Below are 72089 nucleotides of genomic sequence, written 5' to 3'. Positions count from 1 at the left end.
TAAAATAAAACTCGAATTCCGAAAAGTGTCGTTAAGAATTAAACACGTTTTATAATTCGGGTTTTTAAGTAAAATCGGGCAGAGTTTCCTCTGTTTTTCGAATAACCCCGACAACCCAAGTTGTCGTTATTTTGTCAAAAACTTAACAATCAAATAATATTTCAACGCAATGTAATAACGATATATAGTTTTCGTCAAAAATATATCAAAATGTAAAGAATCACTATTGTGTAAACGTTATGTAATCGCTAAAGGTTCGAGCTCGGTTCGCGTAGAGATATAAGATCTATATATAAAGTTTAACGCATCGTTAAAACTTTACCGGATCTTCATTTGACTGAGTTTGACCATCGTTGACCAAGTCGTTGACTGAGTTGACTCACTGAGTTGACCATGTTTGACCGAGTCAACTGAACCGAGTCGTCTGACCGAACCGTGCGAACCGACGTGTTGACTCGAACCCGCTGACTTGTTGACTGATCTTGACCCGTTGACCAGCTGTTGACCCGATTTGACTGTTTTGACCGGTTTGACCACACCCGGACTGAGTTGACCCGCACCAAACTGTGTTGACCAGAGTCGACTCGGGTTTGACTGAAACGAACCGCACTAATTCTGAACCGAGCATGAATCGAAGCTGAACTGAGTCGGACAAAACTTGAACCAGATCTGTCTTTTGAACCAACACTGAACCAAAACAAGAACTTCTGTTGTTTGACCCGAACTAAGACTCAAACCTGAGCACAAAATGTGAGATGAATCTAACACCTAAACCAAGTCTTGAACCTTACCCGAAGCTGAGTCACCTCCACCGTCACCTCAGATGTCGCCGGAAATTGTTGTCTTCATCCTCAAGCTTCATTATTCTCAGTTTCAACCTTCGTTATCTACATCATCTTCGACATCAGTCTGCGTCATCATCTCCGACGTCACCGGCGGGAGCCGGTTTCACCGGTCGGACCATGTAGCCGAGAAGGGGGGTGCAAGTGGTGTCTTACGTCGCGTCACCGGATGGAAAGCTCGTCGGAGCACCGGTTCCGGCTCCAGTTGTCGGTTCCAGCATATCGAGAAGGAATGGAGGCTGTTGTGATGTGTGCGTGTGTTTTGACCTGTGAACGGTTGTGACTCGTCACCGGAGTCGGCGACTCGAGCTCGAGGGATAGAGAATGGGGGGTGGCTGCAGTGGATAAACTTTCTTCAAGTGTGTGTGTGTAGATTGTCTGATGTATAGATCAATAGAGGGAGATGAGTATTTGTTGTGGGATTTGGTTTAGAGAGGTTGAAGATAAGGTAATTTGGGTCATGTGCGGCTGATGATAAATGAGGGTGGATAGGGTTTCATCTTTTATATACTAGGTTAAGAGTTGGTTAAGTGGGTTTGGGCTTGGGCCCAAGGCCCACAAGCCCAATCCCGTGTTTTGAGTGGCCCAAACGCACTCACGAACCCGTTTTCAAACCGAAATCATCGGAACATCGTAGACTAAAATTTTATTATTAAAATACGTAAAAACATAATCAGTAGTCGTTATTTATGCGCTCGATCGTCGATTACGGTAATATTCGCGTAAAGTCGCGTCATCTGTCGTTTTAACCGTTTTTCGATCTGGTTTCGACCACGGTAGTTAAAATTTAATCACGAAGCTAAAATATGTCGTAAAAATTTAATAATTGTCAGCGTTGTCAGGTATTTTGTTTGTTTCAGTTCGGTATCACTTAATATCCAGCAGATTTCTCAAAAATCCTCACACGCGCACTGTAACGTCCGATGAGCGTTCCTTGGCATACCAAGAGCCTATTTAAGTTAACCCGTGCGTTAAACACTATTAATTATCGCCTTAAACATTTGTTAATCGCGTAATTAGGGGCAGTTAATTACCGGTTGTCACAAAATTGCCATTTCGGCGCGAACCGTTTCGAACACGAACCGTTTTGGCACGAACCGTTTCGAACACGATCCGTTTCGAGCTGAACCGTTTCGAAGCGAATCGTTTCGACCCGTACCGTTTCGAAGCCGAACCGTTTCAAGCCGAACCGTTTCGACCCGTACCGTTTCGAACCGAACCGTGCCGTATCGAACCGAACCGTTTCGAGCTGAACCGTTTCGAACCGAACCGTTTCGAACCGAACCGTCTCGAGCTGAACCGTTTCGACCCGTACCATTTCGACCCGAACCGTTTCGACCCGTACCGTTTCGAAGCCGAAAACACTTCGGTTCGATACGGTACGGGTCGAAACGGTTCGGTTCGAAACGGTTCACGTCGAAACGGTACGGTTCGAAACGGTTCGGCTCGAAACGGTTCGGGTTCGAAACGGTACGGTTCGAAACGGTTCGGGTCGAAACGGTTCGCGTCGAAACGGTTCGGTTCGATACGGTACGGGTCTAAACGGTATGGTTCGAAACGGTTCGCGTCGAAACGGTTCGGTTCGATACGGTACGGGTCGAAACGGTTCGCGTCGAAACAGTTCGGTTCGAAACGGTTCGCGTCAAAACGGTACGGTTCGAAACGGTGCGGGTCGAAACACTTCGCGTCGAAACGCTTCGCGTCGAAACGGTTCAGCTCGAAATGGTTCGGGTTTGAAACGGTACGGGTCGAAACGGTTCGGCTCGAAACGGTTCGCGTCGAAACGGTACGGGTCGAAACGGTACGGTTCGAAACGGTTCGCGTCGAAACGGTTCGGTTCGATATGGTACGGGTCGAAACGGTACGGTTCGAAACGGTTCGCGTCGAAACGGTACGGTTCGATACGGTACGGGTTCGAAACGGTTCGCGTCGAAACGGTTCGGTTCGATACGGTACGGGTCGAAACGGTTTTGATTTTTTAGAATTTTTTTGATTTTTTAGAATTTTTATGATTTTTTAGAATTTTTTTTTTATTTTTATATTTTTTTGAATTTTTTAGAATTTTTTGAATTTTTTGGAACTTTTTTGATTTTTTGGAATTGGATCAAAATGGCAACTGAAAACATTTTTTAAGAAAATCCCCAAAATACCCCTGTTACAAATTGGGTTTTTGGATGGAGCTAAACAAAATGATCAAAATGGCAACAAAATGTAAAAGTCAGAGACCCAGATGCAAAAAAAAAAAAAAAACTATTTGGATCAAAATGGCAAATTTGGACAAAACCCAGGGACTAAAATGGCAATTTACTCTAAATTCAATTATGAACCAGGAATTTACAAGGTCCCGGTATTCAGGTTTGAACCACAGTTCGTCACCTGTTATTGACAGGGAGTCATAAGCTACCACTGTCCCTAGTCCCAGAGGACATTTAATTATTGCCCACAGGCACTTCGTCCACAAGGGGCGGTTATATAATTAAGGGAATTTTTTAAATTAACCCTTTTTAAAGGATGGCCTGTGTGACTTTACTGATTCACAGTTTGCCAAGAATGTCAACACACTAACAGATGTTAACAATAATTGGAATCTATTATGTGGGTCCTACCATCTTGGCCCTGTCTGCAACAACATATAGGCTAGGTTTTACCTCTAAGATTCCTTTAATAATTAACGCAGAATAGTCCTAAATTGAGATGTTAATATGGATCTTAATCTAATTATGGAACTACCATCTTGGCCTTGTTTTATGATAACATTTGGCTAGGTCTTTGTCCCTTTTTAGATTTTACCATTTTAATTATGATGGCTGATCTTTTAATTATTTTCATTTATTTTTTTCATGTTTTATGCACATAATTAATAATAAATAAATAAAATGAAAATTTAAACTAGAACATCTCATAAATTGTTTAAACAAGTACATCATTTGCCCTAAACGGGACTTCTACGAAAATAAATGCCCACGCAGGGGCGAAAATAAAAACAAACCCACGCAGGGGTCAACTAAAAGACATGCCCACGCAGGGGCAGAATACAAAATGACAAACCCACGCAGGGGCTGAGTACTGAAGCATAAAGTCCACGCAGGGACTTGATTACAACTTAAATAAATAAAACAAAAGGTCTTCAATGACCCCTTCTCTTGGACTTCCCTTTGATCAAATCTGATAATCCCTTGAAGAAGCCTCGTGTGTTATTGCGCTCTGTTCGGATTTCCTGTTCACATCGGTCCAATCTCTCAAGGACCTCTTGCTGGCGCTCAGGCGGGATCAACTGTGGCTGCGGCGGCTGGTACAGAGGTTGAGGAGGTGGCGGACGCTGGTACCCATAAGTTGGGTAACCAGTGGTCCAAAGACCACCATAGGGTCCCTCTGGGTGACTAGCATTGTAGTCCCATGCCTCCTGGTATGGATCTACGTCAGCATAGTTGTAATGGGTATGCGCCGGCAGCTCAAAGGGGTTATACGCCGCTGAACCGGCATAGGCAGGGATTGGGTTGTCAAAACCCACTGGTGGCGCCATAGGCGTAGAGTTGATCTCTGGGATGGGGTTTGATGGACCTCCCATCTGCGGTTCTTCTTCTTCCTGGAGTGGCGGATAGTGACTGCCACTCGATGGTTGGGGTGTGCTGATGCGGACACCCCCTCGCACGGACATCCATGCGTTTGACCTTCTCCGCCTCGGTGGCTCCGGAGGCGGCTGCTGTTCCACTGGTGGTGGTGGTGGCGGAGTGACTGCCACGAATCGAGAATCCTCGGAAGGATCCTGCTGCTGTTGCTGCTGCTGCTGCTGGTGGTAAGGGGACGAGTGTTCAGAGGGCGTGAAATACCAGTCAATCTGCCTGAACCTCGCCTCGTAGCTGTCAGGACCACGGTAAGGTGATCTGTGAAAAGATGACCCATTGGAGATTTCGATGGGGTGGTTCGGTGTTCCGGACGCAGGCTCCACGGGATCCGTGTCTTTGTCCATGTCGTCCGCGTGATCCCCTGAGAAGTGATCCTCAGGTCCTAGTGGGTTAAATCCCACGGGTTCTTGAAAGATATTAGCCGGGTTGAACCGGCTCTGGAAGACAGGTGAAGGGTTGTCAAAGGAATGGTGTGAGTTTGATCTTTGCAAAGGTATAAAAGAAGGTGGTTGGTTGTTGGGCTCGTTTTCTGATTGGGGCCCAAATGAATGCAAATACGAAGGTGAGGAACTAAGGGAGACCGACCGCCTCTTGGGTTCAACATAGAGCCTCCACGGCTCTTGCGGGCTCGTACTCATGGTAATTGACGGCGTTCGCCGGTGCAAAGGCCAGGCTTCATGATCGTGACCCGTAACTGGGCCTTTGCCACGTCCTCTCAGAAATCTCGGCGGCATTTTCGACCTGCAAACATGGTTAAGATAACGACCAACATATATATAAAATAAAAGACCGAATAAAACCAAAAACAAAACAGAGTTTGTCCTATGTTCGATGTGTAGACTCAGAACTCGAGGAATGTGCAATGGGATTAAACACAAAAGGCTAGTGTTTAATTCACTCAGTGTTGGCTCTGATACCAACCTGTCACACCCCTAATTTCCACGTGTCACCGGTGGGCCCGGTGGGGGAGTATCGTGACGTAGTTGATATCATCATAGTCGAACAACACAAATTATAATGCACAGCGGAAGCAATAAAATAGATTTATTTCAACCATATAAAATGTAATATCCAGTATCACATAGTAGCTGAAATAGATCCACAGGCGGATCAATATAAAAAGGAAAATTGTTCAACAGATGAATGGCATCCCAAGCTTGCGAGACTCTAACGATGCTAAGGAGTAGCCAGCCTATTACGTGTAGAACCTGCACTTAATCTTTTTGGGGAAAATACGTCAGTTTACACTGGTAAATACAATTTAACTGACTCATTTTGAAAATGTTGTAAAAATTGATTTAAATGCACATGGCACAAAACTTTTTATAACTTGGGATAATTAATTAAATCTAATCTTGTAAAAGAATTACATGTTTGTTATGCGTTCAGTCGCCCGGTTCGTGCCGGGTTTAAGGTTAATAGACACACCACATAGTATAAATCCGCAGTGGGAAACCAACGGTTATACCTTAATAAATATGGACACATTGTCGGGTGTACGCCTACACCCGCGTGTCAAGGTCGTGGCCATTTCGTAAAATGATGCCAAGGATATCCGGGACATGGTCATTAAACTCCCAAAGGCGTAAAACAAACAAAACTAAATTCTTAAATGGGTCACATTGATAATACCCAACTACTAATGAGTTAGGGTCAATTGCCCGACCAAGCGGTATTTTATATACCGTACCCCAAGCCCGTATAAGGGAAAACAAGTTAAAAGTATTTACCTGAGTAAGTATAAAACCACAATAAGCAAATGCAAGTGTCTTTTACTGGTCTCCTATTCTGGAACGAAGGTTTATAATAACCTATTAGAATCCTAACGGGTCTTTAATATAGCATAAGCTTAGACCGGTTAGTTTCAAAGAATAAATATGGTTTAATCGCATGGAAGGCGAAAACCGGGAAGGAATGTGATTTAGGCCCAACAAGTTTGGAGACTTGTATAATATGGGTAAATTGATCACATTCTGGATTTTGAGACAAAGATGATATGGTTTGACCCGTTTCGGCTATTATGCGTAAACTAGTTACATAAGTCGATCCGAACGCAAAAATGCGTAACGGATAAAAATACAAATCATATACAAGTTTCCTGAGATTATATGCACCAAATATGTTGTGATATCAGTAAGATATGTCCTATTATGCCCCAAATGATTTTAAACTCAAATTACGCCTCATAAGGGCATTTTGGTCATTTAAAAGGGTATAAAAGAGTTAGACTAGCAATCTGAGTTACATATCTGAATAAATCAGTAATTATACTTAGTTTATCATGTTATAACAGTGGGGTATTATATATGTGAATTTTATTAATTATAACCATCTTATGCACCGAAAGGGCATTTTGGTAATTTCACATAGGCCTAAAAGGTCAAAACTGGAAATCTGAGTTTCAAACTTTAGTTTACTGTTATAATATAGAATTTTACTAAATATATCAGTAGGTATTGACTCTTATACATATAAATTAGTTTTGACATAGACTATGTCGTAAAAATGCCTAAAAAGGCGATTTGGAGCCATTTCCGGGTTTTAAAAGGAAAGCTGATATTTTTATAATTCCAGAAGGCTCAAAATAATATATTTAATATAATAAATCAGTAGAAAAAGGTTTGAGGTCAAAAGGATTTATAAAACTCATTTTATAGCCTAAAAGGGCAAAACCGGCATTAGCCGAATTAAGCTTAGAACACTAAGTTATGCTCAGCCTAAAATTGAATAAAAATCTTTAAAAATCCCAAAATATTATTTTATAACAGTAGGTATAAAGTTTTGTATAAAAATTCGGGTTTAGATAGGCTATATGAGATTGGATAGGAGTTGGCCAGAAAGTCCAAATTTCCTAAAAAGCGTAAAAAGTCATAAAACACCATAATGTCAACCATAAAACACATCAAAAACCCACAAATAATATGATGAAGATTACTAAAACATCATGTATGTGGGTTTTGTGTTGTGTTTTAGATGTTAAGGCTCTGATTGTGGAATGACAAATATTATTGTGTTTTATGTTGTTTAGCATTGTGTGTTTTTGATTCATAGTTCTACGTTGGTGTGTTTGATGTTTTTATGGACTATTAGAATTTGAATATGGTGTTTTAGTAATATTCATTCTATTATTTGTAAGTTTTTGGTGTGTTTTATGCCTGAAATTATTGTGTTTTATGACTTTTTACACTTTTTAAGAAAAACACACTTTTCGTAGGATCCGCACCCTATGAGATTTATGCTATTTAATTACTAAAGAAGCTCTTAATTACGCTAACGAGCATAACTTTGATTCTGGACCTCAAACCGAACTCAAATTTCGGTTACAAGTTTATAATTCAGTTGCTAAGATGTCTACCCTTTTACATTTTCAAAAATCATATTTTTTGGGCATTTGGGCATAATGGTTAACATATGGGCATTTAACAGAAATTTGCGTAATAATTAGACAACTAGTGAACTAAGCCGTATAACTACAGAGGGTTATACTAACATGTTACTAGGTCCAAAAGAAGCTCTAAGGCAATCTTAAACTTGACTAAAACGGGTCAGAACTGAAAGTCAAAGCGAAAGTCAAACTATGCGACTTTCGGTTCCAAACCAGGTCTAAACAGAAAATTGTCGAGTTGAACATGTTGGAACATGTTCTTACATTAGTTACCAAGTTATATTAATGATCAAACAGGTTGCATGTATCCTACATTGCTAATTATGTGTTAATTTGGATTTAAGCATTCTGTTGACTTTTTAAAGTATACTTTGACTCGACAATTAACATGGTTAGAGTGGGAATCTGTTAATACCCCTTTAAGGGTTTGTTACCCACATAATTACCTACTTATAGGTATTTTTAATTCGAGATTTAACTGAGTAATTATGGACTAATCTCGAAGTCAAACCTTAATTACGACGGTTTGACTTTTAGCTAATTAACTAAGCTAAAATGGATTAAGGAAGGTTAAGGACACTTACAAGAGTCCTAATGATGCTTATGGAGCCTAAGAGAAGATGGTTGCTATCCAGGAGCTCCAAAATGTCTTGAACAAAAGTCCCAAGTGAGCAAGTGAAATGGTTACCACTTCATGCTCTTATATAGTAAACAAATGTGCTCAAGATCAAGACATGCAAGTCTAGGATGGTTACAAGATCATCCCATGTGTCCCTAATAGGCTAAATACTGCCTAGCAAGTCCCTGGTTTCGAAAACCTTAACAATAAGGCAGTGCAACAGGCTGAACAGGCAGCTGTCCATTTTCTGCTGCCAGCGACAGGCTTACGGACCGTAAGCCTAAGCTCTTGCGGTCCGTATGCTCCTCTTGCGGACCATATGTTTGAATGGTTGCGGTCCGTAACCGCCTTTGCTGAAATCGCCCAGGTATGCACATTACGGACCGTAAGCCATGACCCTTACGGTCCGTAACCGATGGTCAGAGGACAAAAATTTTCAAACTTTCAAGCCTTGACCATGCAATCATATAAGTCCGAATCCATGCCATCTTTTTCAGTTGTGGGGACCCTCTTGCTTAGCCATTGCATGCTTGTTTACCCCTTACATGTTTTCACTTCACTTTGGATTCTTGTGGGAAGATAGAATTTACGGAAATACCAAGAACAAGTCTTGGACTCTAATAATTCATGACCTTGCTTAATTAGATTATTTTACAACTTATTTTACAAGGATTTCATTCAGGATTCTTCTTGTAGTAACATTCTTAATAATCAAATTTCCATATAAAAGATGTAATTATTTTTAGAAACAACCGATTAATATGTAGGATGTTTATCAAACGATTTAAGGATCTTGGGTTTTATAAATTTGGGTCGCTCAGAGGTGTTTTAATAACATGTCGCCCTTGGGTCGTTCAGAGGTATTTTTAATAACATGACGCCCTCTTAAAAATCCTACCATACATCCTTATATTTGATCCGGGTTCCTGACACGTTTGTCCCACATGACACGTGTCTTTATTTTATTGGACAGGAATTTTCGAGGTGTTACAATTTCAGTCATTGGTCTTCAAGGTTCTAGAGAGAGAAGTGAGAGAGAATTGGGTTTAGAGAGAGAGAGAGAGTTATGAAGAAATGAAGAGGGTGGAGGTGAAAAAGAGTTTATATAGTACTATAGTAGGGTTTGGTGGAGTGGGCCTCAAGCCCGCCAACTCCAAGCCCATCAGTCTTCAGCCCATTATCGCGTGTAGGCAGCTCCGTTTCAGCCCGTTCTCTCGTCAATATTCTCATTTTCTCGCGCAGATTTTATTGCAAATTATTTTAAGTTATAAATTAAAAGGTTATTTTTATACTCAAAATAATAATACTTAGCCGAAATGTGAAAAAATGTTGCGTGCACTTGCGTTGCGCGTTTAAATCGCGTAAGCTAATTCACTTGCAGATTTTTGTTGTTTCAACGACCAAAATGTGACAACCGGTAAATCCAAGGCATTATCCGTACACCTAATTAATCCCAATTTACATTAATTATGTGTATTAGAATTAATTAATTCTTAATTGGGTCCAAAAAGTCTAGCAAAATACGGGTAATTAAATGCATGGGATTGCATTTGGAAACCATTAAACATAAATACATATTTATCACGTAACGATAAAAGTTTCTAAACGTGTGTTGGTGATTAATACAGTACACTGTAAAGTGTTGAAATTATACGGTACACTGTAAAGTGTTAAATTAATATGCTACATTGTAATAGGTACACCGTAAAGTGCTGAAACTATATAGTATATTATAAAGCGCTAAAATTATATGGTACACTGTAAAGCGTTGAAATTGTGTTAATATGCCTGGAATACTAAAGTAGTGCCATTATTAATTTTTAAACATAAAAAATAGATAAAAACATACTATGAATAATAAATTATAGTATTCATGGTAATTCAAATCATGTGGCAAAATAACTAAAATTGATAGAACTTGCTCTTGTTGAAGAATAGAGTTTATTAAATAATGTCTTATGTTTTATTGAATAAAGTTTAATAATTAGAGATTATTAAATGAAGTTATTAGATTGATGATGTAAAATTCCAATTGTATCCTTCCAATATGTATTATATTTTAAATTATAATTTTATTAGAGTTTGATTGGTCACCCAACTTGCTCATCTTGTTGAAGAATAGAGTTTGTTAAATAATTGTATCCCTGGTCAATGACCTCTAGCTCAAGTGGTAGAAATAGAAGGACTTGAGTTCTTCTTTGAAGACTCAAGTTCAAATCCCATTTGGTGTAAAAAAAGAGTGAGGCACTGGTGGGCAGTGATAGGAGACTCATGGAAACCTGGGTTCGATCCTTGAGCCAAACAGGTTTTACTGGTAATTTACCGTCATACCTACGAGTGGGTGGGTTACCGGGTTTTCCCCGAAATTGGTGGTGGACCACTCGGGTTACTCTCGGAGTACTCCGTTTGTCCAGTGGGTGCCCCGAGAGTGCTCGGGATTGATTTGTTGGCCGTTCAAAAAAAATTGTATCCTTCCGATATGTATATCTTGTTGAAGAATAGATTTTATTATTTAATGTCTTACATTTTATTAAATGAAGTTTAATAAATAAAGTTTATTGAATGAAGTTATTAGATTCACAAAAGTTATGAGTCCGAGATAAAGATTTTGAGTTAAATACATTGGTGTATGATTTATGATTAACTAGAAACAAGTTTGTGATTTTAAACATAAACGGGTCAAATGTGTTGAAACTAAATATAAAGCCGAGGGCTTAGAATCTAGAAAATTTTTTATCCGGGTGTCGGATTTTAACTCCATGTGATGGAGAATCAAATTACGATCACATAGGAAAAAGAATCGTGTAAAACGGATCAATAACGAATAAGTTATGGTCATTTTCGTAAAACTGGTATTGCTGGGAAAATGCAGGTCTGTAAACGAACCTACTGGAAAAAGGTACCCCTATCGGCTAGCGCTATGCGAGGGAGCAATGTGGTGCCGGCGCGACACGCGACGGTGACTAATTTAGTTTTGTCTCGCAAACTTGTTTAAACACGTTTTAAACTACGTATGACTAATTCAATTCATGTTTTATGAATTGTAGGTATAATTTACAGTACCGGAGGACGATCAAGCTCAACGAAGAACCAAACACAATCAAGTTACAAGCTTCCGCACATTGTTTCGTCATCATTTAAAACAACGAGTTCATACATATTATGTTGTACTGTTTTTAATCATAAGAAAAGTTTTAATAAACCCGTATTTTTATAAGTATGTGTAATCGTAAATACACATTTTAGTCGATATTTATATGAAAATCGTTAATTATTAGTAAGGGTCTTACACTATGTCACATGGGTCGGTTCTACATTTTCATTAGAGGACCAATGTCATTTGAAGTGTCTCAAGTTGGCATAGTTGGGGTTAAACATACCATGTCTTGACACGTCATGTCATGTAACCCAAGCCTGAGAGTTGTGTGTAACGCAATTAGTAATCATTACCTACCCTTATAGTGAATATTGAGTGGACAATGCTTAGCCATTCACTTGGTATTTGTGAAATGGGATCTCGCATCCTAGTAAGCTTTTGTAGTTGGGTCATAAAAATTAACTAGGATATCGAGCATGAAAGTACTAAATATTTTGTCTTCAACTTGGTAGAGGTTCCATAACTACTTTGCCTACAACGCCCATCGCACATTCACACCGTCATGTATTGTAATAAACTCAATGATTATAACTTTTCTAAATGGTTCAGAAACTTGAGAAGTGTTCTCGAGATTGAAAAGAGGTTGTATGTCTTGGATCGTCCCCTCCCTATAGTTCCACCCAGTGATGACTCAAAGGACGAGTAGATGCTACATGTCAAGGACAATGAAAAGGTCCAATTTTTTTATTCTATCAACAAAATTCTGATGAGTTTCCTGGATGTTTCCGTGAGGAAATTGAGTATAAGCATGCTTATGATATGATTATAACAATGTAAGATAAGTATCAAGCCAAAAGAAATTGGCGCTTTTTATAGTTAACGAAATGAAGCATCCACGAAGTTTGAGCATAACCCATGACGTCAAGGATCACATTGGTAAGATGAAAAAGTACATCGCCAGACTTGAGAAGCTTGGGTATTCGATGCACGGACATGGCCATAGATATTATATTACTATCGTTGTCGCCCAGTATGAAGAGTTCGTCAAGGGCTACAACAAGAATGTCTACGAAGGGGCAATAGCTGAGCTAATGGATTACTGATATTTGCTGAAGGAAAGCTGAAGCCCAAGAATACATCAAGAGCAGAAACCTCGAGCCAAGGCAAGAAAAGGGCCTTGTGTCACACCCCAACCGATGGCGGAAACATTGGAGTGAGACGAAAATAAATCGCTCAAAGCATCATAACACTAATTGTGTCAATATAAATTAATCAAGATTTCATAAATACTAAATGTCAACAATAATTCAAAACATGATCCAAATTGTATCAAACATAATCCAAAACATTATCTATCCTAAGGTGTTTTTAAGTTCACCCTAGCTTGATTCTTCATCATCTTGTCTATCAACCTGCAACATGTATTAAAATATGATCAACAATAATGTTGGCGAGTATACAAGTTTTGATACATAGCATAATAAGAATAAAAATGTTTAACGTGCTCATATCCAACATGAATAATGTATACAAGTTACAAATATGTTGGACTAGTGTAAACTATATGTCAAAGCCAAGTTTCCAACGCAATCGTGCCTTCCCTACATCGTCGCAACGAAGAGGGGGTTAACATGTTTTACTTAACAATACCACAAGACTCAAGGGTGGTGCGTTAATCCTATCGCGCTATAATTGTCAAGGTAGGCTAGCAAAGTTAATGAGCATATAAATACAAGTGTACACATAGCATATAAGACTAACAAGTATCACATGTTTGAATGTGGATAGAGTGTGACTAAAATAAGTTTCTTGTGTTGCGTGTTTTGTATATTGTACATGTTGCACCCAAAGTGTTTAAAACGAAAATGGGATCGAGTATACTCACAGTTTTGCGTAGAAAATACACGTAAACCGCGAGCGGGGTTGACGAAGTCTCGAGATCACGCTGAAATAGTTAAACGGGTGTATAAGATTACTGATGTGAAAGAGTGTTGGATCAGATTGTTGAAATACGTGAAACAAAACAAGTTAAAACGAAGAACAGTCCCTTCGTACGAACGTGCATAGTCCCTTCGTACGAACGGGCGTGTCTGTTTATTATGAACCGGCTGTTAAAGCGTGATTCGAATTGGTTTGATTTGTTAAACAGTAAGGTAAATGATTGTAAACAGTAATTAAAATGATCGGGCGTAACAACTAAGGTTAAAATAGGAGTTAAAACAGTTCGGTTTGGGTAAACAAGGTGGGTTCGTACGAAGGCGCTGCCTTCATACGAAGGCACTTGTGGTTCGTACAGATCCACTGTTCTTGTTTCGAAACGTTTTAGTTTTTATCTGATTCGATTGACAGTGTTAAAGTATTTATTTAATGTGTTTAAGTTAGTAGATAAACGTTTAAACAGAACTGAAAACGAAACAGAAAGTATGCATCGAAGTCCCTTCGTACGAACGGGCATAGTCCCTTCGTACGAAGCTACTGTTCGTGATGAAATTTATGTTCGATCCATCAAAACAGATGATTTCTTGATGGAAATTAACCCTAATGCAGGCCCTTAACTATGAATTGAGTTAGTGTCTGATGGGTTCCCGATTCCATCAAGATCGTGTAATAATCAAAACGGGGATTTAATTAAATTTGTAAACTTTTATGAATTTTGATCCAATCTTGTATAAGTGATGCTCCATAACAGTTTGCCTAGGCAAAACGAGTGGAATCCATCTTTGAGATAGTTGGAATCAAAGGTTTTTGAGGAAAATCAAGAGTTTTGTGATTAAAACACAAGAAATAAAAATGAAACGAAATGTGAAAAGGAAGAAGTGAAATCTTACAAGCTTCTGGTCGCACAGAGTGTTTTGAGAGTGCTCGCAAGAGAAATGGCGAATTGGAGTGAAGACCTAAGGCCTCTATTTATAGATTAGGAGGTACAATAGGGTTTCCAAGATTTTCGCCCAACTTCCCCTTCGTACGAAGCCACCCCTTCGTAGGAAGCTACTCTCTTCGTACGAAGTGCCTAGTTTTAAATATTTCATTTTCCAATTTGATTATTTTATGAGTTTTAGTCAGTTTAACGAGTATCAAGCATCACTGTGTAATAAGAAATCAAGATTCAAGCATAATGTAGTGTCCAAAACGTGGATTTTGAGTAAAAGTTTGCATATAAGTTTAACATGAATAACATGAATATGATTAAAATAACTTCGTTTTCATTATGATCAATAGTCTTGGATTACAAATCGAACCGAAATTAGAATACAACAAGAGTACAAGTGTCTCAAATAGAAAATACAACAAGACTTGCTTAAACAGGGAAGTACAAAAATGCGAAGCGTCACACCTTGGGCTACAATGATGACATCTATTATTATTGTGGCAAGGAAGGGCATTGGAATTGCACAAGGAAGATTGCCAAGCACGTTGGCGAAGATTCTTCTAAGCTGATTTATGAGGTATCTATGTGTTACTTTGGTTATTTCCATTTCATCAAATCTTTAGTGTATTGACGGTAAAATATGCTTTTTTTTACACATTTATTATTTGCAAGAAGAAGAGTACATTGAGGGGATAGAGTAATGCAATCTAGGGGATTGCACAAGAAGCCAGTGTTTATTATGCTTTCATGTACTTTTTTTTTTGTCTTAAACATTGTTTCATTTCTATACAGATTTTGGGTTTTGGGGCATATTTAAATTATGAGTATCGAAATTTATATTTCCGTATCATGATAAACTAGGTTTCAACCCCGTGTATTACACGGGCTGTATAAATTTAATTTTATATAATAAATAATAAAAATATATCTTTAAAAAAAACTCGTGTTTAATAAAATATAATGTCATAGGTAACACATACAATCGTCAAGATTTACCTTTTAAAAATGAACTTTGATGTTCTATTTACTTATTATAACACTAGATTAGAACCCCGTGTATTACACGGGTTGATTAAATGTAACATTATATATTAAATAATAAAAAATTATATCTTTATGAACCCCGTATATTCTACGGGTTAAGTAAATGTAATTTTATATATCAAATAATAAAAAAAAAGTTATATCTTTAAAAACCATGTGTATTACACATATTAAATAAATGTAATTTTGTATCCTAAATACTAAAAACGTGGTATCTTTAAAAAACCCCGTGTATAATCGGGTTGAATAAATCTACCAAATAATAAAAAATCACATCCTTAAAAACCACGTATATTAAACGTGTTGAATAGATCTAAAAAAGAGTTATATCTTTAAAAACCATGTGTGTTACATAGATTAAATAAATGTAATTTTGTATATTAAATACTAAATATGTCGTATCTTTAAAAAACCCGTGTGTAGTCGGGTTGAAAAATCTACCAAATAATAAAAAATTATATCCTTAAATCTAATTTTACATAGCAAATAGTAAAAAAAACATTGTCAGCGACCACCAACACCGGAAAATCTTCTAAAAACAAAATAAATAAAAACGGGAAAAAAATAACGCCGAATGAAAAGAAGATGTAAAATCTTTGAATCACGCACGCTCATTGCTGAGAAATTAAATCGAAACGTAAAACATAGAAAAAAATAATTAAGTCCATCCAGGACCCGCGTGTTGGACGAACTTATCAAACGCAGAAAAATAGATGTGACGCGACGGGCCAATCAAATGGGAAAAATATACGAAAAAATACGTTGTCAGCGACCACCAACACCGGAAAATCTTGTAAAAACAAAATAAATAAAAACGGGAAAAAAATAACGCCGAATGAAAAGAAGACGTAAAATCTTTGAATCACGCATGCTCGTTGCTGAGAAATTAAATCGAAACGTAAAACATAGAAAAAAATAACTAAGTCCATCCAGGACCCGCGTGTTGGACGAACTTATCAAACGCAGAAAAATAGATGTGATGCGACGGACCAATCAAATGGGAAAAAAATATACGAAAAAATGTTGAAACTCACACGCATGTTGCGATGCGTTAAGTCACAAAATTTAGAACGAAACGAAAAACTTGGGAAAGATGAAATGTATGGTGGACTAAAATTGAAAATAAAAAAGAGTTGGGATTAAATTGCAAAAGATGAAAAACTTTAGGTTAAAATAAAAAAACAAAGGGTCTAAATTGCAAAATTGAAGTTATTTATTAATTTTAGATAAAGATAAAGATAAAGATAAAAATAAGTGATATCTATATATTTACATATTGGTTATTTATTAATATTATTATTAAAAGAATTTTATTAAACAAATATAAATAAAAATTTATGGAGTTAAAGGAGAGAATGACATGTGTCCAAAAGATGGTTTCTTTTATTATAGTAGATTTTAGTTTGTTTTTTATTTATTATTAGGTAAAAAAACACATGTATTACATGGAGTTGAATCTCGTTTTTATGATACGTTCAAATTATGAGATACAATGATTTTAGTTAGTTTTATGCACCTTCATGCTTATTTGTTTATTTTATTCATAAAACGCTCGTCTCAAATTTGTATTCAATAGAGTTTACAGTACAAAAAGGCGGAGATCGATCCTCACGTTTATAATTATATAAAAAACAAACTTTTATCTTTATTTAAATATTTGTTTAAAATTATTTACAGAAAAACAAATATTTATTCTTATCTAATTTTTGTTTTAAATTATTAATATTTAATATAAAAGATAAATAGGAAAATAAGGTGAGAAAGCACCAGAGTGTAACAGATGTCCAAAAAAGATTTTCATTTATTAGTATAGAAAGATTATTTATATTTGCTCAGGGCCGACCCTGGGGGTGGGCGGGGAGGACCACCGGCCAGGGCCCGATATTTCGGAGGGCCGCTATTTCTTGAAAAAACCCGATATGTATACAATAAATTTCTTTTTTAATAGAGTATACCTATACAAACACCAACATACGCGCATTTACAAAATTATTCTTATACTTTAGATTAGTTATTAACCAATTGACATTAGGTTTAGACCTTTATTGAGCTCAATACCCAATTTCGTTAAGGCCTAAGGGCACGTTTTTTGGAACTCGAACAGGGTACACGAATTCTTAGGGCCGGCCCTGGCGGCGCTTTACACAGCGTGATAAATTATAGACTACAATCAACCATACTCGTTTCCGAACTAAATTTACGTTGAAAAGTAAATTATTCCGAATAATGAAATTGAATTATATTTGACTCGACTTGTTTCCACGCCAAGTTTACGTCGAAAGGTAGACAAATCAAAACGTCAATAAAATAAACACGTGGCGTGATAAAGTATAGACTACAATTGACACAACTTATTTTTAAACTAAATTTACGTCGAAACATAGTAACTCAAATTTATACCATAGAATAAAAACGTATTATTTTTAGTCGGATTTGAATTTGACAGAGAAAAACATGTTTACTGTTTTGTGATTAAGGTTAATTAAATGTTCGTTGTAGTGATTAGACTATTGAAAATGAGAAGAAAAAAAAAGGGAAAAAAAATAAAAATGGTTTTTCAAGAAAACAATTCATCCAGCCATCATCCAGCCAACGTGTACAAATTCAAAAGTAAACACACATAGGCAAATAACTGAAGGGACTAAATATACTGAAAAGATTTTTATTCAAAGGGACTCATTCACAAAAATATATTTTTATTGTGATAATATCAAAAAATATATATTTTTAATTCTTACCTAAATTCACACAGATATAATTTAATGATTATATAGAAAAAATAACTTTTTTATTCCTTTTATTCTTATCTAAATTCACATTCACACAAATATAATTTTATAATTATATAGAAAAAATATTTTTTATTTTTATCTAAATTAGATTTAGTTAACTTATTGTTTAAAATTTTTAATTATTATTACTATTTTATATGAGAGATAAATAGGAAAATAAGATGAGAAGACACCATAAAGTAACAAGTGTTTAAAAAGGATTTTTGTTTATTAGTATAGGAAGATATTTTGTATAGTATAGAAACTGACATTTAAAAAAAATAAAGTAAACACATGAAACTAAAATAGAGAAGTAGATAAGTGAAAAAAATATACAGTCGATAATAAAACGGTTTCTCTATGAAAAAAAAAAAAAAAAAAACAAGGTTTGTACATTCATTTTTTTAATGAGTAAAATAACAACATGATCCCTGAGTTTAGGTCGCTTTTTGCCACTTGAGTCTTAAAATGAAACCTTTTGTATTTGGATCCATGAGGTTTCATTATTGTTGTCATTTCCATCAAAATCACTAACTTAGTTAAAAGTTTTTGTTAAGTCATGAACGATTTGGTAATTCCCAAACCCCAGGGACAATTTTGACAATTTCCAATTTATTCTTTTATTTGTTTAATTTTCTTTTTTATCTTTAAATAAAAAACAAAAAAAATAATTATAAATATAATATATACACACACTTATTTTTTTTAATTTTCTTCTTTTACTTTTAAAATAAAAAATAACCATAATATATACATATATATATACACATTTACCGATACATTTATAGTTTTATATATACACTCACATTGGTGAAGCTTTATTGGGGCCAGGGGTAACCTGACCCGCACCGATTTTTCATTCGTAGTAAAAATTTTACCGTGAATTTCTATTTTTTGTAGTGTAAAATATTTGATTTTTTTAAGAGTCCGGCACCCATCAATTGATTTTGAGAGTCTGACCCCCATGGTTTTTTGTTCAAGCTCCGTCATTGTATACACACTCTTTCTCTTATATCCTTCTCTCTTCTATGCCTCTACTGTGTAAGTGTGTAAATGTATAAGTGTGTGTATATGTATATACATTTTATTTATAATTATTTTTATTTTTACATTCAAAGATAAAAATAAAATTTATAAAATAATAAAAAAAGAATACATCGGAAAGCGCCAAAATCGTCCCTTAGGTTTGAGAATTGCCAAAATCGTCCATGAGAGTTAACAATACATTTTAACTGAGTTTGTCATTTGGATGGAAACAACAACAAAAACGAAACCTTAAGGACCCAGATACAATAAATTTCATTTTTAGACTAAAGTGACAAAAGTGATCTAAACTCATGGACATTTTGGTATTTTTACTCTTTTTATAATTGATAAACACAAAACAAAACAAAGTAAATTAGTTTATATATGATGGTGGTGGTTGTGGAAGAGATTAGTGTAATGAGGTATATTAATCTAAGAAAAAGACAAAAGATGACTTGGAAGGAATCATAATTTACGTAATTTGTATGAAAGTTGACAATATTCTGAATTTATCATAAAAGCCAGCCAATGTTAATTACAAGGAGGGGGTGGTGATCACTTATCACTCACAACTACCAATCAAGTTTCGTCATGTCATCAACCATTATTCCATCACTCAAAATCTTTTTTAGTGGAAATGCCTATTACTCACAACACCTAACGATAAACCCTCACACCCCCTCACATTCTTCCTTCCATCACGCGTGAATTTTATCACGCCAAACCACTTTGAAACTTCCACGCGTTGAATTAATACATCACGGACAAAAATTTGTCCACCCCGGGTCCCCTTAGTAACACGAAAATACCATTAGTGTGTGGTTTAAGTTTTTACATCTAATTTTCCGTTGTTGGTTGTCTGTGGCGGTGGTGTGTCACTGGTGCTATTTGACACGGTTTTACGACTCCACCGTAACACATGGGCTTAATACTAATTATTCATTTAACAAAACATATGAAGATCATTGTCGACCCATTTCATTTAAAAATATTAAATAATTTCGTTACTAAATGATTTTATAATTTGAGAAATCTCGACAAAGTTTGGCTTGTTTTGTGAATTCTATCTATAATTAACTAAGTATATATACTAGAAAATCTCTAACTTATGGGTATCAAATATTTCACAATGATGAGTTTTGATTATTATCAGTTTCAACCTCACAAATAATGCTCTTAGTTGCTTGTAATATATATGTTGGTAAATTTGAACTACTGATTCTCCGGTGCCTGCTTATCGCTCTTTCTAATAGACACCAACGATTGTTTTGCCCAACGCTTGAGATTCATAGGCTTTTTCCCTCTCGTGTGTCTTATGGTAGTGATTGCGATAGCCAGATCGTTAGGGAACAGCGTCTGCCATACAAAGGCGTGGAGCAGGGTAGACACGAATAACACAAACACCATGGTTGACGAGAGGAATGACAGAGTCAGCGCGATGCCCTTGCTTATAACCCCCGGCCTATATTCTGCATACTTGATTGCTGTTACTGAAATCGTAGTCATTGAGAAGGTGTAAGACCACCATGCGACTGAGAACCTGCATTAGTTAGTTAGTTAGTTGGTTAGTTAGTTGAACGAATCATCAGGGGAGGTCTAGTTCACCTTATTATACCCGTTTTGTGTCAAACTGGTAGGTTGGACCAAGAACCGACTGTGGGACCGGAAACCAGGGGGTTGAACCAGATTTTGATTAAAAATTTTCAATTTTACCGTATTTATTTATATAATAATTATGACATCACCCGGTTCTTACATCCAGCCCGACCAATGGACTGGTAAGGAGACTGGTTCGACGTCTGATCTGGTCCTGAAAACACTAGTATCAATTACTTACTTGAATCCTATGAAGAAATTGAGGCGCACAACAAGTAATATATAGAGGAAGAGTGCAATGAAGTAGCAAGTCCTTGCAGAGCCATCAAATTCGCCATAGATAGCCTCCCAAGCGAGACTAGCAGAAGACGGAGCAGCAATAAACATTGAATAAACAGGGTGTAGCTCTTTAGGCAACGCTACACTAGTCGGCAGTCTCTGATACAAAGTCACAAACAACACAAGATAATGCGCAAACCCAACCGCCCAAAGAAACTTCCCCGCTTCCTTCCATCCAACTTTCGCAGCCAAAAGCGCCCCAACAAAGTTCCCCACAATTGACAAGTGAGAAGAGGGGTTAGCCACTTTGGAAAGCCTTCTCTTCCCTCCAGATAACCACTGCCCATAGATTTTCAGTTCCAGAAGGAAATACGGAGTCATGAAAGCGCACCATAGCGCTGGGTGAAGAGGCTTTTCGGCTAGCATAGGCGGAGCCCCTATGACCAAGAACATGCATACCACCCATGGTGCGAAAAAGAAGTTGATTCGCACAGGGTGGAAGTATTCTCTTCGGATTGCCTCGAAATAGAAGATGCATTTCAGTAGGTAAGTAATGGTGACACACACTAGTACCATTAGTGCTAAGATCCAAAGAACAAGGTTGATGTAAGGTGGGATGTGTAAGAACTTGGTGGCTGGACTAATGGCCAGATTGTGCCATAGTATTGCTTGGCTGCTCAACCCAAGGCACATCCCGAAACAACCAATCGGGAACCGAAGAAGAAACGGCCATGTTTCGTCTTTAGGTAGAAGAATGTCTTCAGTATCCTACAAAGTCGATATCTATTTTGGTTCAGTATAACAACCCAAAGAAATATGCTCAAAAGAATATCGGCACATGTTTTACATCGACTGACAACCATAAAAATAAATTTAAATTGGACAGCAGGATGGCCTGATCTTAAATTAATTGGAATATAACTTTAATGAAAAAGAAATGTAAAACTAAAACATTAAACATAAAGAAAAGTAAAATAAATAAAAATAATAAAGTCCACGAAAAAAACTCAATAAAGAAACAAAAATGCCAATAGGATGAAAACACTATTCACACAACTTGCTAATTGTAATTTACGTCAAAATGTGGACAAGTGGACAAATTAAAAACGTACATAAAAATAAGCATGGAACTTATTATATTTGACCTGACATATTTCCAAAGAAAATTTACGTCGAAACGTAAACTAACTGAATAGCGAGTAAACAACTGGTACGTACCTTGACTTGATCAAGCTCCGGTCCGGTAAGAGCAGCAAAATACCTACCAGCAGGAACACTCTTATTAACAGATTCATCAAGAAGCCCAACACCTTCCTCACCCTTATCAACCCCACTTTCTTTTCTCAATGGCAACATGAAAGAGTTTTGTTTTCCAAGTGTGGATTTGGTTCTAAACATATTAAAATCACCTTTCTTGCCATTTATCTCCACCCCGTGAGACGAAGAAAAACCACCAAAACTATTGCCGCTTCTTGGAAGCGTTTTGATCTCATTATTTTGTGCTTTGTTAAGCTTTGAGACGCCGGTTTCTAATGAGACCTGCCTGCTGAAACTAGCATTTCTTTTGCCTTGTCGAAAATTCGTCACATGTGGGCGTGACATTTTGTAGTTGTGATGATTAGCTTGTTGTTTCTTTTCCACCTCGTGTTCTTCTTCTTCTTCCTCTTCTTCAGGAACTGCTTCATGGATGTCAACAAAATGGTTTTGTATATTTCGCTCCTTAACCATATTAACTGGTGGTTTTTGTACTCTTTTATTTGATTTAGTTTGTTAAGTTATATATTGTAACAATGTAATCACATGCATGTGACTTTTGTGGGAGATCACGAGATAATGGTGATTACTGATTAATCTTGTGGTCTATGTTTGCATTGTGTAAAAGATTGGAAGGGATATCTCGTGAGAGAAGATAAGCAATTTGCTTTTTGTTCCAACTCAACTTTTCTTTTTTCACTTTTAGTTGTCAAAATGATCATGCATGTACAAAGTTCTGAAAATAAAAAGCAAATAGTTTTTATAACACACTGACTGTTTTATCATTTACGTGTAGGTTTTGGGCAACCGGGAAAATTGGTCGAAACCGGTGGGTGATAGAGAGCACATCGAGCGAGTGAAAAATTGAGTACGTGGTCAAGAAGATAGGAAAATTCAGAAGAAAAACTGAAAAAGGAACTCTCTCTTGCTTATTATTCACGTGATATATCCTTTTATTTTTACTAGTTGTATGTGCGTTCTCACTTTTTAGGCAAACCAGGGTGGTCAGTGATGACTTAAATATCACGCGTGATTGTCCACAAAACACCATCGTCACCAACATCTACAACGCGTGCGTCAATCTTTCAACGCGTGGTATTTTTGACGCGTGATGGTTTTGATTGTTTGAGGGAAATTGGTGGGTTGTGAGGGAAATTTGTTAAGTGTAGTGACTGATGAGTATTTCCACTAAAATCCATCATTAATGATGGAATAATAGTTGATGACATGACGGAACTTGATTGAAAGTTGTGAATGACTGATGACTGATGGGTGATGAGTGATGACCACCCTTACACCCTTATTAACGGTGACTTTTAGGCTCCTGCACTTTTTAAATTGGAGAGGCTCGTTAGTCGATTCCGGCCAGACTATGTTATCTTAACTAAACCCACACTGGTTTCAGAGTTTGGTTTGAGTGTTTCCCCGGAAAACCATACCGCTAACTGTTACTTGACACCAAGCCCACGTTGCCTTCAGAGATTGGCTTGGGTGTTCCCCCGGGAAACCATACCGCCGACTGCCACTTAACAGACGTTGTGCCACAACAAGAGCTGAACATTCTCTGGCGTAACACACGGTGGGATGAAAACTCGGGTGGGCTCAGGATAGAACCTGGCACCTCTGCAAGGAGGCTTGGGTTCGATCCTTGAGCCACCATTGCTTAATCCACCAAAGTGACACAAGTGGAGATTGAACCTGGGTCTCCATTGGAGAACCCAAGCGCCCATGATCTCTAGATCAAGTGATGTAAAGTTCGCATTTCTCTTGAGAGATGCAGGTTCAACTCCCACTTGGTGCAGAGTGAGGCACTGGTAGGCAATGTTAAGAAACCTACGGAAACCTGGGTTCGATCCTTGAGCCAAACAGGTTTTTTTTCTGGTAATTTCACCATCGTGCCTATGGGCGGGTGGGTTACCGGATTTTCCCCGAAATTGGTGGTGGACTCGGGTTACTCTCGGAGTACTCCGTTTGGTCCAGTGGGTGCCCCAAGAGTGCTCAGAATTGATTCTGTTGACCGTTCAAAAAAAATTGGAGAACTCAAGCCTCTCTACCACATTAGCACGCCATATTATTTATTTATTATTTTTAATTAAAAAATTTATAATAAACTAAAACAAAAAATATTAAAAAATAAATGATAAAATAATATTTAATTTTTTAAATGGCTTCTTTTCCAACGGTTTCTTTCAAGCGGCTATTTTTTCCGATGCCTATAAATTTAGTTCGTTTATTAACTCACACTTGTACTTCTCAATTCACAATTCATCCCGGGCGTCGTTATCGATTGGATGGTCGTGATAGCGATCATGACGTGTCATCTCCTGTGTCCTTCCTAGGTTATTGGGCCCAAAGTAATTAGGGTTTATGAGTGTTTAACTATGACTTATTATGTTTAATTAGGTTTAAGTAATGTTTTAATTAGGTTTATATAATATTTTAATTATGTATGTGTAATATTTTAAACTAGTATCGATGACTCACGCTTTGCAGCAGAATCGTTAAGCCGAACAAAAAGTAAACATAAAAATGATAAATCACGCACGCTATGGCATGGTAACTCGCAAAAATTAGGCCAAAAAAGAAAAAAATACAAAAGAACTAAGTCGGCTTAGGACCCACAAGTTTCAAAAGAGCCGTTAAACCGTAACAAAATAAACATAAAAACATTGAACCACATGCGCGCGTTGCAGCATGTAATTTTATAACAGATGTAAAGTACAAGGGCACCATAGTTGAAAATGAACATGTGTTGGGGTTAAAAATAGAAATTGTTATGTGACAAATATGTAAAAAATAAAAACTATATGGTTAAAAGTGTAAAAGATAAAAACTTCGAGGCTATGTAAAAGACGAAAAGAGTTAAAAGTATATAAGATAAAAAGCAAAGAATTAAAAGAAAAGAAAAATGAATAGTGTTTTTGTGAGGGGAGAATATCTTGAGTTAAGTTTGCGTACAAATACTCTTAATGTATAAAACGTACGAAATGCATGAAAAAGTAAAAAAAAAAAAAAACGCGGTAACATTTTTCGTAATTATCATAGAAGATCCAAATTATCTTGAGTTAAGTTTGCGTACAAATACTCTTAATTACCATACAAGATCAAAATTATCTTACAAGATCATTTGTAGAGTAATTACGATACTCTATAAAATTACTCTAAAAGATCGAAATTACCCTACAAGATTATTTTACAAATTACCCTATAAGATTATTTGTAGAGTAATTTTGAAAGTTCTTCTATGAGTAAAATAATTACAAAAATGTCACTGCATTTTTTCAGAAAAACTTTCAGTTTGGTTTGTACATTTTATATGTTAAAGTTATTTTACAAAATTACCTACAACATTTTTTTTCTTTATATATTTTTCAAAATTCAGAATAATGTTTTATGTTTATCATCAGCCGTACTTTTCATCCCATGGTTGCGTGTTGAGCAAGGCAAAATCGACGGTTATTACGTATATGAGTATCGAGCAAGGCAGTTCGGTAGAGTCGCATATATATACACACACCTTTTATCAAACGCACTTCCGTTAAACATAATCAAACCCTAAATTCCACACACAGTTTGTTGATTTATAGGGTTTATTATACCAAAAACCTCTTTGAATTCTGTTTTTTATTTCGATTGATTTTTCTGTTTCGATTGATTTTTTTCTGTTTCGATTGATTTTGTAGTTGATTAAGATGGCGAATATCAACCATAGAAAACGACGTCGTGTTGAAGAAGAGAGTGTTCTTACAATAACCGAAGAAGAATTAGGTGTTTACCAGCCGAAAACAAAGGAAACTGAAGCTGCATATGAAACAATGCTTAGTATCATCCAGCAACAGTTAGGTGGTCAACCTATGAGTATTGTTACTGCTGCTGCACATGAGATTCTAGCTCTTCTTAACCATAATAAGAATCACGACAACAACAAGAAGAAGAAAGATATTGAGAAGCTGTTGAATCCCATCTCGAATGCGGTTTTCCATCAGTTGGTTTCTGTTGCGACGGTTATAACGGATTTCGACAATGCAGATGGTGACGCTGAAGATGTCGTCAATGTTGGTGTATCGGTTGAGTTTGATGATAATGATGATGATGAAGAGAGTGAAGTTGATGTTATGCAAGAAGAAGAAGAAGAATATGATGGGAATGCGGTTATGCGAATGGATGATGGAGTTTCAGAAGAAGTTAACGAGGGAATGTGGTGGCTTGATGTACAGGACATCGATGCGTATTGGCTTCAGAGGAAGATTTCCGAGGCTTATGAACGGCGGATTGATCCGCAAGAGAGCCAGAAGCTTGCGGAAGAGGTGTTAAAGATTCTCGAAGAAGTTAATGATGATGACCTTGAAGTTGAAACTAAGTTACTGGTGTGTCTCGAGTTTGATAAGTTTAGTCTTGTGAAGTACCTTTTAAGGAACCGTGTGAAGATTGTGTGGTGTACGCGGTTAGCTAGAGCCGAAGATCAAGAACAGAGGAAACAGATTGAAGAAAGGATGAGGGATCTAGGGCCTGATTTGGTTGCATTGTTGGAACAGTTGCATGGCACAAGAGCGACTGCAATTAAAAGACGGTTGAAGGAAGACCGAGATCAAAGGGAACTTGTTGATCGTGATGCTGAAAACGCTTGGTTAAACAGTCAACGAGAGTTGGTTGATCTCGAGAGCATTTCGTTTCACCAAGGTGGTCTTTTAATGGCGAATAAAAAGTGTGAGCTTCCTTCAGGGTCATATAGGACCAACGGTAAAGGATACGAAGAATTTCACGTACCAGCATTGAAGCGCAAACCGCTTGCTTCTGATGAAAAGCTTGTAAATATTTCAGCGATGCCAAATTGGGCGCAAATGGCTTTCGAGGGAATGACTGCATTAAACAGGGTTCAGAGTAAAGTTTACGAGACTGCGTTATTCAAATCCGACAATATATTACTGTGTGCGCCCACTGGAGCCGGGAAGACCAATGTTGCTATGCTCACCATTCTTCAACAGATCGGTTTGCATATGAATGAAGATGGTTCGTTTAACCACAGTGATTACAAGATAGTCTATGTGGCACCAATGAAAGCTCTGGTGGCTGAAGTGGTAGGGAATTTGTCTAACCGTTTGAAGCGCTATGGTGTCACGGTGATGGAGTTGAGTGGCGACCAGACTTTGACCAGACAACAGATCGACGAAACGCAAATCATCGTCACGACTCCTGAGAAGTGGGATATTATAACTAGAAAATCAGGAGACGTTACTTATACACGACTCGTAAAGCTTATAGTTATTGATGAAATACATCTCTTGCATGATAACCGAGGGCCTGTACTTGAAAGTATTGTTGCAAGGACCGTTAGACAAATTGAGACAACAAAGGAACATATTCGGTTGGTTGGGCTATCTGCCACCCTTCCGAACTATGATGACGTGGCGTTGTTTTTGCGAGTTGACTTAAAGAAAGGTCTCTTTTATTTTGACAATAGTTACAGACCATGCCCGCTTGCTCAGCAGTATATTGGAATCACCGTAAAGAAGCCCTTGCAGAGGTTTCAATTGATGAATGATATTTGTTATGAAAAGGTAATCAGTGTGGCGGGAAAGCATCAGGTGCTTATATTTGTGCATTCAAGGAACGAAACAACAAAGACTGCACGTGCTATAAGAGACACTGCTCTTGCTAACAACACGTTAGGGATCTTTTTGAAAGACGATAGTGCAAGCCGTGAGATTCTTCGTGAACATACCGCGCTTGTGAAAAACAATGATCTTAAGGATCTTTTGCCTTATGGTTTAGCGATTCATAATGCAGGAATGACTAGGGCTGACCGTGAATTGGTTGAGTTGTTATTTGCTAATGGACACATTCAAGTACTGGTTTCAACTGCCACTCTGGCATGGGGTGTGAACTTGCCGGCCCACACTGTGATTATCAAAGGAACACAGATTTATAATCCGGAAAAAGGAGCATGGACCGAGCTTAGCCCGCTGGATGTTATGCAGATGTTGGGTCGTGCAGGGCGACCGCAATATGATACCTGTGGTGAAGGAATTATTATAACCGGACATAGCGAGCTGCAGTATTATCTTTCGCTAATAAATCAACAGCTTCCAATCGAAAGTCAATTTGTTTCCAAGCTGGCTGATCAACTGAATGCAGAAATTGTTCTAGGAACTGTTCAAAATGCAAAAGAAGCCGTCAATTGGCTTAGTTACACGTATTTGTACATACGTATGGTGCGGAACCCTACACTTTATGGTTTATCTCCTGATGCTTTGAAGACGGATCGGTTACTTGAAGCTAGAAGAGCTGATCTGGTAAATTTAGTTTTCAATTGTGCCTAAATATGTTTTTTTTTTTTTTTTCTGAATTAGATTACCTTTTCTTGCAGGTTCATTCTGCAGCCACAATACTTGACAAAAACAACCTGGTGAAGTACGATAGAAAAAGCGGTTATTTTCAAGCGACTGATTTGGGTCGAATTGCAAGTTACTATTACATAACTCACGGAACGGTTGCCACGTACAATGAGCATTTGAAGCCTGCTATGAGTGATATTGAGCTATACAGATTGTTTTCACTGAGTGAGGAGTTCAAATACGTGACAGTAAGACGGGATGAAAAAATGGAACTTGTAAAGCTTTCGGATCGTGTTCCTATTCCCATCGTTGAAAGCTTAGAAGAACCCAGTGCAAAGATCAATGTGTTACTTCAAGCATATATTTCTCAGCTGAAGCTTGAAGGACACTCTTTGACTTCTGACATGGTCTTCATAACTCAGGTTGGTTTTATACTTATGGTCTTCATATACTTACCATGTATGCTCGTATATTATCATATATACCCATGCAAAATTATAAATATCATATATACCCTTACAAAGTAGTTAAAATATCATATATACCCAATTCCTTAAAAACAATTCAATAAAAGACAATTTTACCCTTATTTTTCTAAAAATTTGAAATCTCTTATAAGACCTTTAATTTCAGATATTCTATTTACTCATTTTTAGCTTAATTTATTTAGCTTAAATATTATATATGGAGAATACTATTGTTTATGGGAAAAAATAAAAACAAAAAATGGGTAAAAATAAATTTAAGCTTAACACGTGTTATATAAAAATCTGAAGTTAAAAGATGAGCATATATGAAAACTTAGAAGTTAAAAAAAATAAGGGTAAAATGATTCTTTATTAGATTGTATTTAATAAATTGGGTATATATATAATATTTCAATTATTTTGTAGAGAAAGGTTAACATACAAAAAGCCTTATCATACTTCACGTACGCGAGTATAGTAACCGTCAGATCAGGTCCATGCGTGATTAATCAGTCCCCTGCGTGATTATTTAAACGTGCGTGATTACATATACCTATGCGTGATTACATACCCTATGCGTGATTATGTACAAAAAATCCTGCATGCGTGATTAGGTATTTAAAGTTCATAACGTGCGTGATTTTCATATGTACGTGCGTCATTTTGTCACGTACGTTAACGTACGTTAAGGCGTTTTGTACATTATACTTTCTCTTATTTTGTAAGGGCATATATGAGAATTTTGGTTTTGGTTTTGGTTGAATATATATGAAATTTTTCAAGTTTGTAAAGGTATATATGAAACTAATCTTATATATTTTGTTGATTAAATCTTGTTTTTGGTTTTGCAGAGTGCGGGACGGCTGATGCGCGCTCTTTTTGAGATTGTATTGAAAAGAGGTTGGGCCGAGTTAGCCGAGAAAGCCTTAAACATGTGCAAAATGGTAAGTAAGAGGATCTGGAGTGTACAAACGCCTCTACGCCAATTTCACTGGATTAAAAACGATGTATTAATGAAACTGGAGAAAAAAGATTTAGCATGGGAAAGATATTATGATCTGTCATCACAGGAGCTAGGAGAGCTCGTTCATGCTCGAACATTAGGACGAGACCTTCACAAATGCATTCACCGATTCCCAAAACTTATCCTAGCAGCACATGTTCAACCAATCACCCGAAGCATCTTAAGAGTTGAACTCACTATCACTCCAGATTTTCAGTGGGAAGACGGTATTCATGGCTATGTTGAACCGTTTTGGGTGATTGTAGAAGATAATGACAGGGATGCAATTCTTCATAGCGAGTATTTCCTGCTGAAAAAACAGTATATCGATGAAGACCACACTTTAAACTTCACTCTACCGATATACGAACCTTTGCCACCTCAGTACTTTATTAAGGCTGTCTCAGACAAATGGCTCGGGTCAACATCGGTTTTACCTGTTTCATTCTCTCACTTAATCTTACCTGAAAAGTACCCACCACCAACCGAATTACTAGACTTGCAGCCACTTCCTGTAACCGCATTGAGAAACCCGTTATATGAAGCCCTTTATCCAGAATTCACACACTTCAATCCTGTTCAAACTCAAGTTTTCACAGTGTTGTACAATACTGATGACGATGCGTTGATTGCTGCACCGGCTGGAAGTGGGAAAACTATATGTGCTGAATTTTCTGTTTTACGAAATCATCAGAAAGGGCCCGATAACGTCATGCGTGCCGTTTATATTGCCCCTGTTGAAGCACTTGCTAAGAAGAGATCTAACGAATGGAAAAAGAAATTTGGGGACGGGCTCGGGTTGAGAGTTTGTGAGTTGACCGGGGAAACCACGACTGATTTGAAGTTACTTGAAAAAGGGCAGGTGATAATCAGCACTCCGGATAAGTGGGATGCGTTATCGCGTCGTTGGAAACAACACAAACATGTTCGACAAGTAAGTCTTTTTATTGTTGATCAGTTGCATCTTGTTGGGGGGCAAAATGGTCCTGTTTTGGAGGTTATTGTATCCAGGATGAGGTACATTGCAAGCCAGGGTCATAATATACGGATAGTGGCGTTATCGACTTCAGTTGCAAATGCTAAAGATTTGGGTGAATGGATGGGTGCAACGTCACACGGTATTTTCAATTTCTCGCCGGGTGTTCGGCCCAATCCTCTCGAGATTCATATTCAAGGCACAGATATAGCTAATTTCGAAACTCGGATGCAAGCAATGAGCAAACAGACTTACACTACTATTGTACGACATGCTAATAATAAAAACCCCGCCATTGTGTTTGTTCCTACAAGGAAACACACCCGCCTGACAGCTGTCGATCTGATGACATACTCGATTGCCGAAAGTAATTATCAGGGCGAGAAGATAGATAATAAGCATTTGTTCTTACTTCAATCTGAAAACGAGTTGGGCCCGTTTATTGATCGAATCCAGGAACCCGTGTTGAAGGAGACTTTGAAATATGGGGTGGGGTATCTACATGAGGGTGTCGCTCCCACTGACCAAGAAATAGTTAAGACACTGTTTGAAACTGGTTGCATTCAAGTATGTGTAATTAGTGGTGCTATGTGTTGGGGGGTCTCGCTTCGGGCACACTTAGTGGTTGTTATGGGCACACAGTATTACGATTGTCGGGAAACGGCCCACACTGACTACCCGATCACCGATCTTCTTCAAATGATGGGCCACACAAGCCGGCCACTTGTCGATAATTGTGGGAAGTGTGTTATTTTTTGTCATGGCCCGCGCGAAAAATACTACAAAAAGTTTTTGTTTGAACCGTTTCCAGTTGAAAGTCATTTGCAGCATCACCTACATGATAATTTGAATGCTGAGGTGGTTGTTAAAGTGGTTGCAAACAAACAAGACGCTGTTGATTATCTGACGTGGACGTTTATGTACCGTAGACTCACCCATAACCCGAACTACTACAATCTGCAAGGTGCAAGTCAAAGGCATATACAGGAACATCTATCGGAGCTTGTGGAGAACACGTTGAATGATTTGGAATCGAGTAAATGTGTTTTAATCAATGATGATTTTTACCTTTCGCCTCTTAATCTTGGTTTGATTGCTTCATATTATTACATTAGTTACACAACAATCGAACGGTTTAGTTCTTTGATTTCCAGTAAGACAAAGTTGAAGGGTCTTTTGGAGATTTTAGCTGCAGCATCTGAGTATGAGACGCTCCCGGTTCGACCCGGTGAAGAGGTATTGATCCGTAGGTTAATCAACCATCAACGGTTTTCGTTTGAAAACGTGAAATATGGGGACCCACATGTCAAGGCTTACGTGCTGCTGCAAGCTCATTTTTCAAGGCAGTTGGTAGGTGGAAATCTCGGCTCTGACCAGCGAGAAGTGGTTTTATCTGCTGGTAGGTTGCTGCAGGCTATGGTTGATGTTATCGCAAGCAACGGGTGGCTTAATTTAGCTCTTCTTGCAATGGAAGTTAGCCAAATGTTGACACAAGGAATGTGGGAACGGGATTCGGTTCTGTTGCAGCTGCCTCATTTCACTAAAGAATTAGCCAAACGGTGTCAAGAAAACCCAGGGAGAACTGTCGAGACGGTTTTTGATTTGGTTGAAATGGAAGATGACGAAAGGCGGGAGTTATTACAGATGTCGGATACTCACTTGATGGATATCGCAAAGTTTTGCAACCGTTATCCCGATATTGAACTGTCATATCAAGTGTTGGATAGTGATAATGTTAAGGCTGGGGAGGATTTTACTCTAGTGGTGACACTTGAACGGGATCTTGAGGGTACGACCGATGTGGGGCTAGTGGATGCCCCGAGATACCCAAAAGCGAAAGAAGAGGGATGGTGGGTTGTTGTTGGGGATACCGAAAGTAATGAGGTGCTTGCGAACAGGAGAGTTTACTTGCAGAGGAAGTCAAGGGTGGAACTTGATAATATAACTGCTCCAAGTGAACCGGGGGAGAAAAGGTTGACCCTGTATTTGATGTGTGATTCTTACGTGGGATGTGACCAGGAGTATAGCTTCGCTGTCGATGTTAAACCGGCAGCCCCTTAGGATGACAGCGAAGAGAATGATTTGCAAGTAGTATGTATTTATGGGCGGCTCAACGTTTTTGGAAGTCGAACACTAGTTTATCTTACAATTTGTCTTCTTTTTTTGTTTATGCAGTTTTTGCAACCAACTTTGAATAGTTGAATGATTTTGATGCCACTGTAATTGTAATAACTAATAACACACTGGGTTTTTGTTTTGAATGAACAAAAAGTAGTTTGGAGTGAACCCGAACGTGGCCTGTACCAACATTATATGTTAGCAACTTGAGCAGTTGAGATTTAATATGATCGCCAAAGGTGGATTGGCCGGTTGGGTATATGGTCAAAACGGGTTTTTATCTTATCTTGATATATATTTCTTGAGCTAAATCGTAGCAACTTGAGCTTTAATATGAACCTTTTACTGGATCTATTAGCGTCAACTCAGGAAACACCAATCAGGCACAACCCACATAATGTGTCAATGGGTTTGAGGTGCATTGGTAGCCCCATGATATGCTGGTGCATTGGTAGCCCCATAACCTTTCAAAGTGGAGGTGATAGGTTCGAGTCTCGCCTGAAGCAAAAGTGCTCTAGATTGAGCAAGAGGTTTTACCACAATGGGTTTTCGGGTGGTGGGTTTCCTCTTGAATGATGGCGGGCTGGGTCACTAGCGCCGTTTGCGTTCGCAGGCATAGGTGATCTTTTGCCATTAAGTTTACCCTGATGATCGGGCTTTTGTTAGTCGTTAAAAAAAAACTCACAAACTACCTTTAGAAGGAGGTATCACTTTTTATTAGTCTTAGTTGGAACTATTTAGCATGTCAAAACCATACCAAAATACAATAGAACTATTATAAACAAAAACCCACACCAAGTTAAATTTAGGGATGAGCTCAGTACTAACTGGTATGGGTATTAGAAATACCGGTACCAAAAATTCAAAAAACAGGTACCGGTACCGAAAATACCCGATACGGTACGGTTCGGTACTGGTACCGAACCGGTACCAAAAACGCTAAATGTCGGTACCGAATCAATACCGAAAATTGAGTCGGGTCGGGAAATTCAGTACCGGTACCAGTTCCGAACTAGTATCCGATACATACCATTTGTTCATGCCTATTTGAAATGGTTCGTTCCGAAACCGAGTATAAACTCTAAAGTGTAAACTTGAGCCTATTTACTAATTTTGGGCTTTTTGGGTTCTCACCCACTTTTTTAAACAGCAATGCCACAAGGCCCACAACTAACTACATTGCATGGGCTCCTCATTGGGTTCTCTGGACTCAGGAGCAACTCACTGGACCAGATATCTTGTTTTGGTTTAGATTTTTTTATTGGCTTGAACATTTTTTTTTTGTACAATTGTAGAGTTGTAGTTATTATATGCACGATAAAAAAACAGTTACTCAAATATAATGGCTAAGCAGATATGTGACAATGGATCTATGAAGCTAGCACTGATCTCACATGACACCGATACTACTTTTTTTTATGTGTTATATCGTATTGATAAGTAAAAAAAATCAAGTCACCGATGATGACTATATGATATTTTATTTAAAGTTTTAAAAAAAAAATTAGTTTATGATACACAATAACATTTATGTAAAAATGTAAGTGTTGAAATTGGAGGTAAAGATGGATCATACAATCAAAGTGCACATGTTGGTTGTTGGCATTATATTCATGTGGTCCATACAATAAGGGTCATCTATCTCATCTCAATAAAAAAACAAGGGATAGGTTAAAGCTACATTTTTTTAATTGTTCAATCTATTTATTAAAGGCTGTCTATATTTTACCCTTCTCATAACCTACCTCAGCTTTACTATTGATAGGATTTACCGAGTATGATGATGATGATTTGTTTGTTAAAGTTACCATCAACTCCACTCGATAAAGCAAGCAAATCCTAATATGATGTGTAAAATAAAATTGACTTAGATGACTTAGACAAACGGTATGGGCTAACCTTAAATTATCGTTTTAAATAACTAGTCTGAATGACTAGTTAGCGGTTTAACTTTCATCCGTTCATATTAACGAGTGTATTTTATCCATTATTTCCTAATGGGCTTGTTTGTTTACTTTGTGTTTATAAGAGTAGGGTCAAAGTTTGCAAAATGTTTCAAAAGTTAAACCTACATGATAGAAAAAATCATAGGAGTTCACCTTAGTTACAAATTGTGTTATTTATATAGATCCGGCCGAAAGTATATAAAATGAATAAAAAATACTATAGTTTATGTTGCTTCTGAAATTTAAGTTAATCAAATGATATAATGTCACTATATTGTTTTCCATTATACCTTTGATTTGATCTGGTTCAAATGACATGGACACTTTGGTTGCCTCTTTTTTTAAGTATTAAAAGTTAGATGTTCAATACAAAAATTTTCACTACAAAATTTAAATACATGATAATCTAATTTAGTAATCTAAATCTTGGTGAGTTGTATTGCACTGCACTGTCACTACATTGTTTGAACTTTAGATATACCATGAGTTCGATAATTTTTATATCATTTACAACACTTACGAAAACAACGAAAACAAGGACATTTTAGTAGATCTTCTTATCCAAATTGAATCTCATGAAGAGGAAAATAATCCAAATAAGTCCGCCAAACTGGTGGTCATGAAGATTTTGGATCAAACATGTTCCTTTAAACAAAAATATCAATCTGGTCGTGTCAAAACGGGTTTTAACCAAAATGTGCTTGGATTAAAACATATCATTTTAGAAAACAAATACTAAAATGGGTTTACCCCCTATGTATTTATTTTTATGACAACTAGTGGATGTTGCAATGGAGGTGGTGATGTCGTCTGAAAAGAATCTAAAGGTTTTTCATATATTGATAAACCATCTTCACATCTTTAAATATAGAGGTGTTATTGAGTTACAAGATAATGAGAATGCTAAAATGTGTATCTTAATATTCTAGCTTGAGATATAATAATGACAACAAACAAATTTAAAGATAAATGATAAATCAAACAAGAATAACTATGATAGATAATAGATGACAATAGAGATGCACAAACCAATTCAGGTTGAAACCAGGTTGAAAAAAGTGAAAGGATCGGGCTTGAAACTAGGTTCAAACCAATTTCAAAGCATAGGATTACAACCCGATTTCAATCATATGTTATGGTCAGTTCGATTCCTAATTTGTTCTTTTCAAACCCATTTCTATACTGGTCCAGTTACAAAATGGTTCCGCTTTTGTGTACCTCTGGCTAACAACGTAGATGGCGTCAAGTTGCCACCTGACACTAACGATGGATGATGACATTGTCATATTTAAACCCGTTACAAAAAACCGTTACAAGATACTAAGTTTAATAATAATAATAATATATCAAAACTTTCCAAGATAAGTTATGCTTGTGGAATGCATTTTAAAGAAAGCTATTGATGTTAAAAACTCCCATATATGTATAATCCATTTATTTGATAGTTTACAAGAATCCACAATAATTAACCGAAATGGATTTGGGACCCATTCATCGTTAATTTTGTCTCACCATTCATGATTAAAAACCATCTAATAAATGTCTCACCATTCATGACCAAAAACCATCTAATAAATGCATCAATTAATATAAAATAAAACCGATGTCACCATGCATATACATATACATACACATACACATACACATACATATACATACACATACACATACACATACATACATAACCTTCCAACACACACATACATATACATACACATACACATACACATGCACATACACACTCACATACACATACCCATGAATTATTTTCTGATAGCGTAGATGAGGGGTTTAACCATATTTTCAAGGGGTGCGATCGGGTTTTCTATCTAAAAAGTACACTATTTTTTTCTCAACGGGTGTGTCTGCCCATTCATCCGTCAACATAGGTCCACCCATGTACATCATCATCATCACACTCATTAAATCTCACCAATAGCAAAAATAAGGTAGAGTCTGAGAAGGGTAAGATGTAGACAGCCTTACCTCTACCCCATAGAAATAGAGAGACTGTTTTCAGTGAGACCCCGACTCGATATCAATAAACATAAGCATATACATACACACACATTAACTTATACATACATACCTATTAAAACATACATACATAGATGTATGTATATGGTTGAAAAATAATGTTGGGATGGCGATAAAACCTTATCTTATTCATGAGAGGTTCTTTTGACGACCTTAAAGAGACCAAACACAATTTTCCACCACTCAAACCGTACACCCCTATCTCATTCGCAAAGGCCAACCAACCATTTTATTTTTTTCTTTATTTAATTTAATATTTATAAATAACCTCTCTTATTCCCATTCATCAACTTCCGCTTTTCTCTTTCCTTCGCCGCCACCACAACCACTTTTCCGGCCACTCTCCGCCCCTCCTCCGGTAAGTCCCCCATTCCCCACATTCTCAACTCACTCATTCTTCATTCTTTTGTCATTTCATTTGCTTATTGATCGTAGAATACAACTCCATTTTCAAGATTGTTCCGTGCATTGGGTACTGTTGTATCGACACTCGTTATAACTTACGATAAAAAAAAGAACAACTCATTTTTTATTTTAAAAAAGATTTAACAGAATTCAGTCGGGATCGGTTTAGTTTGTATGCCGAAAGATAGATCCCAAAAAATAAACGTGTTTTACATCAACTGAAAACCATAAAAACGATATTGATATCGTTACGAATGTTGTTGGATTGGAATTGGTTTTGTTTATTTTATTCATTCTTTTGGAGGAAGCATGATGGGTGGTTGTGGAAGTTGACCTAGTCAAACATGCCAAGTGACAATCCAACATTGGCTTTGTAATTGCAGATCTATTTTTAGTTTTTAATAATTGTTTGACATAAACAATTCATATTTTATTTATTCTTACCTGCATCTGCATTGTTTTCCATGTGATAAGGAGAGAAAAAGACCAAACTGCCCTTGTACTTGTATGCTAGTCAATGCAACATGTTGCCTTGATCAGATTCTGCAGTATTTTTATTTTTAATTTTTAATCTTTAATCTTTTTTTTTATAATTAAAGATGATCATATAATAAGTAGATTGCGTCACACAACATCTCATTTTTGCCTTTTGAATCTGATACTATAATACTGTTTTAAAGCAAGAGTGAGTCATATACATTAAATTAAGATAAACCATAAAGATTAAGGAAACTAATCCCAATATGTTTGGATAAAGTTTGTATAAATAGAGGCAAAAAGTAAATCACTAATAAGTAATAAACAAATATGTATAAAGTATAACTGTATAGGTAAGCCACTTTATCAAGTTGCAATAAGTTAGTGGTACTAAAAGTGCTTGATTGATTGTAGTGGTGGGACTGGAATATTAAAAAAAATATGCATAACATATTCAAACATGCATGAGGGACCTTGTGTACCTTAAAATTTATTTTTTGAGTTAATTACTGTTTTCGTCCCCGTGGTTTGTCAAAAATCACTATTTCAGTCCATTAGTTTAAAAATTGCAATTTCAGTCCCTGTGGTTTCACTTTCGTAACCATTTAAGTCCCTGTGGTTTCACTTTTGTAACCATTTCAATCTATTATTCTGTTAAGTACAGGGACTGAAATAGTTACGAGGTGGACTGAAATGGTTACGAAAGTGAAACCATAGGGACTGAAATCGCAATTTTTAAACTAATGGACTGAAATAGTAATTTTTGACAAACCACAGGGACGAAAACAGTAATTAACTCTTATTTTTTTGTACTTTGTAGGGTATAAAAATTAAAAATAAATGAATTTTTGTTAGTCGGAAATGAAATAATTTCGTACGAAAGTGCATACTTTTGTCAAAAGTTCTAGATCTGCCACTGCAAACACTGCAAACACGACGGAAAGCTTTCTATGTTACTATGACTATAGATCTCAGTAAACGAGATTAGTTACGTTTTAACAAACTTTAACAAACGAGATTGGTTACTATGAGTCTATGACCGAACCTGCATTGTTGACTTTTTACTTTATTTATTGACATTATTTTTTTTTTTTTTTTGTGTTGAATGATGTGATTAGGTGAAAATGGCGCAATGTTTGGCTCCTTCGGTGCAATGGCAGATGCGGTTAACAAAGAATGCGATGGAACCAAGCTGTATGTCGTCCAAAATGTTTAACTCTTTTTCTTTGAAGCCAAGCAAGAAAGGAGCCATCAAAACCGCCACAAAATTTAGAATATGCGCTTCTGCAAGTGGCACGATTAACAGGATGGAAGACCTACTAAACTTGGACGTAACTCCTTACACCGATAAGATCATCGCTGAATACATCTGGTAAGTTTTTTTCCTTGAATATTAAATAAAAAAGATTTTGTATTCACATACATAAATATTTCATATGTTCTGAAACAGGATCGGAGGTTCTGGGACAGACGTTCGCAGCAAATCAAGGGTATGTTAGCTTTTGACGCTTTGATTATATATAATAATAATAATAATAATAATAATAATAATAATAATAATAATAATAATAATAATAATAATCAAAACTATAGCTATGTTGAAAGAAAAAAAGGTTTTATTTTATTTTTTTATTTAGTTTTTATTTTTTTTGTAGACACTCTCGAAACCAGTTGAGCATCCTTCTGAGCTTCCAAAGTGGAACTACGATGGATCAAGTACCGGACAAGCACCCGGAGAAGACAGTGAAGTTATCTTATAGTAAGTCTTAAACACTCATAAATTTTAATATATATATATATATATTTTGTGGTGATGTAACTGTAGTTGAAATTCAATTTTCCAGCCCGCAGGCGATCTTTAGGGATCCTTTCCGTGGTGGGAACAACATATTGGTGCGTATAATATTTATGAATCTTAAGTAATTTTTCTATATATATAAGCTGCAAAGTAAAATTTTTTCTATAGATTAGCTTAACTCTAATTTGTATTTTTTTTATAGGTGATCTGTGATGCTTACACACCACAAGGCGAGCCCATCCCTACAAACAAACGTGCTAAGGCTGCTGAGATTTTCAGTGATCCTAAAGTCGTACAACAGGTGCCCTGGTAGGTTTTTCTGTTGAAAATCTTTTTTAGTGCAACTAAACTTTAAAGATTAATTGCATTTGGTAATTTTATATCTCCTTTCTATATAGAGGGGTATTAATTCATTCGAAAAACAAATAGACAGAAGTCGGTGTATGTTAATATTCTGTATTTAGACTAACTGATTAATTTGGTTAACCGAATCTGATTTTAGGTTTGGAATTGAGCAAGAGTACACTTTGCTTCAACCAGATGTGAAGTGGCCTTTGGGTTGGCCTGTTGGAGGCTACCCTGGTCCACAGGTACTATTCATCATTTTTTTTAATCAAATTTGACACACCAGTTATACATATAAAGTTCAAAATATTTTGGACAAAAAGTATCGGTTTTGATCCGAACCCATTTTGACCTGCCCATTTTGCCACATATAGAAACAACAGTTGTTTTATTTTAATCAACCTATATATATATTTAAAACTACAGGGTCCGTACTACTGTGGTGCTGGAGCGGATAAGTCATTTGGAAGAGACATATCAGATGCACATTACAAGGCCTGCTTATATGCCGGAATTAACATCAGTGGAACCAACGGAGAAGTTATGCCCGGACAGGTTTTTTCCTACTCATTCTCTGTATTAATTAATTAATTAATTATAATATCATATACAGAAATATCATATCCGCAATCATTGTTTACAGTGGGAATTTCAAGTTGGTCCAAGTGTCGGAATTGAAGCCGGAGACCATATTTGGTGTGCTAGATACCTCCTTGAGGTAATTTATCTAAATCATTGTTATTCTAAACTATGCAGTATTTCTTAAAACATTTTATTTTAATCAGAAATTATAAGCTAAGCTTATTTCTTGCGTAATTATTTTTTTTTTCTACAGAGAATTACTGAGCAAGCCGGTGTTGTCCTGACACTTGACCCTAAGCCCATTGAGGTAATGTAATGGAATGCTTTATTTGCGCTTTTAGTTTGTAATAGAAATATTTAACTCGATAAATATATCTGGTTTGCATTGACAGGGAGACTGGAATGGAGCAGGATGCCACACTAACTACAGGTACTTAGTCATTACTTATTACCATTTAGGAGTAAATTTTTAAAAGAGTAAAGTACACGGATGGTCCCTGTGGTTTACCGAAATTTTGGATTTGGTCCCTAGCTTCCAAAAGTATACAGGTGGTCCCTGTCGTTTGCAGTTTGTAACACATTTAGTCCACAGCCAACAAATCTAAAGGTTTTAGCATGTCCAAGTTAGTAGGGCTGTAAACGAATCGAACGAACACGAACAAGACCTTGTTCGTGTTCGTTTGTTAAAAAATATATGTGTTCGCGAACCGTTCACGAACACTTATCGAACGGGATTTTATGTTTGTGTTCGTTTGTTAAGGAAATGAACTTGTTCGTGTTCGTTTGTGTTTGTTTGTTAATTTTTGGCAACGAACGTTGACGAACACAAATGAGCACAAACTAATGTTCATGAACACAAATGGAAATAAACGAACACAAACAATCGTTCATGAACAGAATATATAATACACTGACACTTATTAAATATTTAATTTGTCACAATTTTGATATATTTAAATAAATATAAAAGATAAAAACACTAATGAACTATCAAACACAAGCGAACACGTTACCGAACGTTCACGAACATAAACGAACGAACGCGACCTCTGTTCATGTTTGTTCATTTAACTAAACGAACGAAATTTCTTGTTCGTGTTCGTTTGTTTAATAAACGAACGAACACAAATGAACTTCCTGCCGAACGGTTCACGAACTGTTCGCCAAACGTTTGGTTCGTTTACAGCCCTACAAGTTAGGGACTAAATGCGTTACAAAGTGCAAACCATAGGGACCATTCATGTACTTTAGGAAAATGCTGGGGACTAAACGCGTTACAAAGTACCAACCACAGGGACCATCTATGTACTTTTGAAAGGCTAGGGACCAAATTCATAATTTTGATAAACCACAGGGACCATTCGTGTACTTTACTCTTTTTAAAATATATATTCTTATATTGTGTTTTAAATTTGCAGTACAAAGGCCATGAGAGAAGACGGTGGATTTGAGGTGATCAAAAAGGCGATCCTAAACCTTTCGCTTCGCCACACTGAACACATCAGTGCTTACGGAGAAGGAAACGAAAGAAGATTGACAGGGAAACATGAAACCGCCAGCATTAACCAATTTTCATGGGTATACAAAACATATATTATCTACAATTTAACAATATATAACTACACGTAATGGTTTTCAAACGTTTCTTAACCGTTATATTTGGCTTTTGGTCAACTTGCAGGGAGTAGCTAATCGTGGCTGCTCAATCCGTGTGGGGCGTGACACTGAGAAAGCAGGCAAAGGTATTAGTTTTTTGTTTTATAATGTTATTTGTAACATTTATAATAAATTCTAAATCTTACATTTTTACATTATTCTCATTTTAAATTCTGTTTTATTATGGTTGGTGTGTAGGTTACTTGGAAGACAGGCGTCCGGCATCAAACATGGACCCGTATACAGTGACAGGATTACTTGCGGAAACCACCATCCTGTGGGAGCCTACACTCGAGGCTGAAGCCCTCGCTGCTCAGAAGTTGGCGTTGAACGTGTAGGGTTGATGCGTACACTCTTTGAAAGCTCGGTTTTCTGTTTCTAGTTTGATTTCTTCGACGTCTTGTAAATAAAGGTCCCAAAAAGTCATCATATTTAAAGCTTTTTGTAGCAACTGGGTGGTTTTTATGAGATGATTATTGGACAGTTTATGCACATTTTGATGTGTGTATAAGTACACTTGGGTATGTTATATTATATTAATAAGGCTTGGCAATTCGGATCGTGTTTGGGTTAACGGGTTGTGTCTAGTTTGATCTAAATATGTTGGTGTCAGCTTTCTGCCAACCTATTTTCCACATAGTTTCAATTCATATTCAATTTAGTTTGTGTCGTTTAAATCATGTTGGTGTGGTTGTGTTTTGTGTCGTTTAAAACGGGGTAGAAGTAAAGTTGTTTACGTCTTACACTTCTTAGAACCTACATTAACTTTGCTATTGGTGAGATTTGTTGAGTATGATAATGACTACCAAAAACATATCCATATGCGCCAACACCACTCACAACCATTGTTGGTTGGCATCCTTACTAATTGTCACCCACATTACAACCAGCATCGTCACTGCATCCTTTACCGACACCCCCTCCATTGACGCCACCCCCGTTGCCGCCACCAGCACCACCATCATCGCCCACACCACCCCAACTAGTCATTAAGCCGCCACCACCACCACCGTTGTTGCTACCACAACCACTCTCGTCACTAGTACCACCAACGACATGTCACGGTTACCCTCGCCATTGTCACCACCACCACCATTGTCGCCTTCGCCACCGCTGTTGTCCTCATCGTCACCATCGCCACTAGGGATAACAAACGAACCCGACCCGACGGGCAAACCTGAAATCCAAAACATTCGGGACGAGTATTCGGGTATGAAATTAGTTTTAAAAATTTTGACGAGCACATGACGGATATGGTATTAGGTAATACATGTCTGACTACCTGAAACTATACACCCTTCATCCGAACCATGTACCCTAAACATTTTAACTTTAATTTCCCTTAAGACCATTGTCTAGCAGTGCTTCATTTTTGTGGCTTTGCTATGAGAAAAATGATTTCATCTAGATATGTATTTCATGATATTATTTGTATTTTGTATGCTAAGAATTATAAACTTATCATTTGAGATTTATATCATCATAAATATTACATGTATCCGCCACTTTCAAGCGCTTAACGGCTGATGTGGAAGGTGACGCTAAGCCATGACGCAGTCTTATAACTAGGGGTGCAAACGAGTCGAGCGGCTCGAAAAAAAGCTCGAAACGAGTTGAGCCTTATCGAGCCCGATCCTAGCTTGAGCCTAAAACAAAGCTTGTTTATTTATCAAGCCCAAGCTCGAGCCTGCCATGTGAAGCTCGTCAGGCTCGTCGAGCCTTATCGAGCTTAGTGGAATATTAGTTTTTATTAATATTTAATAACATTTACCCTTTATTTAAAGTTGTCTAGTAAACGAGCCGAGCCGAGCTTATTTAAACTTGTTTACGAGCCAAGCCCGAACCTAAAAATAAGCTTGTTTAGTAAACGAGCCCGAACCCGACCTTAACTTATCGAGCTTGCGAGCGTGGACGAGTCTATTATTTATATTATTTTTATTTAATATATTAATTAAAATATAGTAAACGAGCCGAGCCCCGAACTGAGCTTTAGAAATTACCAACAAGCTGAACTCGAGTTTTGAAAACAAAGCTTGAACAAAGCCGGGCTCGGGCTCAGCGCGACTCAGCTCATTTGCACCCCTGCTTGTAACACATAAGGGTTAACACAAGTTAGTTTCTTGAAAAGGGAACGCGAATATATGACAAAGGCAGAACCTTTTGGGTGGTGTTCAGTTGAACTCATATCCTTCGGCCTTGGCTGAAGAAGCAAACACTCTAAACCATCCACCCAAATGAACATCCAAATCCACCCAACCGCCAATTTCACACTCTCTTCTCGTAACCCCCGCATCTTCTTCCTCCCTCAATTCCCCCCAAACCCACAAAAGATCCCCAAACATACTTACACCACCAAACCCCTGTTCAAAACCCTCATCAAATGCTCACAAACCAGTGATTCTGACCCACCAAAATGGGAGAAACTGCTGCCAAAAAATATTATCTCAGCTGACAAGATCCTCAGGTCCATTGCAGGGGCAACTTCTAGCCCAATTTGCCAGTTCATATCCTCACCCACCACTTTCTTGCACTCTGTTGATCCCAGAATCAAATTGGTAACTTTTGTAATTGTTTCTTGAAGTATCTTGTTTGGAAATTGTGGGTTTTTTGCTAGATTGAAATGGGTTTGGGTAAAGATTGGATTTTTATTGATTGGGTTGTATGGTGTTTGTTGAATTGGTTTAAGTGTGTTCTTCTGAAACCTAGTTTTATTGTTTTTATGGGTTTGTTCTTTGTATCTTAAATCTGGGTTTTATAGAGTAATAGTAACTTTAGGGGTGTTACTCGTGTAGGGTTGCCGGGTGAATCATTGAACCCAAACACTCCCCATATGTATGTGTGTGTGTCGAAGACATTTAACCCGTTTATCAAAACGAGTTAAACATGTTGACAGGTTGTAAAAGAGTTGTAATCAAGTTGCAAACATGTTAAATGGGTCATGAACAGGGTGTAATAAATGGGTTGACGTGTTTAGTTGAAGAGGTTGATTGTCGACCTATGTATTTAATCGGGTTGGGTTAAACAAGTCAACCGAATACGGCCCGTTTAAGTCATCGTCGTCGTCATCCTCGTCATCCTCGTCATCCTTGTCGGCGTCATCCTCGTCGTCGTCGTCCTCATCCTCATCGCCGCCGTCGTCCTCATCTTCTTCGTCATCCTCGTCGTCGTCGTCGTCGTCATCATTCCCACCAATAGCAAAGCAAAGGTAAGGTCTGAGGAGGGTAAGATGTAGACAACCTTACCTCTACCCGTAGGAACAGAGAGGCTGCTTCCAGACTCCAGTGAGACCCCCGGCTCTTGATAGTAGTTTTGCATCAAGCCTTGGACATAAGGCACATAACATTCAGCAATCGGGACAAAGACCGATTAGTGCATGTACCCTTTTGTCTTTCAGCTATCAACGCCACCACATGATGCATTATTAACCGTCCTCAGCTTTTAAGGTTATTTTCACGAAATTAGTAAAATAACATTAAAATTAGTGCACTTTCACTTTTGCCCCCCCCCCCTCTGGGGCCCACACATATATACATTATATGCATACCGCAAGCGGGGCGTAATACGGCCCATTTAAGTAAACGGGATAGACATGATAACCCAAAACATGATTATATTCGTGTCAGGTTTTGGGTCGTGTCCGGAATTGCCATCCCTGAGTCCCTGAGTAGCGTAATCTAACTCAATACTTTAAAATGTTCATGTGTATGTTTGGTACATTTCTTCAATAGTTCTGAGATTATTGATTCTTGTAGAAAACAATTCAGAGCCATTTCAGCTTCATTAGTGTTAGAAGATAAACATTTGTAAAGATTTATATTAGTTTTCTACTTGACAGTTGACATTTAAGTGTGATGCAATTTCAAAAAATATGCATTAACCGTCATATTCACCGATATTTGGCTTTTTTTAGCCAGTTTCATATAATAGTGCAACTTAATTTCCACATTTATCGATTTCTACATCTCACTTGTGCAGGCATGGCTTCTGGTTCTAGTTGTTATCCCCGCAAGAACACATATATACATGCGATTCGGATTAATCACGTTTCTGGCCTCATTGTCTGTATGGATACTGCCAAGACAAGTTTGGGTGGTACGTATCATCAATTTTCTTTATCACTCATCTATTTTCTTTATCAATTGTCTTTTTGAAGATAGTAATTCACTAATGCAGGGGAGCTCTCAAATATTGTTTGTAGGATCAATTGGGAAGAACCACTCTATTATCTGGGATTTTGTTCTTAATGGTGGGGCTCGGTGCAGATAGTGTTCCAATGGTGGTTCAGTCGAGAACTCCACCGCCATCGATGATGGGCTTGCCGAATATTCCACCGTCTTTTGATGGTTATTCGTATCTACTGTTCAAATTAGGACCGTTGCAGCTTACGAGAAAAGGGTTGTCTCTGGCGAGTACAACAGCTTGCTTAACTTTTTCTGTAAGCTTTTTTTTATTTATTAATTTTAGAGTTAAATGCCATTTTAGTCCCTGTGGTTTGGGCCATTTTGCCAGTTTAGTCCAAAGGTTTCATTTTTAACCTGTGGGTCCAAAAAGGTTTCACCGTTGCCATTTTAGTCCACTATTTTAGTCCACTGGGTTAACTCCACCCATTTTTTCTGTTAACGAGAAGACCAATTCGGTCATTTTATATGGCTGAATTGCCCTTTTAGTTAACAGAATTACATACAAAATTACCGAATTGGCCTTCTCGTTAACAGAAAAAATGGATGAAGTTAACCCAGTGGACTAAAATGGCAACTGTGAAACCTTTTTGGACCCACAGGTTAAAAATGAAACCTTTGGACTAAACTGGCAAAATGGTCCAAACCACAGGGACTAAAATGGCATTTAACTCTTATTTTTATGTCAAAATTGTTTATAATCATATGTTTAAGCTCAAATTTAGGTGGTTATACGAGTTGTCTTATATGTGATATGAATGTTGTTTTAACTTTTGTTGTAGATTTTTCAAAGCGCAAGTCTTTGCTTGACAACGACTACACCAGAACAACTCGCGTTTGCTCTACAATGGTTTATGAAGCCTTTGGCATATGTTGGTGTCCCGGTGGCTGAAGTTATTCTTACTCTTCTACTGTCATTAAGATTTATCAACCTAGTATTCGATGAGGTGAGTGGGCTTAGTAGTTCGTTCCTTAATGTTAGAGGTGTAAATGAGCCGAGCCGAGCTTGAGCCCCACTAAGTTCGAGCTCCGCTCGTTTCAATCATGTCTAAAGCTCGAATTTGGCTTGTGAATAATTTACAAGCACGAGCTCAGATTGTTCATTATTTATCTAGTAAAATGCCAAAATGGTCCCTGAGGTTTGGTCACTTTTGCCACTTTAGTCCAAAACTCAAACCTTTTGAATCTGGGTCCCTGTGGTTTCAATTATGTTGCCATTTTCATCCAAAATCAAAATCTGGTCAAATTTTTCAGTTAACATCCAGTTTTTTTTGTCTTTTTCCTCTTTTTTAATGAAGGGTAAAATAGTCAATTTTTTTTTAATATGTTATAATAAACCGTTAAAAGACCATTTTGCCCTTCATTAAAAGGGAGAAAAAAGACAAAAAAAACTGGATGTTAACTGAAAAATCATACCAAATTTTGATTTTGGATGAAAATGACAACAAAATTGAAACCACGGGGACCCAAATTCAAAAGGTTTGAGTTTTGGACTAAAATGACCAAACTTCAGGGACCATTTTGACAGTTTACTCTTTCTTTTTTGTATTTTTAGTCACTTTTTATACATAAATTACACTTATATAACATAAGACATGTCATTCGACTCATTTATTTAATCTAAATCATTGTTATATGTATATAGTAATACTTAAACAATTTCTTTTTATCCCTTTTTTTAGTTTATAAGTTATTAATGTGCTAGATCTGATTACCGAAACTATTTATTCACAAAAATAATCCACCATTTTTTGACAAAGCGATTTAGGGGGGGGGGGGGGGTATACATTCGAATACAATTCAGATTGGACCTTTACCTTTTTAGTTTAATTCTTTAGCTTATTCCATTTGACCCGTTAAGAGTTAAAAAACCATAAATCGACCCTATTTGTAAAATTTTCATCTCTAGTTAGTTGAGGTATGAGAGAAAGAAAAGTTGACTCATACTATGTGTCGTAATGTTCTCATTGTAGGTACGGATTGTGGCATTGGGGATTGTATCCCGGAGGATAAATTGGAAACACTTGGCTACAATGGAGACCGTTGATGGTAAGTAAATCTACTACTCAATCAATCTTAAGAACACCCGTGACATTCTCTTCAGTTTCATCATCGTACTCAGTAAATCCCACCAATAGCAAAGCTAAGGTAGGGTCTGAGGAGGGTAAGATGTAGACAGCCTTACCTCTACCCCCCACAGGAATAAAGAGGCTGCTTCCAGTGAAACCCCCAGCTCGATAGTAGTTTTGCATCCAGTTAACACTCAACAATCAGGACAAAGGCCGATTAGTGCATGTACCAATTTGTCTTTCGGCTATCAACGCCACCAAATGGCACATGATTAACCGTCCGCCGTTTTTAACGTTATTTTCGCGAAATTAATAAAATAACGTTAAAACTAGTGAAATTAATAAAATAACATTCTCTTCAGTTTAAAAACAGTAATATTTATTTATTTGCATCAAGTTGTGGGTTAAAAAAATCACCCAATTTTGTTTAAATTATGTCGTCTGGAACTGCAGTTTTCTTTACATACATCCGTCGGATCTTCAAAAATATATTTAATCACGCAGAGCAGATAACACAGGTTTGAGATATTTGTCACTTAATCGAAAAGCAAACATTGTTCTTATGAAACTATGGATTTATTTACGTAATTTCGTGTGGCATTTTACAGGCGATGACCGTGAGAGGGTTCCGGGGAGACAGCAGCTCCCACAAGATTTACTTCTCATCGTCGTCTTCTGCGCCAATTCCAAACATGGTATCACTTGTGACACTCGTTGGACTTATAGGTGCTGCCGCTTTGTCGGAGTATATACTTATTTGAGGCTAAACGGTAGTATGATCAATTCATTCTCGGTTAAAGATTATTTAGAAGTATAGTCGGGCCGGGTCGACTTGTTTCATATTTGTTTTGGTTCATTTCGGTTCTAATCGAAGTTGAAGTCGGTAGATTTAAAGCGCATTCGCTTTCGTTTATATCAAGTTTATTCAAAATAGCATAATGAAAACAGAAAAATGTCAACTTTAAAGTAATCCAGTTGATTCTTATGCTTGTCACTTAACCCGGACCCGTGTAACCCATTTATCTAAAACGGGTTAAAGGGGTTACAAGTTGACTTGTATATTTTATTTATATTATATGACCTGTATACTTTTATTTAAAGTTTTAAACAGGTTGACGGGTTGCTCTGTTTATATACAATCCAATCCGTACACTTTACCGTTTGTTAAACGGTTCAAGCGCGATAACCTGTTTATTAAACGGGTTATAGGAAACATGATTTATCCATGTGATATAACACATTTTCAAGTAAAATAATAAACAAAAAATAGTGAAAGCCAAATAACATTCTTGACGAAGAGGGATGTGACAACGAATCTATATAACGGATTATTATAGTGATATGTCGTCGGATATCATGCAAGACTCAACTATATGTGGCCCCACCCAATTTATTTTGTTTCTAGAATTTTGAAAGTGTTTTTTTTTATGTTAAAAATATGTTTCAAGTTCAGTGGTTCTAACTTTTTAGTTTTGTATTTTGACTTTGAAAATTGTACACTTTGTGCAAGTCTTTTCATGTTTTAGTTTTATATATTTTTTGTTTTCAACATTTTTCTTATATGTTTAATAGTTGTATGAACTGTTTAATGTTTTATTTTGTTTAAGTTTAATTCAATCAAATTTTGCTTTCAAAGCCTTTATAAACTTTTATATATGTTTATTTTTTTTTTGAAGTCTAAAACGTATTATTATATATTAACAGTAACAAAACAGAGAAAGCAATGCATTAAACTCTGCTAACATAAGTCATTTAAAAACCTCAATTTTTTCGCAATGCATAAACTTTTACTAACCCTATATACTTGAGAAAAAGCCCTCATTGTGAGTGCTCTTGTGAAGATGATAAATAAAATTTAGAGTTAACTGTTATTTTCGTCCCTGTGGTTTGTTTATTTTTGTCATTTCAGACCAATTTTTAAAAATGCACCAGTTTCCTCCCTGACATACTGGAAACGTACCACTTCAGTCCAGTAACTAAAACCCAGTTAAGTCAGACAAGTTAAATGAAGGGTATTATTGTCAATTCATAAATAAGCTGAAAATAAAAGATATATGAATTGATGATAATACCCTTCATTTAACCTGTCTGACTTAACTGGGTTTTAATTTTTGGACTGAAGTGGCACGTTTCCAGTATGTCAGGGAGGAAACTAGTGCATTTTTGAAAATTGACCTGAAATGGTAAAGGTGAACAAACCACAGAGACGAAAATGACAGTTTAACTCTAAAATTTAAGAAAACATAAATATAAAAGGACCTTAGAGCATTCACATCTCATTCTCCCTATCTATCTTCATAATTTAACTAAAAACACATTTTTCTCAAAAAAATATGAGTGAGTAAACTGCCATTTTGGTGCCTGTGGTTTGGGCAGTTTTGCCATTTTAGTCCAAATCTCAAACCTTTTAAATCTGGGTCCCTGTGGTTTGCATTTTGTTGCCATTTTAGTCCAAAACTCAAAATTTCTCATTTTTGACTGTTTTAAGGCCCCTTTTTTGTCTTTATCTGCAGGGGTAATTTGGTCATTTAATTTTTATTAAAGCAATTTATTTATTACAAAACCCACATAATATAAATACCCCTATCCCAATTACATCAAAACCCTAAAATTAACTTCAGCCGACAACAATCAGACGACGATAGACAATCAGGAAGATGGAGGTCCGATACAGGAAGATGGAGGTGGTGGTCGCCGGAGATGTTGCAGGTTACCAGTGAAGTTCAGAGACGATGATGATGACGATGAAAAAGACTGATGATGGACGCAACAGTTGCCGGAGAATGCGGTGGTCGGAGTGGTGATTATGATGGAGCGACGGTGAAGATGATGGTGGCCGGAGGACTCGTCAGAGAAGATGAAAATAGATGGTATGGAAGTTGCAGGTTAACGAGATCAACGAAGACGGTGATGATGAACGTTGAAGATGAAGAATTCGGAGATGAAAGTTGAAGATCAACGAAGACCTAGCGTTGTTTGAGGTGGTTCTTGAAGTTGACGGCGACGTTATGACGGATCTGGTCGTCGGAGAGGGCTTTCTCGGTGGTGGTTAGTGTATTGCGAAGATGGTGGTCAGTGGAGTGGGGTGGTGTTTGATGGTTGATGAAGATGGTTTCTGGGGGCGGTGGTGGTAGATGGGGGCGGTGGTGGCTGGTGTTTGCTGCTGGTGGTGTAGAGAGATGGGGGCGGTGGTGGCAGCCGCAATCACCGGAGTTCTTTCTTTCCGACAGGGTTCCGGTAAACTCCTCCTACCACTCTCGTTGCTTTTGATGTTTTTTTTTTTTAAATTTCAAGTGTTAATGGCAGCCAAGACATGAGGGTTTGTGGTTTAGGAGGGTTTGGGTCTGAATTTTGAAGAAGATGATGGTTTGCCACTGTGGTGCTGCCACTCATCTCCGTCGATTTCTACCGTGGATTTGAGATGATGAAACTGAAATTGATGAGATAATGGAGTGGATTACAGATGTGTTGCGTGAATTTGTGTGTGAATTAATGGAGAGATTGATGAAATGGTGTTTAGAGAGAGAGGAAGTGCAGAGATTTTGGTGGTGGTGGTGGTATTTATATTATGTGGGTTTTTTAATAAATAAATTGCTCTAATGAAAATTAAATGACCAAATTACCCTTGCAGATAAAGAGAAAAAAGGGGCCTTAAAACAATAAAAAATGAGAGATTTTGAGTTTTGGACTAAAATGGCAACAAAATGCAAACCACAAGGACCCAGATTTAAAAAGTTTGAGATTTAGACTAAAATGGCAAAACTGCCCAAACCACAGGGACCAAAATGGCAGTTTACTCAAAAAATATTTATTTTTTTAAAACCACACACATCCAGTTCTCTATCTCTATCCTTATCTTACTCATAAAACTTCTTATATAATTTTTTTCTCACAAGTAATTATAAAGACTTGGATTTGAGTAACTAAATATTGAGATTTACTTTTGTTTTCTCTATATTGTTTTTTATTTTAAAGAATAAAATGGAGCGATGTTTTGTGGTATGATTTCCTTAAATCATTCTCTAAAATCTAGAGATATTTTATATAGAGGATGAGAGGTGAATGCTATTACAGATATAACAACTACAAATTCACAATTAACGCAAAACTATCAAAGTTATGAATTAAAAAAATCAAGACTTTAAAAGTATCTCTCTCTATAAATGTTGATCTTTTCGATAAAAAAAAGACGTTGACTTAAACAAAAAATATCTACACCAACAAAGAAGAAACAAAGAAATATAATATGTGTTTTAAAAAGTTAGGTTAGACCAAGCGTAGTGAATCACGTTTAGGACGTAGCCACCCCTCACATCGGAGTAGGCTGGAACCCAGTGGCGAAGCTTGAAAAAAAAGTTCGGGGGGTCGGAAGGTAACGGACCTAAAAAAAATTTCTATCGCGTAGTTTCGAGGTGTATGTTCGGGTCGGACGTCGGTGATTCGGGTCGGGTTGGGTCAAACATTAATATCAAATAAAAAACGTTTTCAAACATTAAAAAAGAAGTTATCATTTTATTCTTCCTCATAGCATAATCTAATAACAAAACAAGTTAATAAATCATCCTAAATTTCAAACTCTAATTTCTATCTAAATCAAATCACAACAAGATTAAACAAATAAAATTAGACATAGTTACAGAAAGATTCAACAAGTTTAGAGAAAAAATTCGGACCAACTTCACCCCTAATTTCAACCTAAATCACATAAATTGCAACCCTAAATTAAACCTAATGATAAAAAACACATACCATTAACCTTATGAAGATTGAAGAAGTCGAACAAGAGTACAAGACTACAACAATGAGCAACGTTTTGGCTTCTGTTCTGGAACAAGAAGCTGAAGTCGAACAGTTCTAAACCTACGTTTTCCCCCCTTTTGCAGTTCTGGCTTATGGCTTATGTTCTTCCGGTCGATGTCCCAAACTAAACGAAATTGGGTTTTTTATAGGGTGGGCTTTTAAATTGGGCTATATAATGATTTGATTTTGGTTATATAGTATACATTCTAGTATTCTACCAAATATTTGGACTATAATATTTGGGTTAATTAAATATTTTATTTGGGCTATATAAATAAAAAAAATTAAAACTGGGGGTCGAAAACGTATATATCTATTTTTTTTTAAAACCGGGGGGGGGGGTCGAAAATGTATATACCTACAAAATCCTGTACGAAACGTACATATATAACACTACTGATTGAAAAGTTCGGGGGGTCGGGCGCCCCTCCCCGCCCCTTAAATCCTGCGCCCCTGCTGGAACCACGTCGGACTCTCCGCCACATCATCAAGAATCTGCCCTTCATGCGTGGTTGGAACCACGCCTTCTCATGCCCCACGGGTGCGGTGCTTATAGCCCATCCATATCAGAAACTTGCAAAAGTCACGCCACATCGTTGCCTAATCAGATAGACCCACACCATTTGGCATGGACCACTACGTTTGGTCTTTGAGTTTCAAATTTCTAGTAAAATAGAACTTCAATTTTTAGCAGTGAATGCAAACAAAAGTATCAAAATACGTGCTTGTTATAAGAAGAGAGTATTTAACTCCTTGTCATCCATCATCCGTGACCTACATATTTAAATGAATTAAAAAGAAGATATGAAACTTGGTACTCAACTGCTTATAACAAAAAGAAAAGCATTCAAGAACTCAACCCCACTTTAACAACTACTAGACCGACAAACGGTTAAAAATAGGGACCAACTTTGTAAATAATATCTACAAGACAATATCAATATTTTTTACCAAACAACTTATACGCTTTATACTCAAAAAAAAAAAAAAAATTATGAAAATCCATTAGACTATCCGTACTCGTTACAATTCTGGGCGTTTTTGTCTTCTTCCACGCCCCAAAACGCCAGCGAGCCCGCCCCCATGGGCGTTTTCTTTACTAAAATTTGTTTTGGCGTTGTATTTTCCACGCCCATGTTCAAAAGTTTTGGCCAATCAGTGATGTTCTACTTTTTTTTGTCCAATAAAGATTTTTGATGTTTTTTATTTCATTTGATTTACACCCATTTTTTAACATAATGCCCACATCCTCACTACACCCATTTTAGAAAAACGCCCCATTGCTGACTAGGCTGCCACATGACACACAACGCTTAAGGGTGGGACGTTATTCACCCCAACGACTACGCATAGTCTTATAATTCAATTATTTAAAAATCAAAATAAGGTACAATTTAATTCAAATTATTGAGTTTATATGAATAAATGTTCCTAAACAAACAACCATACACAATATGATATTATCAAAGCCATTAATAAGGTTTCAAGAATAAAAAAATAAGTTTAAATAAAAAAGTTCTATCAAAAATTAAGAAAACAATTAATCTAGGAAACAAAAATATTTAAAATGAAATTAATCAACCGATTTGATTCAAAAAATTAAACCGACTTTACATAGAAAACCATAACTTAAACACTTGTACATATTGTTTTAATTATCCCATTCACAACTTTGAAGCCTTCATATCATTTACTACGTTTCTTTACTTAAAACTGGTTCTGTATAGATTTCATACGCATTTTAGAGCATTCATATCTCTTCCTTCATCTCTATTTCTATAATTATACTAAAAATAACTACATTTTTTTCTTTTCTTTTCAATTTAATAATTTTTTACACCAGATTTCATTACATTTTCTCTCTTTTCCACTCATAACCACTTTCAAAAACTATTAAAAAAATTAAGAGAGGTGAACAATATCACCTCAAATATACATACATATACGCAATAATATTTTCTCTCTTTTTAACTCACAAACGCGCTTAGAGCCACTTTTTTTAAAATATGCATAACCCAAGAGAATGAGATATAAATGCTCTTAAAACTCATCCAAGAATCCAATCAATAGGTAAAATTTCCACTGCGGACGCTTTACGAACGAGAGGGATTTCGGTTGGTGAAGGCTTGTGCCCTCTGTGCCGGTCGGAAGAGGAGACTTCTGTCCACCTGTTCACTTCTTGTCTGGTTGCTTCGGTTCTATGGCAGAAGGTGAGTTCCTGGTGCCGTATTCCCCCTATTTACGCTTTCTCGGTCCGTGACTTGCTGGATGTTCACAAAACTGGTTCTCACAAGGCTGAAGCAAAGAATATGATTCAGGGCATCATTCGGGTAGCCTGTTGGAGTATTTGGTTGGCGCGTAACAATGCTATTTTTTCGGGAAAAGAGGTTAAGGTAGAAGAGATATTTAGCGAAGTTAGATCTTGGGGGTTTTTATGGTATAAACATAGAATCAGGAACAACCCGATCTCGTGGTCGGATTGGTGTAATTTTGTAATTATTTAGTGTTGTTTTGGTTCCCGGCTCGGTCTTCGAGCTTGGGTGTTTTGTGAATGAAGTTAACCTTTCAAAAAAAAAAAAAAAGGGTAAAATTTCCAATTATACAACTTTAAATTCATCAGGATAAATTTCATTTAACACAAACATATACATACACATGAAAACTGATAAAATCAAGACACAAAATGAGCATTCATGAACATATACATATTCCAGATTCACAAACACTTACCCATAAACAACATGATTATACTTATCTTTAATCCACCTGAAACTCTTCCTAAAAGACCCTTTAAGTTTCCCCTCAACAGAGTACACTTTATACCCTGCAACTCTCTTCTTCCTCTGAAACTCTGGGTCGCTAAAACTCCATTGTTTCGTCGCTAATCCGTTCACCGACTTCCCTTTCTTCAATTTCAAATCATTCGCAACCACAATATCCATATTATTTTGTGGGGTTTTGTAAGAAGAACCATACGAAACACTTAAAGATCTGAAATTATGAGGTGGGTTGTGCTCAAAATCGGATCTTTTTGGGTCAATTTCTCCATTGTATTGCTCTAATTGCATGTCTTTTGATCTGAAATTGGACATGGGGTTGTGGGAAATGGAGAGAATTTGGGGGTTTTGAAGAGAGTCTTATTGGGAGGGTTGTAACTTGTAAATAGTCAACACAGTTGCAAACATTGATACATGTGAATGTGATATAATATTATAATGAAATTGGTTTAGTATGACTATGATGTGTTTTGTTAGGTCATGTACCAATGTTTTTGGTCAAAATATCTTTTGAGAAATTGAAATGTAACTAATTATTTTAATGGGACATTTAGTGGTTTTAATGGATATTTAATGTTGGTAGAGTTTTCAACAATTGTGATAGATTTTTAGGGAAAATGACGTCTTTCGATAAAAAAAATCATGGATGGTTAGATCTGTCGGTCAACTTCTAGAAAAAAAGAAATACGTTATTTATAATATACGTTGTTGATCTTTATGTAGACGATGTTAGTTATCCTTAGATGAAACTGCTATTGTGAATTCATCAGTGACAAGTCATTGATAATTTGTCGATGAGGTCCAGTGTTGTTTTGACTTTGAAGTGGACGTTGGTGAGGTGATCTCTCAACAAACCATGACGGTGCTATTGTTCTGATTGTGAAGTGGACGTAAGTGAGGTGATCCTTCACAAACCCTATTGGTGATCTATTAGTGAAGCCTTCGATCACGTATATTCTCCAAAGGATTTGTGACAGGTCCTACCTTCACCGAGAGATCACCTACAGACCCTGTCCATTGATAAAGACGTCTTATTTGTAGTGTTGAATTTTGACGGGTTTTTCACATTAGATTTAAAAGTTATTTGTTATGACACGCTTGCTATGCCTGTTCATGATACTTCTAGGATTAAGGTTGAATATACCTCAAGAGGTGTATTCTTCTAGGATTAAGGTTGAATATACATGATTTGTTGTAACTAGAGATGAGGAGAGTAGATGGGGTGGTGACAGATAGAGGGTGAGCACAGATCGCTTCAAGCATGTATATATGCAAGAAAGGCCATGTGTGCTCACTCTCTTCTGTCACCACTTTTTACCTTTATAGTTTCGATGATCATGTGTAGATGGAAGATTCATATTTCTTGTTTGCAGCTATAGAAAGAAACCCTAGCTAGTTTGCACAAAGCTTTCCTTAATCAGACAAAACAGTATATATATGTGGTACTCATGTACCATCACATTGGAACATCATTATTTTGTGCATGATTTGATGTGAGTAACAAGTAGAGGTATGTCTCCCTTATATAGAATCTTGAAACTTACTTTCCATGCCCTTCACCTTCAGTGTACATGTAGCTTTATCTCCATTCCAAGAATATTACTATCATTATTCAAGAATCAGCATATGTTCCTACTGATTGTTTCATACAAATCATGTCTTTTGATTGTATGATAACCTCTCAAGATAACTCAACTAATATGAATTAATTAAGAACATACAAATGATTTCTCATATATGTTTTTTTTTACCAATGATGTGTTGGTTGATGAATCCACTGAACATGTTTGACATATCATTTTAGAATTCTAGATTAATAAGGATTTGACGTAGCATTTTTCTATTTATCCCGTATTGTACGTAAGTATCCAGGGGCGAAGTATAGAGGGGGGGGGGGCGCCAGACCCCCTGAACTTTTCGCTCAGTAGTGTTATATATGTAGTTTTCGTATAGAAAATTTTAGGTATATACGTTTTCGACCCCCTGGTTCTATAGAAAACTTTAGGTATATACATTTGTCGACCCCTCGTCATTCGGGTCAAGCTTAGCCACTGTATATATCTCATTAGATATTAACATACAAACCTTTAAAAGCGACATAACTTTGTTGGGCAAGTGCCAACACCATGACTACATAAATTAAAAACAAATGTATTTGCGACATGCTATATGTAAGTACACATACACAAAAAAATAGTTAAGATAGATTATAACTTATTGAGTTGAAGAACCCATGCATGTATGTGTCGATGTGTGTATGGTAAGAGCCAATGGTTGGTTCCTAATCATCTTTAATTAGAAATAAAGAAAAAGAAGTCAAAAAGGAGTGAAGGAATATATATGGTGATGAAAGAAACAATCAATCAAAACTCAACACACTTAAGTAATTTGGGCACTAAAGTAACCTAAACCTAACGTATATATGCTTTATGCAATAATGCAATATTAATGATGCTTAATCTTAGTTGAAAAGTTTGGCTTTACCGCCTTTATAGTAAAGGTGTTAAGGTTAATCCTCAAATCATATTGATCATACTTGTTCCAAATTATAAAGACCTATTATAGATGCCCTAGTTTCAATGTCAATCATATCACTAGAGCATCTCCGGTCCACCATCTCATGGGACCCCTCTTTCTTCACGGAATGGCGAAACCAGAAGATTTAGTCGGGTGTTACAACCAAAAGGTCTAACTCATGTGGTTTTTAAAACGTTAGACTTTATATATGAAAATTCAAAAATTATGGTGACCAGGGGGTCAGTGGACCCTTTTGACCCCCTGGTTCCACCCTTGCCTTCACATCGGTTCCTTCCCACCAATGCCTACCCCCTCGTAGTTCCCTTCACATATGGTACGTGGAGATGAACCTTACGCATGGGAGATTACACTGGCGTCCGTCTTCTCTCTGCCATGTTGGATCCATGAAGGGCATGCTAGTTTGTGACCTCGGTGATGGAGATGGTCTTAAGAACATTACCTGTGTACTCTACGCTTTCAAAAGCTTTATCCACTTAATTATTATCCAAAGATAGGAGATTAGGGTGGATGGTTATCAATTCCATGTTTGCAAAAAAGCAGAAAGATACAGTAACAATCCACAATGGTAATATGCCTTAATGGGTGCCCAATGAAAACTTTCTTTTCTCCTTGATTGACCTAATGGCTAATGGTGGATGATATTCCTTTCTGCCATATTCTCATCCACTTTTGCAACATGTTAGACGTGTAGCTTCCCAAGTGCTCCACTTGATCATATGGGAATGATCTTTTTATCTTGCTACGTACATGCACCCCAACCATGAAATTTTATATGTGAGATTCTATTTTTTTTTTGGAAAACTACTAAAATGTTGTTTGACCAACTTGATTTATCAAAATGTCACCCTCATGCGTTCTTAGAATGAGGCTTCAACCATGGGATATGTCGATACACACATGTGAAGAATATTTGATGAGTCGGCGGTCGGCGCATCAAAGCCAAAAAGGTGGCTGATGCGTCCGTCTTATGGCTTTGCTGACTCCTCGTTGTGGCTAGGTTGACACCTCGTTTACCTTGGATTGATTACTCGTTTTTTTCTGTATGACTTTTTAATTTTATTAAATTTACATACCATATTTTTTTGTCGAGTCTATAAATAGGCAACCTTATTGTTTGGTGACTTGAGATGTTTTCTTCCAACATGAACGGAAAAATAGTCGTTTTGTTTTTCAACATAAATGAAAAATCTCATATACTTCTATTTTCATATGATGTTGGTTCCATAAGTTTTAGAAAAACTTCATATGGAAATAGAAGTATAAGGGATTTTTCATTTACGTTGAAAAACAAAATGACTATTTTTTTATTCATGTTGGAAGAAAACGTCTCAAGCCACCAAACAACAAGGTTGCCTATTTATAGACTTGACAAAATAATATGGTATTTAAATTTAATAAAATTAAAAAGTCATACAGAAAAAAACTGAGTAGTCAGCCCAAGGTAAACAAGGGGTCAGCCTAGCCACAATGAGGAGTCAGCCTAGCCACAAAAAAGAGTCAGCCAAGCCATAAGACGGACACATCAGTCACCTTTTTGGCTTTGATGCGCTGGCCGTCGACTCTTCAAATATTCTGGACACATGTCGTTGTACCATTCATCGACGCATCCCATGGTTGAATCCCCATTTCAAGGACGCACAATGGTGACATTTTGGTAAATCACCTTTTTTGCTTTGATGCGCTGGCCGTCGACTCTTCAAATTACTCTATTAGTGCAAAATCACGATTTTTTTTACATTTAACAATTAAACGTTATTCTTAAGTAGTAGAGAAAATTCAAAAAAAAAAAAACTTTTCTTTTTCACTTATTACGTTAAGGGTATTTTGTATGTTATGACTTATTTGTATTTGATCTTTTTTACACTATGTTTGCAAACACATTGTTTAGAATTTTTATCGTATTGTTTTTGGATATTTGTATCTTTATTTTGTTTAGTTCGAATAAGTTACGTTGAATATATATTTTTTCTATTTGGTTTGGATATTTATCTTTAGTATGATTTGTATATGTTAATTTAAATTTGAATATAACGTCTACATAAAACAAATAGAAAATAATATAAAACTATAAAAATAGTAAAAATATCTGAACAAAATTAGCAGCAAAACATGTAGCAAACGCCTAAAAATTGTTGCGATAATCTTTCAAAGATATGTAGCTTGATTCCTAGTAAAATTCATAGCAATGTAGCGTAAAAATCATAGCAAACATTTTCGTAGCCAAAGTTTTATGGCAAACATTTTTGTAACAAAATTCATAACAAAAATAGCAACAACCGTTTTTGTAGCTAAAAGTGTCGCAAATTAAATTTCGTAGCAAACTAAATTAGTAACGAGAGATGTAAGTACGAACCATTTCCATATGTGCGTTCTCTCTCTCTAAATATTTTGTAGTAGAGAGGCCAATGAGAATAAAACGAGCATATTATTAATTGTTTTCATACGACATATTAAAGTGCGTATATATGATTATTGATATATTACAAATGTGTGTATTTGATATTTATAAATTCAGTTGGGTATGTATGAAAATAATTATTCAGTAATTAATAATTACTCTATTAGTGCAAAATCACGATTTTTTTTATTCCAGGAATAAAATACGCGCTTAATAAGTGGGGAAAATCCATCTTTCAGTTCTTAAGTTAAACATATTTTATATGTTAAGACACATTTATACAACAACTTAACCCTACAAACATAAACTCATTTTAAACTGGTATAAAGTTATATGACATTATTTTATTTGACAACAATCGAAATTTCTCCTTCCAATTAAGCAACGTATAACCTCACATTTTCTTCAATTTCCTCCATCATATCAGATCCGCATTTTATTCCTTCAGCTGTTACGTTGCACCAATACTAATAAATTATCACATCAATGCTAATAACACATCAATCCATATAGTGGATACATCTAGTTTTAACTGTTTTTTCTTTTTTTAATTTTTAAAATTTGTTACGGTTTTGATGACTTTGATAGATGGACTGTGTTTTGGACATTGAAGGAAAGTATGTTTCAAGAAAAAAAAATTGTGCAATTGACATAACATCTAATTAACCATAAGTTCCAAGACATTAAGTGGTTCCTATTTTGTGTTAATTAGGCACCCAATATTTTTATGGACTTGATTCTGTGTCACAATTCTGAGCTGACCAGGGGCGGATCTACCCTTCGAGAAGGGGTAACCTCCGTTACCCCTTGACGCTCCGATGGTAATGTAAATTTGGAAAAATTTAACGGGTTTTCGATTTCGTTACCCTTTTTCTTTGAAATGTTGCCCCTATAATAATTTTCTAGATCCGCCACTGAAGCTGACCGTTTTATCTTCACTCGCTAATTACTGACTGATTTTGTATTAGAAAAAGTTAACAGTCTTTTATAAGCTAAAATCACATCAACAAACTTAAAGACGGATCGAGCTTTTTTTCTAAAGGTAAACTTCATACACAACACCACCTCTGAAAAAAAAAAAAAAAAAAAAAAGACGGATCGAGCTCATCATGATCTGTACACAAACCTAACCAATAAACAACACAACCACTAAACTCAACAAACAAACAAAAAAACATGTTTTTTTTTTAAATTATTAAAGCTGACAACATCAATGAGCAACCAAAAACCCTAATAACTTGCCACCTGAAAACCCTAAACTCAATGAAGTCAAACAAGCAACTGATTTACAATGAGCCGCCACCTTTGCATTGTGATCTTATGCAACTAATTGAAACACAAACATCACACACAACATACCACTGTCTGATGATCAACTAATTAACTGCTAATACCACCTGTGAATGTAAATAAAACAATGAGAAAAAATAGAGACAAAGAAATGAATCATATCAACCATTTATTCTTTCAATGCAATACCATCTTTCCTCTTTTGGAAAGAACAACGACTCACAAATATTTTGGCATGCCAACATTAAACAATTAATATACATAGAAACATGTAGTCATACCACATGGAGAAGATAAGTTCTTCTGATCATATCAATCCGAATACTTTTAGTTTGTTGATTTATGATACTATATAAGAATAATATTCCTAAGTTGACAAGAGTGATAAAGAGCTAGAGCGGGGATGACAGATAGAGAGCGAGCACACATAGCTTCATGCATAAAAAAATAACCATTTGCATGAGGACCATAGGTGCTCACACTCTTCTGTCACCACCCTTTACCTTCATATCATATGTTTGAGGTCCAGGGTTCGATTCACATAAGAGGTTTTTTCAAATCTGGGTTTCCTTCTGAATTTGTGTATAACATTATTGACTAGTGGAGATGGATATGATCAGGTGGTTACGTTGGTGACACGATGATACTCTAGTGATCCACCAGTGATTCAAATTTGCCGTTAAAAAAAAGAAAAAGAAAGATTAATTGTGCATATTGGTTTGTGGTGGCACTGTGTTGGAACTCACAGTAGTGTGTGATTTCACTTTGAAATGAAAATAAGATAATGGAGTTTGGCATCCCTTATATAGACATAGCCCATGCCCTTGGGAAAAAGATGTGAGCTTATCTAATTATTCCTTTATTTTTATAATATGCGTATATATTATTGTTTCACATATGTGAATGTGTGTGTGAGAGAGGGGGAGGTGATAATGTATTTAATGATTTCATTTTCGATTCTTTAATTATACCTTCACCAGATGATAACTAAACAATAAACTCATTAATGTAATCACTGTTACCAAGGTCTCTTGTACTTCTAAATCTCTTGATTCAAACCAATGGACGATCTTCACCATTTGACGCCACTTCACGTCGATCATGCCGCAAACACCACCCTCGTGGGCGTGATTGAAAATAAAGAGGCCATGGCGTGTTTATGAAAACGCCTGATGATGAAAAGAAATCTCGAATTGACCAATATGAAATTAGAAAAAAGAAATCAAAAATAAATATTTGGGTAATGATTGAATAGGTTATAGGGCGTTATACCACTACACCACTTAAGAACTTCACTCTCCATAATGCTTCATATGCCAGATGTCGCTTCATGCTCAAAAAAAGGGCTTGGTCATAATGTCCCACTAGGCTTCTACACATGGTTTTATTTATGGGTGTTGCACATGGGCGTGAGGGTGACATCTAGGCATCAAGGAGCATTGCACACTATGCTCACCAAGACGTGGAGGGGCGTTGCCCCATGATCAGCGTGAGTGCAACCACAAAGAGAGGGGAATGTGATGTGACATTAAGGGTGGAGGGAGTGGTTGCGGGGAGTGGATCGGGGAGTGGGGTTTACCGAGTGGGAAACCATTGCCGGTGTTGGAGTGGTGATCGGGGAAGAGGAGAGAGGTGGTGTGGGCGGTGACTATTCACCGGCTCGGTGAAGAAGAGAAAGGTGGGAGAGAGAGGGTTAATGGTGGGCCTCAACCCCTTTCAATCAATCACATTTTTTTAAATTGTTTACCACTCTGGATGTGTTTGACCATTGCTAGTGATTGAGTGCAAAACGGGGAGTGGGGTGGGGACTTGACATGACATTATTGCTTAGAAAATTGTTTAAACACTCACCATTTGGTGACCACTCCTTCTACTCTAACGGTTTATTTGTTACTTTTTCTAATGAATTAAAATATGTCACATTATAATAACTCATTTATTTCCACATCTATCTACTATACTAAAAGAATACATCTTAGCCACATGTAATGCTTTTAACCAATCATTTTGATGAGGTGGGCAACCTCTTATGCAAGATAATAGAAGTTTGAGCGGGAATACATTTCTTCACTTTTCTTTCCTTTCACGTGGCCCTCTTTCTTCTCACATACACTTCCCTTTTTCTTTCATCCCACACATTAGCCCTAATTCTCTCCCCCTTTCTTTTATCAGCCACATTCACAAACCCTAATACTACAAATTCTTCCCAGCAAATCGGTGATTCAGTCTTACAAATCCAAGAACGAGATATGTTTCTAATGTCCACCAATGATATTCCGAGGTATGTTTACTTGATCTTTTAATCCGAGACTCCTTTGTTTATTTCGCTTTACATTCCAATGAATTTGTTAGTGTTTTCCAGTAATAATCGATCTTCACGATTTCACCTTTTTTGGTTTTAAGTATTTTGGTTCTTGACTTGATAGAAGCTAATTCTTTATTGATTGTTACCCAAGTTCTTGGGTTCAGTTGACTGATTCAGGACTGCAATTGTTCAGCCGTGGTTTAACCATGGCGCTTTGTTCTGAATATAAACAACTAGGAGCATTCAGCGCCTTCTTCGTTACAAGGTTCTTCAATCACTAATTGCATCAATGTATGTTTTTTTATGAATATTGTTTCAGATCTGTAGGTCCCTCTCGGAGGATCGAGAACAAACCTAAACCTTGTTATACTAACCCACTAGCGAGTGCGGAATCCAAGCTAGTAGGCAAACCGGGATGAGACAAGTATAAACACAAACACACAAGATTCACCGATTAACACTAGTTGTATTAATGCAAATGAAGGTTCCGGTTACAAGCACAATGTTTACAAATCTAACTTGTAAACTCTCAAAGTGTGTGTGTGTGAGTTTTGGACAAAATGCTCTCAAAGCTTTCTATCTCTCGGATGTGCAAAAATGGCAGAACTAACTCACACATACACTGCATGGGTATATATATACCCAGCCCATGATGCCAGATCGAAGGATCCGATAGATGGTCCGAAGGATCATCTATCGAGGATAAGTTGTTCGAATGATCAGCATTGACCTCGAAGGATCATCCTTCGAGGTCTAACAGTCGAACCATATCTTTCGTGCACCTCGAAGGATCAACAGAATCCTTCGAGAAGCTATCCTTCGATCAGAACATCTTTCAATATACAAACTGTTGTCCAAGTCAAACCGGAGGATTGTTGACTTGGTCAACTTACAACACTAATCAGGACATCGTTTACGTCGTGACCGAATACAGACAAAGTACAGACACAAGTGCACCAACAAACTCCCCCTTGGCTGTAGCTTTGTCTTGATCTTCAAAAATTGTAGACTCGTCTTGAACTTCGACGGTCTATGGTCTTCAAGTCTTCAAGACTCTGATGTCCTTTTAAATCTTCAATGTCGGAGGATCTTCAAAGTCTTCAAAGTCTTCACGTCTTGGAAGTAGAAAGTGTATCAACAAACTACCCGTATCATGTAGGAAGTGTGTTGACAAACTCCCCCTTAACATAAGCTCCCCCTTGGGTTATGCTCGTGAAAAACTTTATCTTTATGAAGTGAGATCCTTGTGGTGTTGATGATGGCCAACGGCAACTCGTTCATCTTCATTCATTGAGCGCCTTCACGTCGTGTCTTCATTCCAAAGCTTGTCATCGACCATGTTCTCCTAGCCTTTAGAATCTGCACATGCAAGAAATCTAAACGCATAATAAGAACAACTGCTTGGAATATAGTTACAATAAACACATGACACACGTATGACCATGTCACAATCAAACACCGTCCGACAGTTTGAAAGTTTAATAAATTTATCATTTTCAGATTTCAACTTTCAAAACATGCAAATTTCGACCGTTTATGAAGATTTAGTCATTTCGGTTTTCGTTCAGGTTTCAGGCAACGAAGACTCGAGTTCCAACACAACATCGTACGATCGAAAATAAAGTAGAAGTAAAATCTTTTTGGATTTTTGAATTTTTCAAATGTAAAGACTAAAAGCAGTAAATAAATATATACAGACAATCTTTTTGTGAGTTTCGAGGGTAAGAGAATCATATCAGTGTACGGTCATGCCAAAACACTCTTGTTGTTCAGTTAGTTAACATTAAGATAAGCATTCTATAACAATTATCGATATTGTTGTCCACTTAAGCTCAACTTATCAGATGTAATCATGTTTAGAGAATACGTTAATGTATGATTTATACTTACCGACCGGTGTTCACCCACATCACGACACATTCCCGTATCAAGGTATGCACGAGGGTTCATCTTACCGGTGAGTATACCGATTATCATCTGTTTGACCGTATATGATGTGAGATTCTCACTTATTTTGATTTGAAAAAAAAAAACAAGCCCTTTGTGATATAATCACTTATTGATGAGGAACTTGATTTTCATATGCATGAGGGCACAGGAGCAAGTCCGTGAACAGGTCAGTACTTTCGTACAGCAGAGAGACGAACTTGACTCCCGGATAAATGTGATATTTTATCACTTATTTGATGGACATGTGATTGTTGATCACTTATTGAGGTCGAATGCAGTATGTATTATGTACACGTATGTATGGTATCATGGAAGATCTTAGACTTAGTCTATTTATAGAAGCAACCATGACACCCAGATGATAAGCAGCATAAAGACCGAATATCTCAGAACCTCGGCAATCTATCAAACGAAATTTCGGTACTAAGACCATATGCCAATGAATGGTTCCCACCTGGTCTTCAGTCGATTAAGATTTATATCACCTGCACACTTTAAAATGATTGTGAGCCTACCGATACATCTTATATAGAGCTGCTTATCGTTTTTCATTTAAGGTTTAAAGAGGCTTGGATAGACCACTGATGTACTATCACTTTCTCTTTTTCTCGCCAGGAAACTCATTTTTGATTTTCTATTGTTTTTGTGTTTTTTTTGAAATTTTTCGATGTTTTTGGATTTTCATATTTTTGGATTTACTCCCCCTAAAATCAATAAACTAAGATAAATCTAAAAACACAAAGGTATTTACAAAAATGATTTTCCGATGTTGGTTTACTCTCGCTTGACCTTAATGCCGTTTACCAATAATAAGAAGTCAAATCTTGATTTGTCAAAAGCTTTGGTAAATAAGTCGGCACGTTGGTCATCGGTGTGGACCTTAACAACATCGATTAATCTTTTCTCAAAGCAGTCACAAATGAAGTGATACTTGATTCCGATGTGTTTGGTCTTTGAATGCTGCACAGGATTTCTAGTGATATCTAAAGCAACAGAATTATCAACGTAAATAGGAGTAGTTAGGAATTCAAAACCGTAGTCCCGCAATTGTTGTTGGATCCAAAGAACTTGGGAGCAACAACTTGAGGCAGCAATGTATTCAGCTTCGCATGTTGAGGTAGCGACACACGTCTGCTTCTTGCACTGCCATGTGACTAGGCGATTTCCTAAAAACTGACATCCAGCCGTTGTGGATTTACCGTCGATCTTGCATCCGCCAAAATCAGAATCACTGAATGCTACCAATTCAAAGTTATTATCCCTAGGGTACCACAGACCGGTGTCCGGGTAAGCCTTCAAATAACGAAAAATCCTTTTAACAGCAGCAAGATGTGAGGCCTTCGGATTAACTTGATATCTGGCAAGCAGGCACGTTGGGAACATTATATCTGGCCTTGATGCTGTGAGGTACATAAGAGAGCCGATCATTGCCCGATAGTTTGAGGGGCTAACAGCTTCTCCCTTCAAGTCTGGAGTAATTCCGTGATTAGTTGGCAATGGGGTACCAATGGGCGTTGCATCAGACATCTGAAAACGGTTCAAGATGTCACCAACATATTTAGTCTGATGGATGAATATCCCAGACTCCGTTTGTTGCACTTGAAGGCCCAAGAAGAAGGTCATTTCCCCCATAGCACTCATCTCGAATTTATCCTGCATAATGCGCTCGAATTCCCTACACAAAACATCATTAGTAGAACCAAAAATAATATCATCAACATATACCTGTACCAGAAGAAGGTCTCCATCTTGTTCTTTGATGAAGAGAGTACAGTCGATAAGACCACGTCGAAAACCGTTCTCCAGCAGATAGTGTGATAAGGTTGCGTACCAAGCTCGCGGTGCTTGATGAAGACCATAGAGAGCTTTGTTGAGCAACCAAACCCGATCGGGATGGATAGGATCTTCAAAACCTGGAGGCTGTTCGACATATACCTCTTCTTCCACCACACCATGTAAAAATGCACTCTTCACGTCCATCTGATAAACCTTGAATCCCTTGAAGGACGCATAGGCTAGAAAGATTCGAATAGCTTCGAGACGTGCCACTGGTGCATACACTTCGTTGTAGTCGATGCCTTCTATCTGACGAAAACCTTGAACGACTAAACGTGCTTTGTTTCAGATAACAACTCCGCGGTCATCCTTTTTGCATTTGAAAACCCAACGGGTACCAATCTTCTTGTATCCAGGAGGTTTCTCTACCAGTTTCCAGACACCCAGCTTCTGGAACTGTTGCAATTCTTCCTGCATGGCTTCCACCCATGAGTTATCTTTCAAGGCTTCTTTCCAAGTTCTTGGTTCTTCCTGTGAGACATAACACGCGAAAGACCAATCGTTTTGTTGCCCGGATTCTCTGATTGTAGCATACAGGCCTGCATTGCTGTTGTTTCGCAACATGTTTCTCGTTTGAACGCCACTTTGCACATTACCAAGGATGTTTTGTTGAGGATGGGTATTAAGGATCCTTGTTTCAGGATTATCACGAACTGGAATATTGATACCCAGGTTGTTGAGATTGAGATCAACAACCAATTCAAGACCCGGAATTGACGAAGAGGATGAGGCAGTAGCTTCAGCTGTTCTGGTGGCATCCACTGGAGGAGTACCTTCTGAAGTACCATGAACTGCTGTAGTAGGAGCTTCTTGATCTGCATCTAGAAATTCATCATCCTCTGAAGATTCGTTTAATTCGGTTGCATCATGAAAATCCTCATTGTTGAGAGTATTATTGTTCACCGAAGAAGATGGTTCTTGATTAACAAGAATTGGACGAACCACCGGTGAAACTGTTGCATTGTCACTCTCGAAAAACATCCTAGCCGCAGCATTCTCTTCAACGGCTTCAACATTGATCGAATTGAAAAAGTCAACGTACTCAAACATCCAAGGTTGACCAGGACATTTGACTGGCAAGGTGTGCCTTTGTACTCTGACCTCAGACCATTCCTCGACCTTTCTTGTCTCTAGATTCCAGACACGTAAGTTAGGGGTGGCATATCCAAGAAAGTATCCTTCAATTGCTTTTGCCCCAAACTTTCCATTAGGATCGATCATTGTGCAAGGAGCTTCAAACGGTTCAAGATAAGACAGATCTGGTTTCCGTTTGTTGATAAGCTCAAAGCAGGTCTTGTTGTGCCTTTTGACTGTAAGGACTCGATTCAATGTGTAACATGCAGAGGCCACAGCTTCAGTCCAGAATGGAATGGGTAATTGCGACTCTACCAACATTGTCCTAGCAGTCTCGATCAATGTGCGGTTCTTACGTTCAGCGACGCCATTTTGTTGAGGAGTATAAGCTGCACTAAACTCATGAAGAATACCCTTTTCAGTGCAAAACTCCGTCATGGCATGATTTTTGAATTCAGTACCATTGTCGCTACGTATCCGCCTAACCTTCAATTTATACAAACTCTCAATCTGAACGATCAAGTTTTTGATAATTCCAAAGGTTTCACTCTTGTGTGCCATGAATGCGACCCAAGAAAATCTAGAATAATCATCAGTAACAACGAGACAGTATTGATCACCCCGAATACTTTTGTGCTTCACAGGACCGAACAAATCCATGTGCAAACGTTCAAGGGGAACTGCCACCGTGTTGATCTTCTTTGTAGGGTGCTTCTTCTTTGTTGGTTTACCCTTTTGGCACGAAACACAGACGTCTTGTAGATGGAAATTTTTGAGGGGAACACCATTCACCAATTCATTTGAAACCAAATGATTCATTTTGCGCAAGTGAATGTGGCCCATACGTCTATGCCAAGAGATAATGTCTTTTTCTGTGGCTTTTGTAACGAAACATGTTGCTTGTGCAGACGTAGTAATAGCCTGGCTCATATCAAGAACGTACAAATCATTTATCCTTGGAGCCGACAAGAGAATCCATTCTTTTGGAATTTTGAAGCCGGGTTTCAGCACATAACATCCATTAGCATCAAAGTGCACTGAGAATTGCTTGTCACAAATTTGAGAAACGCTGAGAATATTGTGATCAAGTTGTTGCACAAAATTGATCTTGTCAAAGCTGACAACCCCGTTGGATATCATTCCCTCTCCCGTTATATATCCACCCTTATCTCCAGCAAAAGCAACATAACCGCCTCTAATAGATCTTACGTCGTAAAGAAGCTTCATGTCGCCCGTCATGTGCCTGGATGCCCCACTATCAACAATCCAGTGACTACTGATAGTTCCTCCTGGAACACCCTGCACATGAACTCAAATGATTAGTTGGAGATGGGGACCCAAGCCATTGTGGTCTTGGGTCTTCCATTTTCATCAATGACAATAACTTCTTGTCTTTGATGGTTGGTGAATTGTGATGGTCCCCCTGATTTCACAACCGTTTTTGGTCTCCAAGTCTGTTTGGTTTCACCAGTGTTATTCTTTAAAAGTTTAACTTCTTTGTTGTTTGAAGTTTTTGGGTTAACTGGTTTTACAGAAACAGATTGTTTTTGAACCACATCGGTTTTAATTGCTTTTTCAATCCTTTTGACCTGTTGGCGTTTCTGTTTCTTTTCCCTTTCTTTTGCAAGGCGGGGATCTTGTTTGACAGAAACAGATCGCTTACGGTCATCTTGATCACGGGGAGCATCAACCTTTTCTTTCTGCTTATGAAGATATGGGCAATTTCGAATTATGTGCCCAATGGTTCCACACTCAAAACATGATCTTCGTTAAACAAACCCCGAAGTATCATGTGATCTCTTAGCCGATGATGTTGAACTTTGTGAACCCGAGGTACTAGGTTTTGAACTATTTAGTTCATTCCTTTTCTGTACAAAGGCTTTCTTGACAAAATCTAAGTTAGAATGATTTTCAAACTTTTCTATTTTGTCTGTTCCCGTCGATTTCACAAAGTTAACATTTTTCTTCTTCTTTTGGTTCGACTTCTTTTCAGCTTGAGCCGGTGATTTTCCTTTGGGTTTGGTGTGATTTTGCTGTTTTGGCACTGTTGGTAATTTCTTGTTGCCAAATTGCTTTCGAATTTCAGCTTTTGGGACAGGAGGACACTGTGTAACTGTAACTAGTGGTCCTGTCTTTCCCAAAAACTTACTTGTCGAATTTTCAAAAACTTTACTGATTAAAGATTGATTAACATTTTTAATCGGAAAGTCTTTGTCTGAATAAATTTTATCATCACCAACTAGAGTGTACAGCAAATTCACACTCTCCGACTCTTTCTCAGACACGGGCTCGATTGCAACAGTCTTAGCGAGTTTTGCTGG

The 72089-nt window shown here is 37.1% G+C and overlaps 5 protein-coding genes across 7 annotated transcripts; 3 read left to right on the top strand and 2 right to left on the bottom strand.

The window, feature by feature from the left end:
* Positions 1-20367: 20367 nt before the first annotated feature.
* Positions 20368-22907, bottom strand: LOC110894102 (guard cell S-type anion channel SLAC1). The gene is made up of 3 exons (XM_022141275.2): positions 22373-22907; positions 21117-21922; positions 20368-20819 (listed from the first exon to the last, which is right to left on the bottom strand). The coding sequence occupies exons 1-3, from the start codon at positions 22880-22882 to the stop codon at positions 20492-20494; spliced, it is 1644 nt and encodes a 547-aa protein (XP_021996967.1). The 5' UTR covers positions 22883-22907; the 3' UTR covers positions 20368-20491.
* Positions 22908-25956: 3049 nt separating this feature from the next.
* LOC110894103 (DExH-box ATP-dependent RNA helicase DExH12) lies at positions 25957-33406 on the top strand. The gene is made up of 3 exons (XM_022141276.2): positions 25957-28701; positions 28776-29165; positions 30062-33406. Exons 1-3 carry the CDS (start codon positions 26101-26103, stop codon positions 33248-33250), a joined length of 6180 nt encoding a protein of 2059 aa, XP_021996968.1. The 5' UTR covers positions 25957-26100; the 3' UTR covers positions 33251-33406.
* A 4036-nt stretch (positions 33407-37442) lies between these two features.
* LOC110894104 (glutamine synthetase, chloroplastic) lies at positions 37443-43108 on the top strand. Its single transcript, XM_022141278.2, has 14 exons — positions 37443-37648; positions 39291-39544; positions 39623-39662; positions 39828-39931; positions 40017-40065; positions 40173-40279; positions 40473-40560; positions 40742-40870; positions 40959-41033; positions 41151-41204; positions 41290-41327; positions 42316-42475; positions 42579-42639; positions 42752-43108. Exons 2-14 carry the CDS (start codon positions 39297-39299, stop codon positions 42889-42891), a joined length of 1293 nt encoding a protein of 430 aa, XP_021996970.1. The 5' UTR covers positions 37443-37648; positions 39291-39296; the 3' UTR covers positions 42892-43108.
* Positions 43109-44683: 1575 nt separating this feature from the next.
* On the top strand, positions 44684-49932 carry LOC110894105 (protein ABCI12, chloroplastic). Of its 3 annotated transcripts, none has more exons than XM_022141279.2 (7): positions 44684-45108; positions 46529-46645; positions 46752-46988; positions 47514-47678; positions 48705-48780; positions 49254-49318; positions 49409-49932. In XM_022141279.2, exons 1-7 carry the CDS (start codon positions 44788-44790, stop codon positions 49559-49561), a joined length of 1134 nt encoding a protein of 377 aa, XP_021996971.1. In that variant the 5' UTR covers positions 44684-44787; the 3' UTR covers positions 49562-49932. The 3 variants fall into 3 exon arrangements, with proteins under 3 accessions (XP_021996971.1, XP_021996973.1, XP_021996972.1); XM_022141281.2 differs by having other exon boundaries at positions 44686-45108; positions 46727-46988; XM_022141280.2 differs by lacking the exon at positions 49254-49318 and having other exon boundaries at positions 44688-45108.
* A 5507-nt stretch (positions 49933-55439) lies between these two features.
* LOC110894107 lies at positions 55440-56800 on the bottom strand. Its single transcript, XM_022141282.2, has 2 exons — positions 56331-56800; positions 55440-56162 (listed from the first exon to the last, which is right to left on the bottom strand). The coding sequence occupies exons 1-2, from the start codon at positions 56690-56692 to the stop codon at positions 56033-56035; spliced, it is 492 nt and encodes a 163-aa protein (XP_021996974.2). The 5' UTR covers positions 56693-56800; the 3' UTR covers positions 55440-56032.
* Between the last annotated feature and the right edge of the window lie 15289 nt (positions 56801-72089).

Source organism: Helianthus annuus, chromosome 12, assembly GCF_002127325.2.
Source record: "Helianthus annuus cultivar XRQ/B chromosome 12, HanXRQr2.0-SUNRISE, whole genome shotgun sequence".
Classification (NCBI taxonomy): Eukaryota; Viridiplantae; Streptophyta; class Magnoliopsida; order Asterales; family Asteraceae; genus Helianthus; species Helianthus annuus.
This window is presented reverse-complemented; position numbering and strand designations above follow the sequence as displayed.

What these genes read in the sequence shown, in the direction of transcription:
- LOC110894103 (XM_022141276.2), top strand. Translation starts at nt 26,101, where the DNA reads ATGGCGAATATCAACCATAGAAAACGACGTCGTGTTGAAGAAGAGAGT. An exon ending in AAGCTAGAAGAGCTGATCTG is followed by an intron (nt 28,702 to 28,775) that starts GTAAATTTAGTT and finishes CTTTTCTTGCAG; the next exon opens with GTTCATTCTGCAGCCACAAT. An exon ending in ACATGGTCTTCATAACTCAG is followed by an intron (nt 29,166 to 30,061) that starts GTTGGTTTTATA and finishes TTGGTTTTGCAG; the next exon opens with AGTGCGGGACGGCTGATGCG.
- LOC110894104 (XM_022141278.2), top strand. Translation starts at nt 39,297, where the DNA reads ATGGCGCAATGTTTGGCTCCTTCGGTGCAATGGCAGATGCGGTTAACA. An exon ending in GAGGCTACCCTGGTCCACAG is followed by an intron (nt 40,561 to 40,741) that starts GTACTATTCATC and finishes TTAAAACTACAG; the next exon opens with GGTCCGTACTACTGTGGTGC. An exon ending in GCATTAACCAATTTTCATGG is followed by an intron (nt 42,476 to 42,578) that starts GTATACAAAACA and finishes GTCAACTTGCAG; the next exon opens with GGAGTAGCTAATCGTGGCTG.
- LOC110894102 (XM_022141275.2), bottom strand. Translation starts at nt 22,882, where the DNA reads ATGGTTAAGGAGCGAAATATACAAAACCATTTTGTTGACATCCATGAA. An exon ending in CGGAGCTTGATCAAGTCAAG is followed by an intron (nt 21,923 to 22,372) that starts GTACGTACCAGT and finishes TCGACTTTGTAG; the next exon opens with GATACTGAAGACATTCTTCT. An exon ending in AATTTCTTCATAGGATTCAA is followed by an intron (nt 20,820 to 21,116) that starts GTAAGTAATTGA and finishes TAACTAATGCAG; the next exon opens with GTTCTCAGTCGCATGGTGGT.
- LOC110894105 (XM_022141279.2), top strand. Translation starts at nt 44,788, where the DNA reads ATGAACATCCAAATCCACCCAACCGCCAATTTCACACTCTCTTCTCGT. An exon ending in TGCCAAGACAAGTTTGGGTG is followed by an intron (nt 46,646 to 46,751) that starts GTACGTATCATC and finishes TATTGTTTGTAG; the next exon opens with GATCAATTGGGAAGAACCAC. An exon ending in CAGCTTGCTTAACTTTTTCT is followed by an intron (nt 46,989 to 47,513) that starts GTAAGCTTTTTT and finishes CTTTTGTTGTAG; the next exon opens with ATTTTTCAAAGCGCAAGTCT.
- LOC110894107 (XM_022141282.2), bottom strand. Translation starts at nt 56,692, where the DNA reads ATGTCCAATTTCAGATCAAAAGACATGCAATTAGAGCAATACAATGGA. An exon ending in TATAATCATGTTGTTTATGG is followed by an intron (nt 56,163 to 56,330) that starts GTAAGTGTTTGT and finishes TTTTTTTGAAAG; the next exon opens with GTTAACTTCATTCACAAAAC.